The sequence below is a fragment of the Cajanus cajan genome, chromosome 3 (assembly GCF_000230855.2).
Source record: "Cajanus cajan strain Asha chromosome 3, NIPB_CcT2T_4, whole genome shotgun sequence".
Classification (NCBI taxonomy): domain Eukaryota; kingdom Viridiplantae; phylum Streptophyta; class Magnoliopsida; order Fabales; family Fabaceae; genus Cajanus; species Cajanus cajan.
The window spans coordinates 9,772,554-9,844,642 of NC_138519.1; the positions used below are offsets into that span (position 1 = coordinate 9,772,554).

At 32.2% G+C, this 72,089-nt stretch overlaps 4 protein-coding genes and 1 long non-coding RNA gene across 7 annotated transcripts; 2 read left to right on the plus strand and 3 right to left on the minus strand.

The window, feature by feature from the left end:
- Positions 1-11,204: 11,204 nt before the first annotated feature.
- On the plus strand, positions 11,205-19,729 carry LOC109815823 (uncharacterized protein At5g01610). 2 transcript variants are annotated; one of them, XM_020380627.2, is made up of 3 exons: positions 11,205-11,439; positions 12,026-12,080; positions 19,145-19,729. In XM_020380627.2, exons 1-3 carry the CDS (start codon positions 11,353-11,355, stop codon positions 19,513-19,515), a joined length of 513 nt encoding a protein of 170 aa, XP_020236216.1. In that variant the 5' UTR covers positions 11,205-11,352; the 3' UTR covers positions 19,516-19,729. The 2 variants fall into 2 exon arrangements, with proteins under 2 accessions (XP_020236216.1, XP_082926481.1); XM_083070355.1 differs by lacking the exons at positions 11,205-11,439; positions 12,026-12,080 and adding an exon at positions 14,592-17,729 and having other exon boundaries at positions 19,145-19,283.
- Positions 19,730-27,699: 7,970 nt separating this feature from the next.
- On the plus strand, positions 27,700-30,513 carry LOC109815826 (ferritin-2, chloroplastic). Its single transcript, XM_020380633.3, has 8 exons — positions 27,700-28,105; positions 28,687-28,770; positions 28,871-28,931; positions 29,356-29,443; positions 29,610-29,671; positions 29,833-29,898; positions 30,063-30,126; positions 30,270-30,513. The coding sequence occupies exons 1-8, from the start codon at positions 27,798-27,800 to the stop codon at positions 30,314-30,316; spliced, it is 780 nt and encodes a 259-aa protein (XP_020236222.2). The 5' UTR covers positions 27,700-27,797; the 3' UTR covers positions 30,317-30,513.
- Positions 30,514-30,906: 393 nt separating this feature from the next.
- LOC145955520 (uncharacterized) lies at positions 30,907-31,974 on the minus strand. The gene is made up of 2 exons (XR_014432159.1): positions 31,663-31,974; positions 30,907-31,334 (listed from the first exon to the last, which is right to left on the minus strand). It is a non-coding gene; the product is annotated as an uncharacterized LOC145955520 (long non-coding RNA).
- A 2,921-nt stretch (positions 31,975-34,895) lies between these two features.
- On the minus strand, positions 34,896-37,641 carry LOC109815828 (small ribosomal subunit protein eS4). The gene is made up of 5 exons (XM_020380635.3): positions 37,484-37,641; positions 36,604-36,681; positions 36,320-36,500; positions 36,021-36,118; positions 34,896-35,663 (listed from the first exon to the last, which is right to left on the minus strand). The coding sequence occupies exons 1-5, from the start codon at positions 37,484-37,486 to the stop codon at positions 35,229-35,231; spliced, it is 795 nt and encodes a 264-aa protein (XP_020236224.1). The 5' UTR covers positions 37,487-37,641; the 3' UTR covers positions 34,896-35,228.
- An 8,215-nt stretch (positions 37,642-45,856) lies between these two features.
- LOC109815837 (histone-lysine N-methyltransferase ATXR3-like protein) lies at positions 45,857-54,263 on the minus strand. 2 transcript variants are annotated; one of them, XM_020380647.3, is made up of 6 exons: positions 53,452-54,263; positions 49,966-50,163; positions 48,190-48,472; positions 47,905-48,067; positions 46,448-46,697; positions 45,857-46,000 (listed from the first exon to the last, which is right to left on the minus strand). In XM_020380647.3, the coding sequence occupies exons 1-5, from the start codon at positions 54,170-54,172 to the stop codon at positions 46,482-46,484; spliced, it is 1,581 nt and encodes a 526-aa protein (XP_020236236.1). In that variant the 5' UTR covers positions 54,173-54,263; the 3' UTR covers positions 45,857-46,000; positions 46,448-46,481. The 2 variants fall into 2 exon arrangements, with proteins under 2 accessions (XP_020236236.1, XP_029130710.1); XM_029274877.2 differs by lacking the exon at positions 45,857-46,000 and having other exon boundaries at positions 46,325-46,697.
- Between the last annotated feature and the right edge of the window lie 17,826 nt (positions 54,264-72,089).

Sequence of the window (72,089 nt, forward strand, 5' to 3'; positions counted from 1 at the left end):
TAGGAGACTCACAAACAAAAAGAGTAGCCTAGGCAAAAGGGAGGATCAAAAGAAAATGTCCGCTAGGGAACACATCTCAAGTAACCTAGGCAAAAGTTAGGACAAAGCAGCATCACGAGCTGAAAACCGAAAGGCAACTCGGGAAGATCATTTAATCAATATGCAATCCCAAGTCATTGCTTAACTTTGAAGGAAATAATAAGTCAACGTGGAAAATGATTTCCTCACTTTGAATGTGCTTGATCATCAGCCTAAACCACTGGCCTACCTCGACCAGCCATTCTTCTAAAATCTTTTTTGAAAAAAATCCTTTCTAACAAAACTTCTACAAAAAATATATGTAACCTCTTCCTCTATTTCCTCTTGACCTATATGGCATTAAGATAAATTTGAAAGATACACGAAAAATGCACAGTGAATACTCACAGAGGAAAGGTCGAGATGTCCTCAAACAGAGGTTAGAGACGCTTGACCACACATCGACTAGATAGTCAAGGAGCCACTGAAGCTTGGGCTCAAAAGAACATATCCCGACAGTAATCAAGATTGGCATGGATAGAAAGAAATCGTCAACATTAACCTTAACGCGTGCAAGTTAATTTCCCGAAAAAAAATTGAATTGCATATTTAGGAACAAACACATGAGCATAAACTGCATCGCATGCATATGAGTTAGGGGCATATGGAAGGGCGTTACACAAAAAATATAAATAAAAGAATCATTCTTGTCTTGCATTTTCATTGCATCCATGCATCCATGCATTCTACTTGCTATGAGTCAAATGGAGTCATCAGGACGAAGCCCAAGCTAAATAGCCAACCATGAGCCAAGCAGTGGCAAATAGCGACCCCAAGTGATTCTATGTGCCCACTAAGCAAAGGCATATAAACAGTGGAATAGAATAGAATCGACTGAATAAGCAAAACCATAAGCATGAAGAGGCCATCGCGCCCTACTCCTCAACCTAATGAAGGATGATTTAAGAGAATACCAAGACCAGGAATGACTTCTAAACCAAAGCCAAGAGTGGCTTCCAAAATAATACTCATCAATAAATATTCAACAAATAACATCATGGGACGAGATCCTTCCACCAATGATGAAAACAAAAGATCAAACAAAAAAAAAGGCAAGCTTCGTACATGTTGAAAAAGCCGAAGCATTTAGAAAAATAACAGAAAAAGGCAAGCTTCAAACTTGAAAAAGCCGAAGCTAAACAAATATAAAATTTTAAAAAAAAACCTACCACAAGCAACCACAAGCAGGCGCCTGGAGAGGCATCACAATACTCACATGGCAGGGGCAACACTAGATCTCTGTCACCCATCAACTCCTTTGCCCACCATCACAGGGGCACCACCTACCAGTAATCCTCGTCTTCATCAGACGTCCGCCCATAGAAAAAAGGGCAATCACGACATTAGTAGGCGGCCTGGAGAGGCCGGCACAACAATACTCACAACATCAGCAAACGGCCTGGAGAGGCTACGAAAATACTACGGCCTGGAGAGGCTACGAAAATACTACGGCCTGAAGAGGCTACGAAAATACTACGGCCTGAAGAGGCTACGAAAATACTACGGCCTGAAGAGGCTACGAAAATAGTACGGCCTGAAGAGGCTACGAAAATACTACCATGACAACAAGGGTACCACTGAGTTTCTTGAAGTCAAAATCGGGACTGCCGTCGAGCTCCCATAGGTCCGCTGAAGCCTTAAAAATCAGCATAACTTGATCGAGAGCCGCCGTCGAGCCTCTCAAATCAGTAAACGACAACGAGGGCACCGATAGTTTCCTCAAAATATAACAAAGGTCTGGAGAGACTGTACTCGCATCCCAATTCGGTATACGACAAAGCCGTGAGGGAAAGGTCTGGAGAGACTGTACTCACATCCCAATCCGGTATACGACAAAGCCGTGAGGGAAAGGTCTGGAGAGACTGTACTCGCATCCCAATCCGGTATACGACAAAACCGTGAGGGAAAGGCCTGGAGAGGCTACAAAAATACTGCGGCCTGGAGAGGCTACGAAAATATTGCGGCCTGGAGAGGCTACGAAAATACTACGGCCTGGAGAGGCTACGAAAATACTACCACGACAACAAGGGGACCGCCGAGTTCCTTGAAGTCAAAATCGGGACCGCCGTCGAGCTCCCACCATAGGTCCGTTGAAGCCTTAAAACTCAGCACAACATGATCGAGAGTCGCCGTCGAGCCTCTCAAATCAGTGAATGACAATGAGGGTACCGCCGAGTTCTTCAAAGTCAAAATCGGGATTGCCGTCGAGCTCCCACCTGTGGGCCGGCTGAAGCCCTAAATATCAGTCCAGCCTGGAGAGGCTGAGCTCATAATATACTCCCTCTTCGACAAGCAACAAATAAAGGAACATTATCACAAGAGAGACAATGGAGCTTCTACTCAAAGACTGAAGACCAGGTGTACAGTTTGTCAGCCTTATTACCCAATAGAGTAAACAACTGCTCTAAAGGGTGAGGATGCGAACAAATGCACCTATCTAAGGGAAACAGCGCAGAAGCACCAATACCAAAGAGACGAAGAGAAGATCCGAACGAAATGTCTACGTCTTTACTTGCCTTTAGAAAAGCAATACAGCTATTCCAAAGGACAAGTAAAGAGGGGCAGTTGTAGACACCCAATTTCGTCCGGGGGTATACAAATAACAAGATAGGACATCAGAGGGCCCAAAGGCCCAAACCAATTTTTAGTGGCCCGGAACGGGCCGTTCCAAAATTGGAACGGGCCGTTCCCAAGTCCGGAACGGGTCGTTCTCAATCAGAACGGGCCGTTCTGGGCTTCCAAAAAAGCCTAAAAATTTAGGTTGGAACGGGCCGTTCTAGACCAGAACGAGCCGTTCCAAACTAATCAAGGAGGCTAAAATGTGTACCTCAAAACGGCCGTTCTGAAATCAGAACGGGCCGTTCTGGTTCCCCAGAACGGGCCGTTCTGATTTCAGAACAGGCCGTTCCAGGGTACATGTATACTGCACAACGTTCGGATCTGGAACGGGCCGTTCCGAATCCAGAACGGGCCGTTCCGGCCCACAGCTGATGCCTATAAATAGAGAATCTCGGCCAACAGTAAAGGGGACTCCAAAATTTCGTCCAGAGCTCGAAATTTCTCTCTTCTTCTCTCTTTTTCTCTCTCTTTCTCTCTCTTGTATTTCTTGAGAGTTTGTGAGGTATTGTAGTGTGAAAAGGTCGCCACAAAGCACCTAGAATCACCATTAACAAAGCTTGATACGAGGTATTTCAGTCAATCTTCTTCTCTCTCCTTTATTTTTATCTTTGTTTCTTATTTCTGAAAAACATCATTATAATAAAAATAATCATGTAGATATTTTAGAGTCAATTGTTTAATTTAAATTTCAAGCATGTAAATAGTCATCAATAAAAGGGGATTTAATATTTATATTATTATTATTTATAATGTTAACTTCGTCATAGGGTACCGATTAAGGGCGTTGTAGGGGTGCTTAACCTACACGTAACCGACCCCCGAACCCAATTCTGGTTATCAAGGCCATTATTGGACTTTTAAAAACCTTTTCTTTTTCCAATGTTTTGAGTAAAATATTGGTGGCGACTCCATGAACCTATTTTCAAAACCATTAATTAAGGATTAGTCTGGTGTCCGGGCATTCCTTAATTGATGAGATCTTTAAAAGGATGTCTAAACCATAGGTCGCAAGATCGGAAATTTTCGGGTTGCGACAGCAGGGCATTAAAATCCAGAAAACTTACTCCTCGATTTATTGGTCCTTTTCAAATTCTAAAAAGAGTCGGTAATGTTGCCTACCAAATTGCTTTGCCTCCTAATCTGTCAAATCTTCATGATGTTTTTCATATTTCTCAACTTCAAAAATACGTCCATGATCCTTCACATGTGATTGAATCGGATCATATTGAGGTTAAAGAGAATCTAACGGTGGAAGCAACCCCTGTGAGAGTCGAGGATCGAATGGTAAAGCAACTTAGGGGTAAAGAAATTCCTTTGGTGAAAGTTATTTGGGGAAGAGCTACACCAGAAAGTGCTACTTGGGAACTAGAGGAGAAGATGAGAGCGTCATATCCATTTTTATTTACTTCAGGTAATTTCGAGGACGAAATTTTTAAAAGGAGGGGAGAATTGTAACACCCTATTATTTTAATATTATTATTGAGTCTTTTCGTAAATTTATTAAGTTTTAGGGGTATTTTTGTAAATATTAATGGCATTTTTGCAGTTTTATTAAAGTTTGAGGGGTAAATGGGTAACTTGGAACGGGGTGTTCCAAAGTTGGAACGGGCCGTTCCAAGCGATAAAAGGATACTGAAATTTTAAGTTGGGAACGGGCCCAGAACGGGCCGTTCTGCTGAGAGTGAGAACGGGCCGTTCTGGTTTTAGAACGGGTCGTTCTGCTTTTTGGAAACGGGCCGTTCCAATTTTAGAACGGGCCGTTCCAGTTGAAAATTTTGTACAGATTCGAAGGTTCCAGAACGGGCCGTTCCGAAATCAGTACGGGCCGTTCCGGGTAACCCAGATTGCCTATAAATAGGAGGCATGGGGGGGTGAAAAATTATAACTGTGAAGGGTGAAAAATTTTAGAGAGAGAGAGAGAGAGAAAGAGGAGTGAGAGAAAGAGGAATCTTGAGGAGGAGATTATGTCCTAGTTCCGGTTATTGTTTAAGGAGAGAAGTGGAGGTTCTGCCCTAGTTCCGGTTATTGTTTAAGGAGAGAAGTGGAGGTTCTGCCCTAGTTCCAGTTACTGTTTAAGGAAAGAGAGGAGGAAGTTCTGCCCAAGTTCCTATCTATCCAGGTACGGGGGAAAAGGGGATTATTTATATGTATAGTACATGAGGAAATTGGGTAGAGGAAGAATTCCTTAGGATTATGATTGATTTTACAATTATTTGATTTGGAGAATTATTGGTTCTATTAAAATTATCTGTGTTGAGGTTTATAAATATGCCTAAGTGTAGGAATGATGATTTGTGAAGAAGAATGAATTGTAAGGAAAATGCGGTGAGCTAGATTTTGGAATAATGAGGGGTTTTACTGTTTATATTAATTATTCTATTGATTATTATATTAATGAAAGTTATTGCTATATTACTTGTTAAGAATTAATGATATTGATGTGAATTGCTTGAGGGGTATGTAAACCCTATTTTATTGAGCTTATCTGTTATGTATGTGATATGGAATTGCGTACGTGATATGAATTTGAGTTATAAGATGAGATGATGTATGAATGTGATTTTGACTGTGATTGTGGTGCCTCACATCGATGACTAGGGATGGCACGGCCCTTGGGTATGTGGTGCTACAGGGAGGGCGTGACCCTAGCATGGTGTGGGATGAGTAAGACAATTAACACACACCACTTATGTCGTTTATGGCAGCCCTGACATAGGGTTAATTGCAAGAGATTGTATTGATTGTAATGTGATTGTGTTTCCTCACACCAAATGACTAGGGATGGCATGGCCCCTGAGTAAGTGATGCTACAGGGAGGGCATGACCCTGGTCTGGTGTGGGTTGAGTGAGGCAATTAACCTGTATCACTTGTGTCAGATATGGCGAGGTCTTGGCATAGTGTTAATTGTGAAATTGGCATGAATTATAGATGTTGAGATAATTGTTATATTGATGTGAATGAGGAAAGGTAAAAATGATAATGTTAATTATAAAATCTAAATGGATTGTGATGGATTGATAAATTATGATACATGCTCGTAAATATTTTATTAAATAAAGAAATATGATGAGATTTTAACATGGTGTGTTTGGATGTACTTTGCATATAGATATCTTCTTTTCTCACCGTATAAATTGTGGATATTTTAGGTGGAGAGGATTCGGCTGCAAGTGGCATATAGGATGCCAACAGTTTTATTTTGGGAAATGCTCTGATATTGTGACATCGGGGCAAAGGATGTTTAGGACGAAATATTCGTGTGAATTTGGTACTGTAATATTATTTTGAAAACAATTTGTAAAAATTCTTGTGTGTTATGTTTTATATTTCTATTAATGTGGTTGTTCGAAGTTTCTCATGTGAACCCTTTTACTGTAATTGAAAGATTTATTACAATATATGTGTTGGGGTAGTAAGGGTGTCACAATTATAAACACCTCAACTTGCTCATACTATTAATCATTTTTTCACACCTGCCAAATAGGATTTTGTTCTCTTGTTAGTGTGACAGCACAAGTAAACAAATGGGAAATTAATTATTTTTTTTGTTTATAATTATTTTAATAAACAAAAATAGCAATCATAAATCATTGTTTGTCATATTATTGGGACAATAATAATCTTGTGTATAGGCCTTATTGTTTTTGGGAAAGCTTAGATTTTATGGACATTTTTTTATCAGGGGTATAGGATCTTTTAGTAAGTTATTACTATGATTTGTTTATAATTGTTTTTGCTGTGACCTAAGAATGTTGTGTAATCAAGACACACGATCTCACTACCAACTAATTATCAAATGTTGTGTTATTACATGCAACCCATATTTGTTCCATTCTGTTGAATACAGCATATTATATACTCTGGTTGTGTTCATCTATTGTGACTGGAAAATGTTATTGCAAAGGCGTATCAGAATTCGAATTACACACTCTAACAGCCCAACAATGTCTCAAGTTTTATCATTCCATAAAACAAACGTTACTACAAGTAATCATCATTCAATTTAGTCCAACCCTTTAACAAAACAAACAACACACAGCAACAACTTTTCAATCTTTTGTCAACCTCGGTTGTTGTATAAACAAGTTTTTCCAAAGTAACACTTCTCATCTCAAATGAAGCTTCAGATCTGACATAGATTCCAAGATTTAATTTCATTACTCCCTTTGCCCACAACCATTGTACGTGGCATATGCTTCCATTGCTGATATGTTTCATTCCCAAATGGAGCAAACTGTAATTTTGCCAAAAATAAAAAAATGGGTTCAGTGACATTTTTACAAACCTTAGGAGTAGAGACTGTTAATTACTCATACTTATTTTATGATAAGGGCTATTCTCATTAATAATGTAAAACTCAGATAAAACTAAAAGAGTCCGTAAATAATAGATAAACAATATAAAACTAAATTAGATAATTACCAAATAATTTTCTTAAAAGAAATTAATATAGATACACTATCATCATCAAAAATATTTTTATATTACCAGATAATTCAAAATTACTTTAGACCTCTAAAATAATCATTATAAGAATTTAATTGGGACCAATGAAAAGGTTTTATGCATGTCATCTAACTATAAATTATCGTTATATTAAAATTTTTAACTTTAATGATAATTATTTTAATAGTTAAATCAATACAAATTTTTAATTAGTTGATAAAATTTTGAGGAAAGTAGTAATTTTGGTCTGAATATGTAAAAAATATTGTTTTAGGAAAATTAATCTTTATATATTAAACATAAACATAAATGATTATCTTGTATAATAGTATTTTTAAGAATTGTTTCGAAGAGACAATTTTAAGAATTTTTTTGCTTTCTTATCTAATTTGATTTTTATTTATTAAAATTATTTATAAATTATATTTTAATATTTTTAAAATAAATTATAAAAAAAATAGAATGGGGTTATAATATAAATTAGTTATCATAAATATAAAATATAAAATATAATTCATATATTTAAAAAGATATTTTATGTAAATTTTAAATGTAATTTATATATTCAAATTTAATATTTATTTTTATACATAACTTATATAATTTTTTATATATAATAAATATTTAATTTGTACATTATATAAATTAAAATATTAATATTAAATAGACTTTTTGTAACGAACCACCGTGGCCATCACACTACGAAACAACACTACACACTACTAGAATATATATACTAAAATAATATATTAACGTATTTATAATACAAGTTGCTAATCAAGCAACCAACATCAACCAGTTATATATACAACAAAATATGTTATTCTAAGGTAGCCTACAAAAAAAAATATTCATCTCCAGGCACCTCCTGTGGCCTCTAGCAGCTATCTCTCATATATCGTATGATCATCGCAGTCCAAACCACATGGAAACATGCAAGGCTAAGCTAGAGATAATAAACAATTCATAATAATTAAATATGAAACACAACAACTATATAATCATCTTCACATCCGACACGAAGACAAACAACACATATACTATACATCTTAACATCATTTCAACTTATATTCAACATAACAACAACCAACACATGTATTATATACATCTTTCAACAACACATGTTCAAAAGTAACTTACAACATAACAACACTATCATCACCCTCAGTAAGGTCAACATACAACACAATCACAACTTAACAACACAACAACATATATACAACTCGTATCAACAACAAATCAACTCATCAACAACTTATGCGTCGTCACGCATTTCAACTCGAAGATCTCCTACAACATGGGTGAGTAGTCTAGGTGGCATAAACCCTACCGAATCCAGCGTTTGACCTATCTTAACCAGGTTAGGTATAGGACATCGTTAGGAACTCTAAAGAGAATTAGGTATAGACAACAATAGGCGATTGCTCAGGTGTGCCACTTAGACTCGGAGGTCCAGTACTACTGTCACGACAGAAAGGTTTTGGGTATGAGCCTACCACACTGTCCTCCAAGTACCACGCACCCTCCAGTACTTAGTCAAAGACTACATCTCTAACTAGATACCTTACTCAAATTGGCTGCTTGTAATCGGTATAGCTCGGCCTAGTCCCTATACCGTGGTCGCTTTGTACACGTGTGCCTCGACCTTGCCTACACACGGGATCAACTAAGTCCTAGAGGAGGACAACACAACGTCCACTCCAAGGGACAACTTCCCAAGGAGGGTTTTTCAACAAATTGGGCTCTTAGAGCACCACAACTATTTCAATCCACACAATGGGATGAGCAACTTCGAAAACATCTCCCCTAGTCCTAGTGATCAACAACTCATCATCACAGCTTAATAAGCTTACAACTTAACAGCACAGCTCAGCTCATAATTGGTCATTCAACCATGACATGGATTGACTACTTCCATGTCATCCACACAGTACTAAGGGATTCAACTTTAAAACAACTTTCAACTTATCACCTTAGTACTATGTATTTCAACATAGGACATATATCTTCACCATATGTCCCCAACTTTTCAACTTTACAACAATAGGCAACTTTACAACTTTCCGACAATAGAAAACTTTACAACTATAGCATCATAACAACTTTACAGCAATAGGCATCTTAACAACTTTACAACAATAGACATCCTATCAACTTTACAACAATAGGCATCTTAACAACTTTATAGCAATAGGCATCTTAACAACTTTATAGCAACATACAACTCTCCTCTAACAACTTAACAACACAATCTATTAATAACACCTATATAAATCTCTACACACTTCACATCATGCTTCTCACAACTCAACAATATTATCACCATGCATTTCACAACTTTCAACTATAACATCTCATCATATTTCTCAACATATAAATGTCTACACATGACATATAGCAACTTTAACAACATATCACATATTCAACACATTGCTATTTGACACAACTACTCATTTAATTTACAACACTATACTCAACATGCATCTCTTCTTTTCACTTTCTACTCATCATACATCTCAATGTAATTATACAACTCCATACAACTCAAAAATAACCTCAAATCAATCAATAATTCTCAACATTCTTACTCCATATGAGTTCCTAAACTCACATATAATCAAACAACATACAATCTAGCTTCCCTTACCTGGATATTGGCTCTAAAAGCCAAGAATCTGAGAAGAAGAAAAAGAAGAAGAAATATCCTCCAAAGCTTGACTCTTGAACTTCAATCCTCCAAAAGTAAGCTTTCTAGTCTAGAGTCTTTCTCTCTAGAACTTCTCTCTAAAATCTCACTTTCTCCTCATCTGTACACAAGTCCTATTTATAGAAGTTTGAAGTGGCCAGAACGGCCCGTTTCGAATCCGGAACGGCCCGTTCTGAGCTCCTTCATCATGTGTAAAATTCACATGCAGAACGGTCCGTTCTGAAACTAGAACGACCCATTTTGGCATGTCTAGAACGGCCCGTTCTTAAACCAGAACGGCCCGTTCTGGAGTTGAATTTAACTAATCATAATGACCATTTTGGAACGGCCCGTTCAAGTCTAAGATTCATAGGCCTATTTAGTAGTTTGGAACAGCCCGTTCCAGTTTGGGACGACTTATTCTAGACTACTAAATTACCCACACACTTGGCCATGGGCCTTCTGAACTTGCTACGTTATACTTTTGAAAGTGTAGAATGTTGATAATCATATTAGTCCAAAATCTGAAACAAATGTGACACTAAGACAATAATATTGATATATAGTGAATAAAATGACAACGATAAGTTATGTTTAGGAATTTATTTCTGAAATTTTATTTGACGTCTTCTTAGTGTCAAGAACTAATATAACATTTTATCTCAATGTCAATAATATTGATATATAGTGAATAAAATGACAACGATAAGTTAAGTTTAGGAATTTATTTCTGAAATTTTATTTGACGTCTTCTTAGTGTCAAGAACTAATATAACATTTTAAAGATCAAGATGACTTTATTCTATAATTTTTTATGATAAAATTAAACTCTAAATGCAAAAGTCAATAATTTTACATTTATATCACAATTTAGAATTGAATTAGTGTACTCTTTTTTTTTTGTCAAAATTAGCCTCTTTTTTTTTTTACAAATTAAGCTCTTCTTTAAACCATAAGTTAGATTAAAAGATACTTGTTCCGTGTGATTTTATTTACATTTAAGGTAACTTGCACATCTTAAAAAAAAAAGTAAATAACTATATTAATTCTTAAGGTAAAAATAAACCTATATGTGTAAAATACTCTTATTTCATAAATAATGAATTACATTGTATGGTTACAATTATTACATCTAATAAATTGTATTTTTTTTCATTGGTGGAAAATATTACTTAAATTAGAAATCTTGTTTAAAGAATCTGCGGGTGTCACTTTAATAAATTGTAATTATTTTTAAAATATTATTAGAAAATAATTAATATGATTTTTAATATTATAAAGAGACATCTAATTGGAGACTGAAAAATATTATAAAAGCGATAAATACAAATAGAGTAATAATAAAATGGAAAGAAAAATATGACATGAATAATAAATAAATATTGAATGTGACGAAAACTTGAAGCGAAGAAGCAGGCACGGTTGTTCTCCATCACATTCATTCACATCAAGTCTGTGTTTCTCTTTGTCTGAAGGAGAGAAGAAGATCCTTTTGGATCGAACAGATTGCGTTGTGAACGAAATGGATCAGATTATCAACAAGGTCGGATCTTATTGGTTCAATCAGAAAGCCTCCAGCCAGCTCAATTCTGTCGGCGATGACATCAATGTATGTACCCAACACCTCCTTTTCCTTTTTTCTTTCTAAATTTCACATTTTTCATCATGCCCAGAAGGGTGTTTTTCAATTTGAAGTATAATAACAATTATGGTTGATTTTTTTATGCGAATATGAAACATGGGGATGTGGTCTGTGAATTGTGATTCTCCCGGGATCTGAAAAATTAATGTGAATACTATTAGTTTTTTAGATAGGTGCATGTGCATGACATCCTATGGAAATGGAAACCTACCTGTTATGTTACATTTGATCAAATTTTGACTTAGGATATAAATGTTCCTGCTTTGGGTATAGAAGATGTCTTTGATATTATGATTATGGATAGTAGGAACAAGGTGCAAGTGCAACTGTTAAGAGTTTAAGCTTGATTTTTCCCTTTGCTGGTAAATTGAAAGCAATTAGATATTTGTTACAAGTCTCATCTCGCTGATAGAGATAAGATAATGAACCCTTTGTATGTGTCCAATTGTGAATGTTAATGTTTCTGCCAGACTGCAGCAAATGTAAATGATGAAGAATTATGATTGCCTGAGTGAGTAATTTCAATACTGACAACTTTTCTTTTGATCATCAGTCAATGTCAAACAGTATTGAAGGGGGAACCAAATGGTTGGTCAACAAAATAAAAGGTTTGTATTTTTCTATGTCAGAGACCAAGAAATAAAATTGAAAGATACTGTATTATTGAAAACGAAATGTATTACAGAGATAGAATCTGCAATACCCACAGAGCACAGCTCCTGACCCACTACTAACGGAATACCCAAAAACTGTCCCCTTCTCTTTCCTCCTCCCTCTAAAATGAGAATCCACCCAAAACGTAACTAACTCCACGTTCCCTCCTTGCATAAATTCCCCTTTTACCCCTTCTACTAATATTTTTTATTTCTCCTATTATATGTCTTCCATACCCATGGCCCATGGCTGAGTTGGACTGGGCTAGCTATTTTATGGGGCCTGACATTGCCCTCTCCTTCAACAATAGCCTTGTCCTCAAGGCGTACATCAGGAAATTGATTGGTAATAGTAAATGCTTCTTCCCAAGTTGCCTCCTCAACAGGTTTCCCACACCACTTGACCAACCAGTATGGAACAAGAACCCCATTCTTCTGTCTTTGTTGAACTGCCAAAATCTGCTCAGGTGTAATGTTCTCAAACACTTCCGCTTCCAAACCTGCAGGTAAGTCTACGGCCTCTTGGTAGTTGCCAACAGCTTTCTTGAGTTGAGAAATATGAAAAATGGGATGAATTTTGGAATGTGAAGGAAGCTTTAACTGATATGCTACCGCCCCTATCTTCTTCTCAATTTGGTAAGGCCCATAGAACCGAGCAGCCAATTTAGGATTAATTCTTTGTGCCAAACTTTGTTGTTTGTGTGGTCTTAGCTTGAGAAAAACCCAATCTCCCACTTCATAGGAGTGATGACTCCTTTTCCTATCTGCATACTTCTTGATATGTCCTTGAGCTCGCTGTAGATGATACCGTAACTGTCTAAGTGCCTCATCCCTATCAATAAGCTCCTTCTCAACTGATTCTACTTTGGTTTCACCCGTAACATACTGCACCAATGTAGGAGGTTTCCTGCCATATACTGCTTGAAAAGGACTGACCCCTGTTGTGACATGAAAAGTGGTGTTATACCACCATTCTGCCCAGTGCAACCAATTGACCCAAGTCTTAGGCTGTTCAGAGCAAAAACACCTGAGATAAGTTTCCAAACACTTGTTAATAATCTCTGTTTGGCCATCAGTTTCTGGATGATAAGAAGAACTCATCCTAAGCTTGGTGCCTTGGGATTTGAATAATTGAGTCCAAAAATGACTTAGAAAAAGGGGATCCCTGTCACTGACTATAGACTTGGGAATCCCATGCAATTTTACCACTTCCTTCACAAACAAATCAGCCACTGTTTTAGCTGTAAATGGATGTCGAAGGGAAAGAAAATGAGCATATTTAGAGAGTCGATCCACCACAACTAGTATGGTATCAAAGTCCCTTGGAGTTGCAAATATTATCCGAATTTCGATCAGCTGTGAAGAAGGTGGAGCTTCCGAGTTTCGATGGCAGTGACCCCGGTGCATGGATATCAAGAGCAGAGACGTATTTTGAAATTCAGGAAACTCGACCTGAGTTGAAGGTGCGTTTGGCTAAGATTTGTATGGAGGGATCCACTGTGCATTGGTTCAATCTTTGGTTTGACAGTGAATCTGAACCATCTTGGGAGGGTCTTAAAGTAGCATTACTGCGGAGGTTCGGAGGAGCGTTCGTTGAGAATCCTTTTGAGAGTCTTGCAGAGTTACAACAAGAGGGAACAGTGACCTCTTATATTGAGGAATTTGAGTACTTAACTTCTCAAGTCCCTAAGATGCCAGAGCAACAATTTATGGCCTATTTCATGCATGGTCTTCGAGCAGAAATTAGGAGGAAGGTCAGAATACATAAACCTGACAACAGGGTGAGAATGATGGAGCTTGCAAGGGCGATTGAGGCTGATTTGCTCGAGGAAACTCACTTAAAACCCTTATATAAGAGGGGTTTGGGGGTAGTTGATGGGAGTCAAAATCGTACTCTGTTTTCTCGTGGTGGAACAGAGTATTCTGCAATGTTAAAATCTGGAGGAAACTTAGGTGGTCAGCAAAGGAGGGAATTTCGTCATGATGAATCAAAGAATAAAGGCTCTAGTGTAAGCAACACAAGTACCGGAGAGAGGCGATTTGGTGGTGGTAGGGATCGTGGGGTGCGTCACTTATCTTATGGAGAATTAATGGAAAGGAAACAAAAAGGGTTATGTTTTAAATGTGGTCAAAACTTTCACCCAATGCATCAATGTCCTGAGCGTCAACTGAAATTAATTATTGTGGATGAGGAGCAGTTAGAAGGTGGGGAACATGAAGTATTGGCCTTAGAAATGGAGGAGCAGCCACCAGAGGAGCTCACTTGTTCGCTCCTTAGTAGCTGTAATGTAGAAAAGAGGACTGATTTTCAACCTAAAACCATGAAGATCAAGGGGATGGTTAAAGGCGTTCCTGTGATCATTTTAATTGATAGTGGAGCTTCACATAATTTTGTTTCTTCAAGGGTGGTGGATTCTTTGGGGTTGGATTATGGGCAGACTACAATTGCAAAAGTAACACTGGGGGATGGTAACAAAAAAAAAAGTGCAAGGACGTTGTAATGGAGTATTGGTGGAATTGGATGAGTTGCAGATAATCATTGACTCTTATGTTTTTGATGTAGGGGATGTGGATTTGATTTTAGGTGTGGAGTGGTTGGCTACTTTAGGGAAAGTAACTACTGATTGGAAGAAACAAATTATGGAATTTAATTATGAGGGGAAGAAGATACAATTGAAGGGAGAAGTCAATCTTGGGAGAGTATTTGAGTCTTTGTTTTGCTTTCTAAATCAGGAGGTACAAGAGATAAATGGGGTGATGTGGCCTAGTAATATTCAAAAGGCAAAAGGATGTGAAGGTGAAGGATTGACGGATGAGCAGGAGGGAAGGCTGCAACGTATTTTGCAAAATTTTTCAGAAGTGTTTTTAGAGCCTAAAGGCTTACCTCCTAAGAGGACCAAAGAGCATGTGATTGTTTTGAAGCAAGGGGCTGAACCTGTGAATGTGAGACCATATCGATATCCGCATTATCAAAAAGAAGAAATAGAAAGGCAAGTGGATGAATTATTGAAGTTTGGAGTCATTAGGCCTAGCACAAGTGCCTATTCAAGCCCGGTGATATTGGTAAGAAAAAAAGACCATACTTGGAGAATGTGTGTTGACTATAGGGCTCTTAATAAAGAGACTATACCTGACAAGTATCCTATACCAGTCATAGAGGAATTGCTTGATGAATTGAATGGAGCTTCTTATTTCTCTAAGCTGGATCTAAAGTCAGGGTATCATCAAATCCGGGTAAGAGAAGAAGATATTCCTAAAACTGCTTTTAGAACTCATAATGGCCATTATGAATATCTTGTGATGTCTTTTGGGTTAATGAATGCACCAGCAACCTTTCAATCCTTGATGAATGATGTGTTCAGGCATTGTTTAAGGAAGTTTGTTTTGGTGTTTTTTGATGATATATTAGTGTATAGCAGAGATTGGGGGTCTCATATCCAACATTTGGAGCATGTGCTGTCTTGTTTAAAAGAACATGGCTTGGTAGCGAATAAAAAGAAATGTCATTTTGGCAGGAAGACAGTAGAATATTTAGGCCATGTAATTTCGGAGGATGGAGTTGCAATGGACCCGGAAAAGGTGAGAAGTGTTTTGGAGTGGCCCGTTCCAAAAGGGGTAAAAGGTGTTAGGGGTTTCTTGGGATTGACCGGGTATTACAGAAAGTTCATTAAAGATTATGGCAAAATTGCTAAACCTCTAACAGATTTAACAAGGAAGGAAGGATTTCATTGGGGGGAACAAGCTCAAACGGCTTTTGAGAGGCTAAAGAAGGCTATGACAGAGGCACCAGTTTTGAGGCTACCAGATTTCACAAAAGAATTTGTGATAGAATGTGATGCTGCAGGAAGAGGGTTGGGTGCTGTTTTGATGCAAGAGGGTCGACCCGTGGCCTATTTTAGTAAATCTCTTTCTGAAGGAAATTTGGCAAAATCGGCTTACCACAAAGAGCTCATGGCACTAGCTTTGTCAATTCAACATTGGAGACCGTATCTTTTAGGGAGACATTTTAAGGTTTTTTCTGATCAAAGGAGTTTGAAACAATTGTTGGGGCAGAGAATTTCTACCCCTGATCAACAATGTTGGCTCACTAAATTGTTGGGCTATGATTTTGAGGTGATTTATAAGCCTGGTCCTCAAAATAAAGCTGCAGATGCTTTGTCTAGGAGTAAGGAAGAAGTGGAATTACAAGTTCTGGTTTCTAAACCAGAATGGTTGGACTCAAGTATGGTGCAAGAAGAAATTCATCATGATTCTTACTTGCAAGGGGTGGTTTCAGATTTGCACAATGACCCCACATCTAGGCCTGGATTTTCTATAAAACATGATATTCTTTTCTATTATGGCAGGTTGGTCATTTCAGCAAATTCTTCTTGGATTCCAATTCTCTTACATGAGTTTCATAGCACACCTACGGGTGGTCATTCTGGCTACTATAGGACATATAGAAGATTGGCTGAAAATGTTTATTGGTGTGGCATGAAGAAGAGAGTTCAAGATTTTGTTAAAGAGTGTGACATTTGCCAACGACAGAAATACCAAGCTCAATGTCCATCTGGGTTACTGCAACCATTAGATATCCCAGAACAAATTTGGGAAGATGTAAGCATTGATTTTATTACTGCTCTCCCTAAGTCCAAGGGACTTGATACCATACTAGTTGTGGTGGATCGACTCTCTAAATATGCTCATTTTCTTTTGATTATGCGACCCACTTTCACTCGAACCCGACGACCCAACATTCGAAACATTCCCACCTGAGCCTCGTGACAAACGAACTTCCATTTGCCTCATCTCCTCCATCATCTTATTCATTAGACTCTGCAACTCCGATTGGGCTTTCACCTGGTTCTCCGCCAAATTCTGCACCGTGACCTCCAACAAGCTTACACGACCGTCCATCGCTGCTGAGGTTCCTCCACGTCCTTTGGGCATAAACTCTTTCGTTGATGACTCAGGCAACGGATCCGGCAGGTCGGACCAATTGTCAGAGACCAAGAAATAAAATTGAAAGATACTGTATTATTGAAAACGAAATGTATTACAGAGATAGAATCTGCAATACCCACAGAGCACAGCTCCTGACCCACTACTAACGGAATACCCAAAAACTGTCCCCTTCTCTTTCCTCCTCCCTCTAAAATGAGAATCCACCCAAAACGTAACTAACTCCACGTTCCCTCCTTGCATAAATTCCCCTTTTACCCCTTCTACTAATATTTTTTATTTCTCCTATTATATGTCTTCCATACCCATGGCCCATGGCTGAGTTGGACTGGGCTAGCTATTTTATGGGGCCTGACATTCTATTTCTATCAGTTTTTCAAACATTCCTACAAGTCCTGTACTGAAACCCGAGCAACATTTAGGATTTCATTTTCTTTATCCTTGTAATGCCAAGTAAAGGCATTGATAGAATCTAGATCAAAACCCACCCAGTTATGGTGAATCGACTCTGTTATAATGTGGATATTGACATCAATGTGGTATCAGTAACTGTGTGGTGGATTTGCAATGGAAGACAGAACTGAAACAGGTGATAGGAAACACAGGGTATCCAAGAGACTCTGCACTCCCCCTCATTTTTCACTCTCTTTCCTTAATCTTGTATGTTTTCTCCTCTCCTTTGTACATCCTTACTTGACGTCTGTTTGAATATAAATTAGAAGTGTTTTTGAAAACTTTATTAAAAAAGAAACTCTTTATTTTCAGTAGAGAAACTCTCTAAACTGCTTCTTAACTTGTATCCAAATAGACTCATGATCACCTTTTCCCTCCCGTTGCGTGCCTTACAATCTGTTACATTAATCATTCCCTTCCTGTCATCTTGTTTCCTCTTGATTAGCACTTTTGCAATCTGTTGCATTAACCTTTCTTTTCCTGAGAGGCTCAGATTCTCTGCATTCTTTCCTAATATATATCTTAGTAATAGGTGGTTCCCTGACAGACATACAACAAGAGTATTGTCCCACTAGGTGAGGTTGTTTATGTAGATCATACGATCTAAAGATCGAATCTTTAGAGATGTTATTTACCATGAGATCCTTCTTAATAACTCTCTCCAATGTCCATCTTGGTCTCCCTCTCCCCCTTTTCACAAGACCAAAAAGCATGCGATCTAATCTCCTCACTAGTGCTTCTAGTGGCCTTCTTTGTATGTGTCCAAACCACTTTAACCGGTTGTGTGTCATCTTGTCTTCAATTGATGCCACACCAATATCTTCTCGTGTGCTATCATTTCTATCTCGTCATTTCATATCTCCTCGTGTGCTATCATTTCATATCTTATCCTTTCATCTTTCAATTGCACACATAAGGACTTTAGCTGTATTTACTCTAACTAAATTATTTATTTGCTTTTCTAGTTTGTTACAATTAAAATTAATTAAAAACATATATTTTGGTTATACCATCTGTTATCTTTACTTCTATAATTTCGGTTAACGGAAATGATCTAAAGCTGTTTGACATTAATGATATGATATAAAACAACCAATGCTTCTGCTTTATTTTTCCACTTCCTGAAATGTCCGTTATCCAAAAAAGTTTTACTTAAGCACATGATTTAAAATCACATTGTCCTATTTGACATATCACTGTTAGTATTTATCAACAGATATCTTCTTTATTTAAGGGCATTTAAAAATATCATAATATTTATTGTAGCTGTAGAATTTCAAGTTGGAATTTAAACCTGATAAAAGAAATGTAATTTGTATTTGAATTCAGTAATTCAGGTTGCATATAATCTTTTTATCTAATCATTATTTCATAATTTGAAAATTTGTATGCTTGTTGAGTCTTGGTGCATTACTAATTATTTATTGGATTTAGCATTCTACTTTCATGGATTTTGAAAACATGCTAACCCTTTATCAAGATGAGTCATACATCCTTTTCCTCGTATATTTTATTTTTATCATACTTGGGGTCAGCAAATCAACTGTGAAGCCATCCCTTAATTTCCCTGTTTTTACTTCAATTGGCATTACTTTTGAGCTCTCACAAAAATGACTTTACAGGAAAGATGCAAAAGCCATTACCAGAGTTGCTAAAGGAGTATGATCTACCAATAGGAATCTTTCCGCGTGATGCAACAAACTACGAATTCACTGAAGAGACAGGGAAGCTCGTTGTTTACATTCCTCAAGTATGTGAAGTAGGCTACAAGGATTCATCAGTCCTGCGTTTCTTCACCACGGTGACCGGCTTTCTGGAGAAAGGAAAGCTAGCAGAGATAGAAGGAATCAAGACAAAAGTGTTGATCTGGGTGAAAGTGACGACCATTACAACGGAGGGAGCCAAGCTCCATGTGACAGCTGGCATGAGGAAACAAAGGAGTAGGGAAGCATATGAGGTTACTAGAGATGGTATATGTGTAGATAAGTTCTAAAACAAAACCCTTCTTCCATCATGTTTGTTAGTAGTTTTACAATCTGTAAAACCCCTGTCTGTTCATGTGGATCATTTTGAGTTTTTAATCTCCTTTTGCATGATTGGTAATTGTAAGTAGTGATCAAATATTGCCCCTGGATTCACTTGTTGAGATTTGATGAAGTGAAACAACCCTTTGGTACTTGTCTATGATGAAGTAGTTGCATTTTTCACGTTAGTTTTTGTCACTATTATGCAAGAAAGACAAAAAGGCAATTATAATAGGATTTACTATGCAATTACAATGAAGAGAATGATTCAGAAGATTGATCAATACTATTAGGTTCATTAGGAGTGTGGATCGATTCTAAATATGAAAAATAGATGTTAAGGGGTGAGTAGTGGAGAGGTTCTATAAATGGGTTATAAACAATGTTAACTACAGATAAATATTATACAAATATTTGATTTTGTATATTTTATTTTTATTAGGACAAATTACATTGACACCCCATGTGATTTCTTGAAATTTCACACCATATCCTATGTTTTTAATGCCTACAATGTAATGTGTGTCGTGTGTAATAGAGATATACCATGTATATGTAACGTGTTTCAAATAATTAAGGGGACTACCGTAAATATTAAATAGACAAGAAGGGTACAGTGTCAAGCCACAAGGAATATATCAGTGTAATTTGCATTTTTTTTTTTAATTAGGGAGTGTTTAGAAGAACTTATTCAAGTCTTTGAAAGTAACTTGAGATTAAAGTCTTTAAGAGTTGCGTGGCATCCACAAGCCCAAAACTTCACATTTGTCTGCAAGCAAGAAATCTCACATATCAATATCCAAATTTGACTATTGCCTGCTATAAAAAACATGGATGATTTAATTTCACAACATCACGTGGTCCTGGGCACATGGTATCCACGCAGCAGTTTCAAACTTACTAAAGCCATGAGGCTCGTCCCAGCATTAGCCAATTGCATTGAAATGACAATGAGCTGATTTGATATTTCACAAGAAAGAAGAAATACATACGAAAGAAATAGATACCAAATTTTAACGTCACTAATCATGTAGATAGATTGACCCGTTTGCACGTGATTGGTTTAATTAAGCAAGCAGTAACCAAACAGTTTACAAGGGAATGCTACAGAGGTATTTTTTTTTGCTCATAAAATGCAATCTAGCACGAAGATTTTTTATTTCTTAATTTTACCTTGTACAAATGTGATAGGTGTTGATGGGCTACAACATTAAAAATAAAAATTAAAAACTAGTAGAGGACTAAAACAAATAATTTCTAGATGAAATAACTAAAATATAAAGGTTGTGCAAGTGAAGGAATTAAAATGTTAAGATTATGCAAGTATGATCAAAATGTAAATAAAACGCAAGTATAGAGATTAAAACATAAAATGTAACACACGTCAATGACTCAATATAATGTTAATGTCACATTAATATTATGTCATTTATGAGTAACAACATTATTTTTTTTTATTTTTTTTTACCGCAGAGACTAAAATGGAGTTAAAAAATCTTTGTATCAAAATTAAAATGATGATCATTAATGTATGAACTAAAATGTAAAGTTTGTGTAACCAAATTAAACCTATAAAAATTTTATATGAAAAAATAAAGAAATATGAAAGTAAAACAAAATAAACTTATCACATAGTCATAAGTAAAACTTAGTTATGTGTAAGTTAAAATTTAAAATAAGATAGCTTTTACAAATTAATTTAAGTATAAGTTTGTTTTTTTTTCAATATAATGATGACACCTGAATTTGAACTTATTTATATATATATTATTCTAATCTTCTATCACTAAATCGACTGACATGCTTCACATGTGTTAATTTTAATTTATAAGAAAATTTTATGTAATTATGATATTTTAGTTTTTCACTTTCTTTATTATTTTTGTTATATGTAAAGCAGCAAACTTTATGCATTTAATACCATAATCTATCCTAATCAAAGGAAATATGATGCGATAAAAAGAAAAATAAGAATGCTAAATAGGTGTTTATAATAAATATAAAAGTGTCTATGTTGAGGTTCTAAGTCTTGGGCCTATTGTTTGTTTGGATCAAGAATAAAGTAGAGGGAAAAAAAAGGAAAGAGTAATGTAGGAAGAAGGAAAAAAAAAGTACAAAAAAATTATTGTTTAAATAAATAAAATTAGGAAGAAAACGAGCGAAAATAATTTCCCTTTGTTTGAATCAGAAAACAAAAGTGACTCTTTATTATTAATTAAAATTTATTAAAATAATATATAAAATCATTGAGTCGCACTTTTAATTTAATAAATTATATTGGTGATTTTATAATGTTTAATAAAATTAAATTAATAAAAGTATATTATGATGTATTAAAAAATTTATGTTGTCAACACTTCTCTGAAATATATAATATTTTATATAATTAAAAAAATAATATTTCTTCTATTGATTTTTTAGCCTAGAATTATTTATTTAAGAATATTAATAAAGTTATTTAATTTAAAAATTAAAATAAATATTATTACATTCTTTATTCATGCTACTTCGACAGAAATAAATTCCATGCTCCCTATATCTCTTTTTAAAATAAAAAGAGTAAAATATTTTTTATGCACGCTTTTTAAATTTTTACATAAGCTTAATTAATATTTTTATTTTTTTTGACAAAAAATATTTTTAATTAATGATCGGAGTTATTTAAAAAATGTAATACATATTTCTTTCATTACCATAATAACATTTAGCAAATCACCAGAGTTAGTTGGTGATAAGAGTTTGAATAATATATATATAATTTTAGGTTAAAATTTTGTGACTGTAATTATAATTTTATTAATTAAAAATCATAATAACATTTAACTAAATTTAAAAAATTCAACACAATGGAATAGGATAACGTTACTCCATGTACCAAAAAAATCTACGTAAAAAGGAAAAAGATAACATTACTCCTGAACTAAAATAAAAAAAAATATATATATATATTAACGTACCTAAGATTATTTATTAATTATAGTAAATTTTGTTGATTATTCTATTCCAGAATTATCGTTACACGAGTATATCCTTTCTCTTACAAGCTTATCCTAAAGTTGAATACTGATTATTTTTTTTAAAGGGTCATGATATACTATATACTACGTTTTCAACTATATGTAAGATTTCGCTAATTTCAATTTTTTTCTTCAATTTGTTCTATAACCGGGCATTATTGACCATGTTCTTACGAAATAATTAGTTTATGCATTTTCTATCATATCATAATAATATTATCACATACTCAAGGAAGTTGTCAATATAATTTGTTTTGATACGTAGTTATCCCCAAAAATTAGTAGTTTTTTTTTTTATATATATATATTATGAGTTTTCCAAAACTTTCTAGCAAAGACAATCCGCAAATATGTAAAGTTTGCATCAATAACGTAATTAAAAAAGACATAGTATACAATTATTTATGAAATCAATTGTTTCCCTCGTTAGCTTAATTTATCCACTCTTATGTAGTAAAATAAATTTATTTATGTGTTTCTCTAGTACCTACCTAAAGACTCAATAATAATACATGGCAGTTCAACCTATTTTTATCGTCGCACTATATTAATTTTAATATTTATTATACACAGTTAATTTATAAAACAAAAATATTCGAATATGATTAAAATATATTTATTAAATCAATAAACTTTTTATAACTTATAATTATTTGAATCCTTTTTTAAATATAGCATTAAATCGTATAAAGATAATCTGAAAATATATTTAACTAAATTTGTTATAAATGACGTGGTGAAAAAGGTGAAAACGACAAAGTGGGGCTGACACGTGTTTTTGTCTTTAGCGTTTGAATTGTGACAGACAGCTATACATTTTTCTTCAAATTTCGCATCTGCCCGATTGTCTAAACTCTGCTCCTTCCACTTTCACATTCATTTCTCCATGCTTCATCAGAAAAAAAAAATAATAATAATAAATAGGTAAAGTAATTCTCGAAATCTCCATTGGATCATAATAGATTTCAAGACTAAAACTGCTTTTCAAGATATATTAATCATTGAATCATTAAGATTCTTATACATGTTAAAACTTTCAAAACAACTAACAAAAAGATTAATAGTATATATAATACAAAATAATACTTATTTTATAAATATATTTTGTAAGATTGGACTAATTAAACCTACTTTCTAATGGTATTAAAATTGATTAAATATTTGAAAAAATTATTATTATAATATTTTTATGATTTTATTCAATTTTAATTTTAATAAAAATATCTATAGTAAATAATACATATTATTTATAAAAATTATAAATGACAAATTCACGTCTATACATATGATTATGAGTAAAATCTTTATTTTTTTATTTGATCAAATATTGTTGGAAATCTTACAATGATAAAAAAAAATATTATAATATATATAAGTGAGAATATTTTTATTCTATAAAATTAATGTATGCTTATGTGCCATTAATCTGTAACTTATGTATGCGTCCACAATCTTTAAATTTAATTCAGTTCAATCTCACACATATTACTTTAGATGGATTGTGCTAATTTGTTTTATAAATGTGACTAAATTAAATCCATCAAGAATCAGGGTATTTTGCTCCTGTAATTTTTTTTTATTAGATGTAATACATAGTAAAATGATCAAACTATTTTTTTTTTTACCTTTTTATTTTTTTCAATAAAAAAATTTATTTAAATATGATCAAACTAATTAAATAAAGTACTTGTATAATGACCCGTCATGATCACTACACTAACTAAAATTACTACTAGTGGCTGAAACTAGATAATTAGAACATACATGACTAAAGGAAAAAATGTGTCATACATATATATAGAAAGTAAATATAAAAGTAAAACATGTGTATTAATATAAACAAGTTATATACATGTATATATAGTACTCCCAAAATAATTCAATGTCTTAGTGCTCATCGAGCATAAATATACAAACTACCTTAGGTAGCATGGACACCAACAAAAGGTCACACCACCTGCCAACAACTACCCCTCAAGCTTAACTCTGATTTGCTCTCATATAAAGTATGATTATCATAGAGAGTTCAAAAAACATGCAAGTATAGAAAATAATTTTATATCATACAACATCATACCAAAAACATATGAAAGCTAAACACTCCAAGCTAACACATATCTCATCCAAACCATGTTAAACAAGACATCCAACAATGCATATGAATACACCACAACATGCATCACATGCATACACTTCAAATAATACGTCGTCACGCATTTACATACAAAGATCTCCTAGTAATATGAATAGTCTAAGTGACTTCATCATACCAAATCAACCCAATTGTTTTCACGTCCAATGTGCTGACTCAATCATAGTAAAATGGGATATCAATCCCTCCTTTGATTTCTCAAATTTTGTCACTTACACTAGGAAAGTTTGGTTCCACCATTAGGAGTGATACAATTGGGTATAGACATACCAAGACCTTGGCTTACATTGCCAAGTCACATGTGGAGTTAGCCCACTAGTTATCTTCAAAGAATCATACAACCTTTTTAGGTACTTAGTTAAGGGTTGTAGCCCTCGATGTCCTACTTTACTCAATCATTAACTAAGGACTTAAAGGAGACATCAACACACCTCAAAATCCACTCCAAGAAATACACTTATTCAAGGAGGGTTTTCCAATAGTGGCCTATTAAGCACCACTCCAAGATTTCCTTTGTAGGATCTTCAATTTTCAAAACCAATTTTCTCTCCTTAAGTCCTAAATTAGCCAGCATACCTTAATGTCATATTACATTCTCAGCATCCACACCTTATGCAAACACCATTTATATACATCACATCCAATCAATACATATAAAGATCAACAACATCATACATATATACAACATACATATATTCATCATTATCCAACACCATGCAAACATTTATATATGTTACATCCAATTAACATGCATAGAACTACAACTTGCATGCTTCATACAACATGCAATAGAAATGCATACATCTAATCATGTTCATCACACAACATTCCAAAACACACCCATAATCTAGGCATCCCGTGCCCAGCGCAACATACCTTGCGCTTGATGCCATTGATATAGGGAGTTTTTTGCCTCGTTCACATCTGACACCATCCAAACTACGCTCGATGTGACTGAGATAAAGATCCCTTAGGATTTCACACCTAGCGTGGCAAAATCACGCTCAACCTCATATTAGGCAAAGAGCCTCTACTTGACTCATTCTTAGTGTCACTTTAGTGGTGTCTGACATCATCCAAACAAGGAGTCTTTATCTTGATCATGTTTGGTGCCACCAAGTTAGAGACTTTTCCATGCTCTCATGTTCGGTGTCATTCAAACCACGTCCAACGCTATCCTGATCCAAGACGAGTCTCTCTTTTCACGCTTGACACCACTAATCTTGTGTTCGATGTGAACGAGACAAAGACCTCTGATTGAAACTATGCTTGACGCAACAAAGGCACGCTCAATGTGACACCAAAAATTTACACTTGCAGATCACAAAAATTGCCTCCAAGACTTGAAATAAAAAACAAATCCAACACATGCATTGCATCCTACCATTCACATACATCATATAAAACTCAAAATCATCAAGAAACAACACTTGCAAGTCAAATTGCATCATTCATCAACAAAGACCCCTCCTATATCTTGTGGACCTAAATAAAGAAGAAGACTCAAAATCTTAACTTGGATTTTCCTCGCCAGCCACATCCAAAAGGATATCTGACTCTCAATATTACAACTTACATAAAATAAAATAAAATGTAAAATAATTTTTTGCCTACACCAAATTAGAAAAAAAAGGAAAGAAAATGTGTTTCGATAAGAAAGACAAATTCTGCATACATTAAATTTGTAGTATCTTGAACATTGCACGAGAGGGAAAAAAAAGGCAATCTTCATAATAACATTTTGATATGATAATAGGAAAAAGTAACTTTTCATATTCTTCGTATAGAAATTTTTTTTTCATATATGAAAATTATGATTAATGATTTATGAAAATCATGATTCTTAAAGAATCATGAATCATGAAAATTTGTTTGAATGATTATAAATGTTTTTAAGAATATTTTTTAAAAATATTATATTTTAAATAAAAAATAAAACATGAAAAATTAATTTTTTTTTGAAAAGATAAAAACTTTCCGTGTATCAAATATTTTGTTAAGTTCATTTTAAGAAGATGGGAATAAAATTTAAAACAATGTTAAAGAAATAAAAGGAAATCAACGATATTAGTTTTCTAGAAACATAAATGACAATGAGTAGATATTGTAATTCTTGGAGAATTGTAAGCTTAATTAAGTTTTGTAATGGTCAAGTCAGAGATAAGGTTGGAAAGTTGAGGTAAAGTGTCTTTGAATAAAAAGATACGTATATCAGTATTTTTCTTCCTTCTTTAACAACAAAATACACAAAAATAAAGTTATCCTAAAATAGGGTTAGCAACGCAAGGCAATCCATATTGCTTTGTCAATGGCATGCAAAAACATTTTAACTCATTTTGTTTATCAGTATTTATTGAACATACAAAAACTAATAAAAATTGAAGGTATTCAAAAAATAATTATTGAAAAAATGTTTTAAATTTATTTTTATATATATTAAAAAAAACATTGGGAGTCTTATAAAAGGATTAGAGAAAGTATCACTTATTATATTTATCATTTTTATCTTTTCTCTTTTTATATCTCCGCCTTCTATTTTTAGTTTTTCACAATCACTCCAAGCCTCAATGTAAATGAAATTCTAAGTTTATGTAAAACATTTTCCCAAAACATGAAATTCTATTCAACTAGAAAAGTAAAAAAAATAAATGCGAATAATACAGAATACAGATTACGATACAGATAAAACAATGACATAGGACAAGAAAATTTTGAGATGTGTTAATTCATTGAAACGCTGTGCGCGCGAGTATTTCAGTGCTACAATACTCGAGCGCGTGGCTTAAGTTTTAAGAGATATCCGATTGTGACGTGGACCTGATATTCCCACAGATTCCACTTTCACACTGGATAGGCCACGAGCTCGCCACACGCCCGTACCCAGAACAAATCTCAGCCCTCCACGTGTCCCATCATCCAACGGTCCAAAATAAATTTATATCCCCAAAACACCCCTCGCCACCACTACTTATATCACCCTTGCCCTTCTCCTTTCATTCACAACCACACCCTTCTTAGACGCCATTGTTACTTTCTCCATTTCTCTTCTTTCTGCTTAACCCATTTGGGGGATTTTGCTCAAATGGCTCTTTCGTGTTCCAAAGTTTCTTCCTTTTCTCTCTCACCCGTTGTGGGTGATGCTCCAAAAAAGCTCACTTTTTCTTCTTTGAGTTTCGCCACCAAGGGTGGTGGGAGCAAGAACTTGAGGGTGTGTGCTGCTTCGAATGCACCAGCACCAGCACCAGCACCAGCACCTCTCTCTGGTGTGATATTTGAACCCTTTCAAGAGCTGAAGAAAGATTACCTTGCTGTTCCCATAGTTCAAAATGTTTCCTTGGCTCGTCAGAACTATGCAGATGAGTCTGAAGCTGCAATCAATGAACAGATCAAGTATTGTTCTTTTCATTCTTTAATATTTCATCGGCTTTGTTCTCTTTCATTTTTTTTTCTTTGTGATTTCTTGGGTGGGATTTCTTAAGAGCTAAAGATCCTTTTTTTTAATAAAAAAAACTATAGAATGAAAATAACATTTTTTTTTTATGTGGGTCTTGCTTTTATTAGCAAATTCTGTTTAGTAATTTTAGCGTTATTTTCGGATCAATTTTTTTCTTTCTATAATTTGTGTAATAAACATCTATATTAAAAATTGATACGTGATATTCATCTGTGCGGAACTTAAACAAGATCTCGTGTATGAGTTCAATAGAACCAAAGAAAAAAACGTGGTTGACAAAGTTGATGGATATTTAACGTCACTAACATAGTTATATTGAAATTCCGAGGTATAATACTTATTTTAATTGTACAAAAGATCTTGAATAACTTAAGGGATTGCATGTTTAATTATTTTAGCTGTAGTGCTTCATGTAATACTTTATTTTTATGTATTTATTTATGGACAAGTGTTTACTTTTATTTTAATTAGAAGTCGTTTTGCTAATAGATTTATTGTATTTGAACTCTGGATTCAGTGTGGAATACAACGTTTCGTATGTGTACCACTCCCTGTTTGCGTATTTCGACAGAGACAACATAGCTCTCAAGGGGCTTGCCAAGTAACTAATCACTTCAAACTCGTGTGCTTCTTCTTTCTCTCTTGTTATTTCCTCTATTTATCTAATGGGTTTTTGATTTCGCGTGTTGTTTTGTGAACAGATTCTTCAAGGAATCAAGTGAAGAAGAAAGAGAGCACGCTGAAAAGTTTATGAAGTATCAGGTTGGTGTTACCTTGGGTCTTTGAAGTTGTTTGTTTTAAAGAAAAAATAATAGTTTAGTTTTGAGTTATTCTAAAAAAATTTAATCTGTGAATTTATTAAAAATTACTTAGATGTCAATTTTAAATTTAATATTATAAAAAAATAATTTTATCATTAATAGTTTTCATAAAATTTCATTATTTAGATAACAGTATAAAAAAAATTAGTGTGTGCTAATATTAAATGCTAAAACCAAACTAGATCCATAATTTTATAACTAATGTTTCGGGGAGGTTCTTCAGTTAATATCTGAGAAAATCTTTCATGGTATAGCTAGACATTGTGAATGTTCTAATATCAATAGAACTGTCTTTATGGAAGACAAATAAAATAAAAATTAAGAGAACTGAGACTTATTGATATGCGTGGCTCTTATCTGTGTAGAACATTCGTGGAGGACGAGTGGTGCTGCACCCTATTACAAGTCCTCCCTCAGAATTTGAGCATTCGGAGAAAGGAGATGCCTTGTATGGTGAGTTTGCTGTTTTCTATGCTCAAGCTTCTATTCTATGTTTAGTTACATAACACTGAATGTTTTTTTCTCTGCATAAAGTTGTGCTATACATTTTCATTTATCATATTGACATGTTTAAATTGATATCTATGCTGACTTGGTTTTCTTTTTTCCTTTGATTCAGCCATGGAATTAGCTTTGTCTTTGGAGAAGTTGACAAATGAGAAACTTCTGCATGTTCATAGTGTAATGCCTCTAGCTTTGGAGTGAATTTGTTTTCTAACAAAATCACAGATTTTTACAGCTATAGTTAACGATGCTAAATGGCCAATTAATTTGAGTTTTGTGCTTGGATAGTGTGTCTTGTTAAGAAAATCTCTTTCTTTTTTTTTTTCTTTCTGAAATAGGTGGCAAGCCGTAACAATGATCCTCAGCTGGCAGATTTCATAGAGAGCGAGTTTTTGTATGAGCAGGTAAGATACATTACTCCTTGACCATTGAATATATGATATGATAGCATTTTTCAATCAAAATTTCAGTACCGTTAAAGCCCATTTTCAATAACATCATGATTACATTTGCATCATTACATAGAATGTAATCTCGCGTTTGTAATATCTTGTTTCCCTTTTTACAGGTTAAATCAATTAAAAAGATTGCAGAGTATGTGGCTCAACTGAGATTAGTTGGAAAGGGTCATGGTATGCATATATAATCTCTTCAATGGCCCCATAAAATTTTTCTTTTCATTTCACTTGCTATTGGTCAACATGGCAAATTAGTATGTGACTGTTTTACATTACATTACAATGATAGAATAACTGTTCTGTTGTTGCTGTTGCAGGTGTTTGGCACTTTGATCAAAGGCTTCTTGATGAAGATCATGTGTAATCTTGAAGGGCCTGCTTTCTACGTTTGTTCCCATGTTAAGTTGGTGTGTTGTTCTGTGTTTGTAGGGCAGTGAATAAGTGTCTCTCCTAGGTGATAATACTGTAGGAACTTGTGTGTTGGTAGTCTTATGTACAATCTCTTATGTTTGTATTTGTAGCATGCAATTATTTTGTTAGAAATAAAAATGAAGTTGGCTACTTGGGTGCAGTGCTAGTAAACTATTTGATGGTTTGAAAATTTATATAAAAAGGAATAATTAAACTGTAAATCACCTTAGTGAAAGGAAAATGAATGATTAATGAATGTGGATATGAATTTGGACTGGGAAACTCGTGAAGTTGTATAAAACGTGAAAAAAATTGGTTTAGTTACCAAATTAGACGAAAAAACGTTAAAAGCTGCAAAGCTCAAGTTTCCTCAAAAGCATCACGTATGCCGCCTGCATTCCCAATCAAAATGCTGGTGTGTAGTTTCATGTGCTTAGTTCATCTTGGGGATTCCCCTTCAGAGAATCCAATAACAAATGCACATGCAAAGAAAGTTCATTTCTTTTTAACCAAATGAAAAATAGGAAATTCAGACCCAAATCATACGTTAAACTTAAAAGGCATTCACTCTCTCGTGGTAACAAAAGTAATGACAATAGAGTAGGACTTTAGGTACAAAAAATGGGAATTGACAATAAGTGGAATCTAGAGTCTATAGTAATAGACATGATTATTTGAGGTTATGATATGTCAATTTTATTTATTTCTCTATGCCTCTGAGCACACTCTAAAGCAGGACAAGTATTTCTAGCAACTTTAGGACCACTTCACTGACTTGATGTCTTTAGGAACAATTCAAGTTGGTCGAAAGCATAGTGTCCAATATAAAGACCTATTGGTTCTTTTGACGGTGCAGGTCCATTGAGGAGATGATGATTGAATTTCAATCATTTTCCACATAACTTTTATGTCTTCATATTCACCAAAAGACTCCATATCTTTGTAAAGATTAACAAGCCCATTTCTGTGCCCTGCAGTTAACACCACAATGAAACAAAGTGTAAGGGACAACACCAGAAACAAACTAAGTACCTTAAGGCTTAAATTATTTACGCGTATATATAAAATGAGAAAATAGGTGATATATTGAAAATATAAAATAATCTTACACAGTCACTCAATCATAAACTATTATTTATGGTAAGTCATTTCTTTTAAAATAAATATATAAAATGTCTTACTGACGAAATATCTGATTGGTTGAAATTAAAACTAGTTTACACTCTCTTAGCATACATTAAGTTGAATAAAGATTACACAGTTTAGCTAACAAAATCTGAAGCACGGTCTATACTTTACCATCAGGTTTGATCCTCAAGTGAGAACTGAGTTTGCTAAGGAAAGTCTTTGTTGAATAGATAGACAAGAACTTGATGCAGCAATTCTTCCACTTCCCCATTTTCCAAAGTAGATGGCACTTCTTCAATGCCCTTCCTTGGAACCTCCATGTTTTATAATGCACCGTGCCCTTTAATAAATGGAAAACAAAACCATAGGTGAATCCTGCCACAGCAGAAAACAACAAAGACAAGGCTATGGCTTTCCTTATTTTTAGCCTTTTAAGTTCTGAAACATTGACTCCTCTCTACGATCAATAAAATATGAGTTCTCCTTCCTAATCCTATCCCCAAAATCTCGTTTGACCCTTTGGTAAAGTAAAAATGATAATATTCTGTCGAATTTAATTATTAATACACCTATAGTTTTCTTTGTTATTTTCACCTATAATTTAATTTTCAAGTACAATAAGAGTTAATTTTTGTAAGGTTAAAATATTTTTTTAATTATAATTTCATTTTACTTTATTTTTTAATTTTTATGATTTAAAATAGGTTTTTTTAGTTCTTATATTTATCTTTTTCAATCTTTTTTAGTCCCTATAGTTTAAGATATATCTTTTTAGTTCATATATTTACATTTTTTAACCTTTTAGTCTCTATTGTTAACTATTTTTTAACTTTTTTTTTTCCGTATTTATGTAACAGTAGTATTAATTCAACTTTATGTATCTGATGTCAAATTTATTTTACTGAAATTACTGTAAATAGGTCTCTTAATGTTTTGTATCTCTTTTGTACCCTCACTTGTGAGATTCATTATTAAGTTTTTTTTTATCGTCACCAAATTAAAGACATCTACCATGTTAACACAAAATAATATTACAAAAAAAAAAAAAAACTTAACAATAGGGACTAAAAGATTAAAAAACTGCAAGTAAAGAAACTAAAAGGATTTATCATAAATCATAATGATTAAAAAGGTTTGAAAAAGATAAGTATATGGACTAAAAATTACTATTTTAAACTATAAAAACTAAAATGTAAAGTAAGTGAAATTATTGGAATTGAAAGAGTATTTTAACATTTTTGTAATGATTTTTCAGTTATACATAAATATCAACAACTTGTTAATTTGAGTGGTACTGGATTTAATCCCTTAAGCAAGCCTGTGTTGAAGTCTTGTGGATGATAAAATAAACATGATTAATAGAAAACGTACTATTTATAAAAACTATAAAATAATTTTTAATTGGTTGATAGAATAAAAATTTGATTAACTGTGTATGAAAATCGAACCTTTTTTATTTGATAGAAATAGTGATGCCATAACATAACTACAACCTGGAATAGATTTAAAAACTAGTAATATTTGTGCTATGTGTGTGTCTGGAATAACCATTTGTTATTATTAGGTAGTGATTAGTTTTTCACGTGTCCATTGCATATGACTTGTATTAAGGATAGAGTAAATAAATTATGAGTTGGGGCGAATGTTTTGAATTTTGCTTGCACTACCTTATCTTTGTTACCAAATATTCTCAATTTGATGGTATCTATCAAGAGTGGGTCCCTGGTCAAACGGTTAGTTGGTTTATGTGTCTGCTAGTAATAGTGCTTTCTATGTAGTCTTCTGCTGTGAAAATAAAGATTGATTATGCATGTAAAGAAAGTTAATAACATTCACTATGTACAATAATATTGAAAGCAAAAGGTGATTAATTGCTTGGCACAAATGAATTGGATCGGAAGAGTTGTTGCTTTCACTTTCTATGCTAACATAATCGTTTAGGTCAATGCGATTTTAAAAACATGTTATTTTGGTCCAACAAATTTAAAATCAAGGATTGCATGTGCTCGGGAACTAATTTAGGTGCAACTGCTCAGTGCTCACTTTTGGGAAGAAGGGCCTATTTGTTTTTACAGAGTTTAGGTTAAAATTTCTTTATTCTTGCTGTTAGGTTCTTGAATTAAATAATGTTACATGAATAATTCTTAAATTTGAGCTTTGTTACCTTATTGTAATATTTTTGGAAATATATTTTAAAACATAATCCCATAATATATGATCTTGAAATTACTTCCAAGTAATATTAGAAAATGATTCTAATTGATGAAAATCAACACATCTTGAAAAATCAGTGTCTTCAAAAAATTCATTATAACTATTAATAAAGAAAATATCTTTTTAAATAATCACTTTCGTTTCTATTTTTCTTAGGACTTTCTTACTCATTCAATTACAATAATAACTTCTTTTTTATGGATAGAAGATAAACTAGAATATATATATATATATATATATATTATATAAAATATAATTATTAGAAATATAAAGTATCTGGACCTTATAGTTTAATATAAAGGGGATGTGTATCATTTGCCATCAATAAAATCAGTGAACTAGTCTAAATAAACTACCGCTTGCACTGGATCAAGATAGATAATTATCAACTTGAATTATATCGTACTCATTTAGTCCAAATTGGCACTCCTAATAACGAATTGAACTAGATGAGCTAGGTTTGATATAATGTTGGAGTTATAAGTGAATAAAATAAGTCCCATCTAAAGTACAAACAAATAATATAAGTATCGTATAAAAGCACACAATGAATTTTGGTTAACTGTTGTGTCAAAGCACGAGTATGATTTGCTTATATTATCTTGATAATAATATAATATGAATAATAATAAAGATAAGAACTCTCCCTTATTCATCAAGGGTAGTAATGTGGTATTAACAATTTCTTTCTAAATATGTTACCGTCTAGAGCACACGTGCCTAAACATTTGAATTTCTGTTTAATCATAGTGAATTGAAGACCATCATTGAAAAAAAACATAATACGTATTGAAGTGATTCATAATAAGCAACTCTTCCTATTATGTTAAGGAGCTTATCTCTATCTTTCCCAATGGTGACTGTCACGTGGAATGTACCATGGCTAGTAGCTACAACCAGAACTTCTCAAACCACTAGAATCGGCATGATAACGGAAAATTTGAGATAGTATGTATGAGATTAGATTTTGGCTTCAATACAACTGCAACTAATAAAAGAAATGGGCACTTCTAATTCTATTTGCCCTTCAAGAATTCCAGCAATGTGAGGAATATTCACTGGCTCGTAAAAAATGTAGGAAATGGAATAATAGACATGGAAATTAAATATTTTTGATGTGGGGGCACCTTCATCTTTTATAAATAAATAAATAAATAAATAAAGCTAAAAGCTAAAAAAAAACACTAAGGAAAAAGTCTAATAAAATGTATTAAAATAAATGATGTACCTGATAAATAAATAAATAACTAAATTAAGGTATAATATACTGAATATTTTCAGGTGAAAAATGCAACTATAAGTAAATAATAGGGAAGTATCTTTTACCCCCTAAAAATTCAGTAACATGTCAACATAATATTGATAAGGTAATAAAAACTGAAAAACACATCACAATTGTAATATTAAGTTTGTCACAAAACTACGCTCAGACATTTCACCAAAAATCCTATGCTCAGACAGCCGAAGAGCAAAACCAGCTAAAACTTGGCAGCAAAATTGTTAGCAAAATTGTTTAATAAAATTTAGGCAGTTGTTTCATGTTGAGCAGCCTGCCTCTTTCTAGCCTCCTCGATGATAGACAACTTGATACCCCGGCCTTTGGGAAGAGACACCCAAGGCTTTGTCCCTTTGCCAATAATGAAGACATTACCCATGCGAGTTGTAAACTCATGACCAGTAGCATCCTGGATATGGATGGTCTCAAAACTTCCCTTGTGCTTTTCCCGGCTCTTGATGACACCGACACGACCTCTGTTCCTTCCACCGGTAACCATGACAACATTTCCTACATCAAATTTGATGAAATCAGTGATCTTGTTGCTCTCCAGGTCCAGCTTGATGGTGTCATTAGCCTTGATTAGAGGATCGGGATAGCGGATGGTGCGTCCATCGTATGTGTTCAAATAGGGAATGCCCTTTTGCCCAAATTGAACAGATCGCACCTTGCAGAGCTTGAACTGCAATAAGACAGGCAAAAAACGTAAAATCACTAGAAGGAAAATTGACAGAAAAACATTGACACAAGATCCAAAAATACAAAGTTATAGTACTCAAACGTGTCAACTAGCACCTCAAGATACTTTATATACACAATTATGCTATGCTAGCATCCTACATTTGTGTTTAGGAAGTCTGACAATATAAGAGATATCCTAAACAAATTTTCAATTTAAACTAGGCATCGTCAACATGCATTAGTAAATAGTGATGCGAGATACAGTAGAGGAAGCACACATTTACCATATACAAAACCAGTACACGGGGAAAATTCTTTAAAAGAATAGACATTTGAGATTATGCAGGATTAGACATACCTTTGACTCTTCGTCCCTTACAGAGTGGAGTCGGAAACGACCCTTTGTGTCATACAGAAGACGGAAACTTTCATTTGTTTTGGGAATGGAAACAACATCTGGTCAAAGCAGATGTTAGAACAAATTAATCACCAAGGAAAATGCAAAATCAAGTATTTTTATAAAATTGTCTGATACTCAACTTCAAATTCTCTACAATATTATACAAAAGTGGCAATATTGTCCAAATATTGAGATAAACAATAATTTAGACATCACAAATAACACTATATGGCAACCAAGTTTAAAAATGTACATACCCATGAAACCAGCAGGATATGTCTTGTCAGTCCTAACCTTGCCATCAACAAAAACATGGCGCTGCATCAAGATGGCAATAACTTCTCTATATGTTAGAGCATACTTTAGTCTGTTTCGCAGGATTAGGATCAAAGGCAGGCACTCCCTTGACTTGTGTGGTCCAGATGATGGCTTGGGTGCCTGCACAGCCAGGCCAGAAGGGTATATGAATTCAAATGGAAATTACAAATATAACCGAGTTAAATAACATTACTAACACAAGAGCTATGAGTGAATTACATACAAAGGCACCACCAAGTTTGTCTAGCATCCAATGTTTTGGTGCATTGAGCCTCTTCAAGTGTTTCTTCAATCCTCTAGCCTGAAATACATGAGAAAATCTGCAAATTAAAATGAGGTCGCAGTTTAAGATATTAAATATTCCTAACAATTACACCAAGCCAGTCACAGTAAACCAGTATTTTAAAAACAAGACTGAACAGACCAGTCTGACAATTCAACCATTAATCGAACTGTTGTTCAGCCTAATAAGGCCTTACAAACTGTCAAATAGAATCTGTTATCAAAACCATTGAACAGGCAGAAAACTGGTCAACCATACAAACCAGTCAATGTGATCACATGCCAGCTCTATGTTCAAAGATGAATCGAACACAGCTCCCTAGGTTTACTCACACGTGCCAGTTTGACCACAATTGACCATTAAACCAAAAATTAGTACTCAAGGTATTAAATTGTAGTTGCAATCGCCATTTGGTTTTAAATTGCAGCCGCCATTGCAATTGTCACAATCACAATTGCAATTGACATGGTTAAAAACAGTTCTTTCAAACCTTGCAATTCGATAACTAAACAAGTCTTATAAAAAAGCACCGCCGTAAACAAAATCCGACAAAATAAGAATAAAAAAATCACAAAATTTGTCAAGCTGCACCCACCAAAAAAAAAACACGAAAAAAAAAAACAAAAGAGATGAATGTAGAACATGAACAACACTAGGAGATGGAATTTCAACCCAAAGTCAATCATTCTAAGTGAGGGTCAAATTTCGTTTTGGGCAAACCCTTCCTTCCTTTCTTTCACTCTTTCAGTTCCATCAAACGAACAAAAATGAAATGAAGGAAAATAAGCGAAATGAAAACGACAAGTTGAGGGCAATTAACCATGTTGGAGGCTTCAGCTCTTCAGAGAACAAGTTCCTCTGCGCGCGCCTGAATGAAGAGAGATACCCAAAACCCTAACCCTTGTAGGGTTCTGTTCGTGTGTATATATAGATATCGTACACGGAGCCCCGTGACCCGTTTGACCCGTTTCGTAAGGGTACCTTTTCTATGATATCTAGTGTTGGAGTAAATATAGTGTGAATGTCATACATGTCGGGATTATTTTTTGGTTAAATGCATCAATATTTTTTATTACATTTTAAAATTTGTAATTGAGCTTTTAATTTTTTTTTATTTTTTAATTGAATCTATGAAGTTAATTTGATGGGTTTAAATCATTACAAAAGTGACAAATTGTTAAAATTTCATTAAAGAACTTAAAGACTAAATTACAATTTTTTATTTAGTTTAAAATTTTAATTAAAAGCTTTTGAAAATTTCAAGATTAAATGATGCATTAAATTAACAAAAAAATATAAGTATTTTTATATAAAAAAATTGAAATATTTATAAATTAAATTGTAAAAATCATATCTTATTAACATCTCTAAAATATTTGTTTAATTTATGTATAAAATAATTTTAATTTATAAAAAAATTAAAATTAATTTATAATTTTCTTTTACGTAAGAGAATTATCGTAAACATCTTATTATCCCTTTTTTTTCTTTATAAGCCAAATAACAAGTATTATATATAACATGGAAACACTAGAGGTACTAAATTACATTAAAAGTCTCAAAACAAGACTAAATAATAGCCTACTCTAAATTGTTTAACTTATACCTTCATAGTTATAATTAGGGAGATACTTCAGCATTAACAAAAATAAAGTAACATAGTCATAAAACTAATTAGTGTTCAATTCTATTAAATATTTTATTGTCCTTTCACTCACTTATATTAAAAGAAGGGTAACATCTCACTCTTATTACTAAGCTTGTGTTTGGAAAAAGAAGAGTTTATTTTAACATAACCTACATTCAAATTAAAGCAAGTGTCATATTGCTTTTTACATTTTATGCATTACAAAGTGTAAACTCTTGTTTCAAAGCTCTCAAAATGATAAATCAAATATATCGTTACACCTTTAACTCTCTGGTGGTTTAATCCTTCCCACAACCATGGAAAAATATGGTCTACATATATAAAATCTCAATCCATAATGGTCCTAAGGCCTCTTGGATAAAAGGGGATCAATAGCCTATGGTTTGTGAACAAATACTTTGGGTTTAAGTGTGACCACTGACTTATGTGGTGCGTTAGCAGCATTGGCTCCTATTGTATTATAGCAAAATTATCTTTGAAAGTTGAAGTAGTGAGTTTTTGACACTTAGCTTATACAACCTCTAGTTGTATCTATCTTGGAAGCCCTAGAAGCAACCTTTCTTGAATATCAACCAAATTATGTACATAACATATTTTACCAAAACTAGTTAAAATGAATAAAAGTTTAATAAGAATGAATAAAAAGTTAAATAAACAACAAAAATTAACAAATGAAAATGTATAGTATACACAATAAAAACTAGTTTTCATTGTACATATTATACACAATAGAATCTAGTTTTTGTTAAGCATCACTTACACAATGAAAAATTAATTTTGTTGCTTATCAAAGTACATATACAAAACAAAAATTAGTTTATGCCTTATCGGTGAGAAGTGTAAAAAAAAAACTAAAATGAAATAGAAGAAGAAAATGTTAGTATGTGAAGAAAAATAAAAGAGAGAGAAGGGGGGTTGTTAATGGTGTGTTTGGAAAAAGAAAAAAGTAAAGAAGCATGAAGAAGTGAAAAAAAGTTGAAGAGGGAGAAGGTGTGAATCAAGATAGGAAGAAAGATGTAATGACCTGTCATGGTCCCTACATTCAGTAAAATCGTACTAATTACACTAGTTAACTAAGAGAAGCTCTTAAACTAGATAACAAAATACATACATATATATAAAAGTAATAATAAAACTACACCACTATGTACAAAATGGAATACTATGTATATACAGTCATCCAAAATAACATTGCTCTCCTAGTGCCAATTAAGGACATCCTACCATTTATCCAAGACAGTAACCCTAACACTAGGATAAAACTCCAGCATCCAACAACAGTCATTGCACCCAGCTCCAACCTAACTCTAACCTACTCTCATACAAAGTATGATCATCGTAGTCTATCCACATGAAAATAGAATGGAAAGCTAGAGTTCAATAAACAACCATACAAGTACAAAATAATAATCTATACTACATATTCATTCAATCATGTCCTAAGGGACATCCATTTCCACTCAATCATCAGCTCAACAATCATGAAGTCAAACAACATACACTTCATCATAATCAACAATTATGTAATAAATGCAACTCATGACAAATATGAAAGTATATCAATCATCTAATGCATCGTCACACATTCACCTAGGAGATCTCCCTAACAACAGAGCAGTATAAGTGACATCTCATCCTATCGAAATCACCCCGACTGCTTTTACGCCTGAAGCACCCTGTTGAGTCAACAACAAATCAGGATATCAAATCCCCCAAGTGTTTACTCAGATAGTGTCACTTACATATTTGGAAGTTCGACTCCACTATCTAGAATAGTACAGCTGGGTATAAGCTTACCACAACCTTGACATGCATTACCAAGTCACTTATGGATTTCGCCCACCACCTATCAGCTAGGAACAACAAAACCTTTCCTAGTACTTGGTTAAGGGAATAACCCTCGATCTCATACCCCACTCCAGTACTAACTAAGGACTTAAAGGAGACTCATCCAAACTAGTGGCCTATCCAAGCACCACTCTCATTTATACCGTTGGCCTATCCAAGCACCACTCTCAAGAGACTCTATATGAGCTCTTCTAGTTCAAAAACATTTTTCCCTCTCCTCAAGTCCTAGGCTAGACACATGCCATAAGGCATCACATGTAAACAATGCATCATACATCATAAATGGTCAATCTACCATCATGATCAAATTCATCCTCATATGAACATACATACCAAATCATGTTTAAACATTCATATATATCATTCCCAACCATACATATGAACCAAGCACTAATTTACATTATATATCAAACATATATGAACCAATCTTAAACATTACAACATGCAAAAGCATCACAACCCAACCACAACAGCAAAATACAATTCACGCCCAGCACAGCTCAGCTCGCGTTCGACCTAAGCTCAACTCGAGAGCTCCAAGGCTCTCTCATGCCTAGTGTCAGGGTACCATGCTTGGCGTCGATCTGGTAGAGATTCCCTTAAAGAATCACGCCTGGCACAACTCACCTTATGTCTAACGTCACAAAGTTAGAGACTTCCTGGGGCAGTCACGTCCAACGCAACCAACCTTGCGTCTGACACCATATCAACAAAATTCCATCCATGCCATTATTTGATATCGTCCCCAACGTGGCCTTCTTCACGCCCGACAACATTCGTCCAAAGGCTTTCCTTTCAAATCACGCACAGCAAGACTAACCTCGTGCCCGCCGTGATCGTGAATGGCCACCCCTGATGAATGCACGCTCGACTAAGGGTGGGTATACAGACTGGTTCAGCCCATTTGAGGCCCGGTCCGTAAAACCCGTGTTTTATACAGACTAGACTTATCCAGTCCGTAAAGTAAATGGACTTTTTTTTAAGTCCGTATCTGGCTCGCCAAAATTCACGGATAACGGACCGGTCCGCGAATTTAAATAATGGTTCAAAAAATAAATTTTTAAAAACTAAAAAGACATAAAGTTAGAAGAAACATAGTTTTAATGTCAAAATGGTTTTTATTTATAAACTAAATTTCATCACACTAAAATTTATCAACAGTTAAAATAATTTAAAATATTAAATATTAAAATAAAAATAATTACAAATACTTATATAATAGTACCAAACTTTCAATAATAAAAGCATCAAAATGTCATAAAAATAATTTAAATGACAAATACGTACTAACTAAACATAGTTTTAATGTCATAATAATTTAAAAGATTAAATACATAACTTAATATTAAAGTCTTAATATCTAAAAATATTAAATAGTGAAGTCCGCGGACTAGCCCGCGAGTCCGTGGATTAAATATGCCGAGTCCGCAGACTTTATGAGCCGGACTCAAAAATCAAACATAATCATACAGATTTGGAAAAAATGGGTCCGTTATCCGCGAAATTCGCGAGCTTACGGACCGGTCCGCGAACCTGGATCCATATACCCACCCCTACGCCCGACGCCATGAAGGCGCACCCGACGTAAACTCATACAATGGCACTCCAACTTCGAAAATTCAAGCACAAACTTGCAATCTTAGTGAATCAATCACATGAAATCCATCCAAAATAACCAACAAACTCTAGAGAATCCAAATAATAACCTCAAAATCAACATGCACCCACCTGATGCATCAGAATCACTAAAACTCCATTTTAGCCCAAAAACCCGGAAATGGAAAAATCCCTCAAATCAACCATTAAATCCGTAATTCATGCATCAATTGAGTTTCTAAAACTCACATGCAACCAATCTACAACATCCTAACTTCCCTCACCAAAATATTGACTCAAAACAACCAAGAAAAGAGGAAGAAGGAGAAGAATTCCCGAAACTCGACCTGCGAACTTCAATCAGCCAAAATCAAGCTTCCTAACCTGAATTAAAAAAAAAAAGACAGAAGAGATTAGTGATCTAGAGAAAAAGAGGAATCAAACAAATAATTTTGGGAGAAAAAGGAGCTTAAGGACCTATAGTCCTTCTCTATAAGTTTTTCCTAAGAATGAGCTTATGAGATTCTATTCTCAAATAAAACCTTATATACTTTTTTCTCTAGCTTCCTCTAAACCCTAAACGATTAACTTACCGTGTTACAAAAGAAAAAAAAATTGAAAGGAAAATGAAGAGTGGAAAAAAAAGAGGTAAAATAAGAAATTAAAAAAAAATTGATGGCAAAAGAAAAAGGATGGGTGTTTGCCTTTGGAGTTTCAATAGATTAGTTTTACAATATTATTCATTGCACCATATGAATATATAAAGATAAATACTAAATAGAAAATCAAATGGTATTTTTTATTATTTCTTACACTAATAAATAAAAAGTATGATTAGGTAAATCATTCTTTCTTATTTTTAATATATTATTGTTATATGTATCATCTATCATATAAAAGAATGTAGAAAACAAGATTACATTAACAATAAATAATTAATACATTTATGATTATTTTAATCTCTAATTATAACATGTATAAAATAACAAATAATAAAGTTAGAAATATCTAGATAAACATTAAACATTGTCAATTTGATTTTTGTGATGGATGAAAGAAAATGAAAGAGAAAAATTATTTATATCTCAGTGAGTATATTTTACTCTGTGAAATATCAATAGAATAATTACACTACAAAATGATTAGAAACAATTCTCTCTTCTTATTATATCAATATAGATTCATTTATCATCATAATAAATTTATACTAGTCTCATTGCATTAACACATTATCAATCATTATTATATAATAATAATAATTTAATATTAATCTAAAAATATTAATATAATGATAACAAAATTGAAATTGACAACTATATACTTTAATATTTTAACATATAATTAATCTGAATTTTAGAAAGAATATAATAACGTTAACTATAATTCAAATAATCAAAAAATTATTTGATGAGCTAATAACGTGTAATGTTTTTTTTTATCTAGTTAGCATGCCATATGCTTCTCATTAGTTTAAAAATTTGATATTGACATGAGTTCAAATTGATATGATAATTAGATTTAGACACATAAAAATCAAATTATATATATATATATATATATATATATATATATATATATATTTTTGGGGTGAATCACACCCAAACAAATTTGATCTGATATTTTAAATTTATTTATTTTTGTATTGTGTAATTTTATAATCGACTTTTTAGGATAATTATTATATATTATATATTAAATATAAATAATTAACTTGTATGAAATTTTTTTAAGAGTTATTTTTTGACAAGTGTATTTTTAGGTCTTTTTATTAATTTATTTTTTATTTATCATATTTATTTATGAATTAAATTTTAATATTTTAAAAATAAACTATCAATAATTAAAAATAATATTATGTTACAATATAAATTATTTATCTTATATCGAAAATATAGTTTATATGTTTAAAAATATCTATTTATACAAATTATAAACATAATTTTTGGCTTAACGTACTTTTTTAATTTTTATAATTTCACTTACTTTATCTTTTAGTCTCAATATTTATCTTTTTTTTAATCCTTATAATTCAATATAGATCTGTTTGGTTTATATATTTGTAGTATTTTAATCCTTATAGTCCTTGATGTTAATTTTTTTTTATAACATTATATCATTTGTGTTTTTTTCTTTTTTGTTGACATGACAAAGATATTCAACTTTGTGTTTTTAATGTCAAATTTATTTTGTTGATGACTTTTTGTGTTTTTTTTTACTCTCATATGTGACGCTCATTATTGAGATATTTTTTCTTTACTCTTACAAAATTAAACAACTCTATCACATTAACACAAAAGAGACAACATTAAAAAAAATGAATTTAACTAAGATTAATGGTTGTAACTAAAAATAATTAAAAAACGTAAGTGATTAAAAATTGAGACGCTTATAACAAAAGACACTCATCATAGATACTTATAAAAATTAACAACAGTAACTAAAAATGATTAAAAAGATAAATATAAAGACTAAAATGATATATCTTAAATTATAAGAACTCAAAATATTAATAAAAATAAATATAAGAACTAAAAAATTTATTTTAAACTACAAGAACTAAATGATAAAATAAACAAAATTATAGGGATTAAAACATAATTTCAACCTAATTTTAATATTAAAATATAGTGTTTATTTGTTTATAAAATTTATAATAAATTTTATTTTTATATAATAAATATTTAATCTACGAAATATATAACTAAAATACTAGTTATTCATTAGTTTTCTTTTATTATATTATGATTTCTTAATTTTTGCTACATTTTTTTCTAATTTGTTTTATTGACTTGACGACCAACTTAAATATAGGCCTATTTTTTTTTTATAAAATAAATTAATTAAAATTTTATTAAATGAGTTCATGTAATAACTTGGTACGAGTACTTAAAATTCAATAATACTTTTTTTTTTTAATGTTTGAATATATATGTTGTAAACACGTAATTTTAAAATGTTTAGATACATTATTGCATAAACACTTATAAGATTATTTCATTTTAAAAGTTTTAAAAAATCAATCATGATGATATGTAAATTAAAATTTTAGAAATTAACTAAGTAATTATATACAAATATTATGGTCTCCTTATTTATCTTTAAAATCTTTTAATAAAGTAAGTAATTTTCTATTAACATATTTGTTTAAACTCCATTTCAGGAACCAAAAAATAACAACTTTCTGCTTCTATTAAGACAACTCATATATGTTTATTAAAAAATCATTATTTTTACACTCACCTTTTACTTATTTTTAGTTTTTAAGAAATACTAAGATCATAGTTAAAAAATGAGACACAAAACAAATTATCCATGCACCTGTCAATAATTTTAAAAATTAAATTTTATTGATCAAAAACATTATTAAAATAAAATTTGAAGTGTTAAAATTAAAATATATACATGTTAAAATTAGGATACAAGCTTAAAAAATACCATTCATTAGTTAAAACAAATATATTGTAAACAAATAAAGCTTAAATATTTTTTTAATCTATATAATTTTCAAAATCTTATTTTAATCTATCAAATCATCAATAATATATTAAAAAATTATAGATTAAGATAATTATGCAATATTATCTGAATTTAATACAATATTTTCACTAATAGAAATATCAATAAATACATTTTATATGACGATATTTAACAGACTTTCTATCAAAATTTGAATATAAAAACTAAAATATAATATTTTAAAATTACAAAAACTAAAAAGATCAACTTTAAATTTGAGGACTCAAACAAAATTACCCTAAATTTAAAAGAACTAAAAATATATTTAAATCAAAAAATAATTTTGTTTACTAGTAATGCATAAAATACATTACTAACAAAATATAAAAATATAAATTTATTCAATTAAAATATATTTTCGTAGTGAAAAAGAAGGAAATATTGGAAATATAAATTAATTACTAGAAACAAATAATTATAATTTATGTTGTGTAAAAATTAATATTTATATCGAGCTTGAGCTTAAATTTATTTATTTAGCTAAGTGAAAAAGTTTGATCGAACATTTAACAATTTGAGCTTAGATAATTATATCCTAATTGTATTTTAATTCGAGGTCAAACACCTAAAAAAGCAATGATAAGATGCTGGAGAATATTTTCATTCATTGCTCACCGATGTATACATGCCAATATTTAACAATATAACTGCTCTAAGAAAAACAAAAAATACTACAGCCAATGGCAGATAGCATTCTTATTTCATGATATCTGTCTCAGCGTCCTTACCCTGAAATAAAAAAAATAAAAATAAAAAATCCTGTTGTTTAGTGTTAAATGAATCAATCAGATTTTGCCCAAGAAAAATATTTGAGAACCCTATTAGAGACGTTACTGCCATAACCAAGCATGCAACATCATTTAACCACACTCGTGAAGCTAAGATGTTAAAAGCCCATCTAGATAGAAAACTCAAAAATTTTTTAGAAAAATTCTTGCATACAACAAAAGGTAACGCATATAATTATGTCAGTAACCAAATTAGCGTGTTTATATGTCAACCAAACCTCAAATAACTGATGGAAAATTAACCTTTGCTGCCCCCCAAGTTCCATTTTCATCATTTCAGTGGTAAATCAATTTTTTTTTTTTTTATAACAATGTTACATTGGTTAGTTCAAAGTAATTAAATTTAAAATTTTGCAACTGCTCACATTATCAGATACAATAGTCTTACCATATGATCTGCAGAAATCATGTAAGAAATGATGCTAAGGGTCATATGGTTTTTCAGGCCATACATACTCGGGCAACCCAGCTTTCTTACGAGCTTCTCTTTTCTCTTTGTCTTTCTGCTCCAGCCTTTTATCAGTTCTCTCTATAAAATCCTGCTTGACCTTCTCCATAATTTTATCAAAGCCAGCAATTGAATTCTCCATATGTTCGTACAACTCATTGTTAAGATCATCAAATATCTTATACAATCTCTGAAAACATGCAAAGAAAATGAAAATTCATTTTACAAAATAAGCAAGTTATGCCAAGGGTTAGCAATTAGCATTGTAGTTGCACAGGTACTATAAGGATATGTTTGAAAGTTGAGTTTTGGAGGGAAAAAGGGGGTGGGGGAGATATTTTATTTGTAAATTAAGAGTTATATAATGTGTATAAAATAAACAAAATATTTCAAACATTAAGTTTAATATATCATTTTATTTCTTTATTTTAAAAACTCATCAAATTGGACAATATTTATAAGAAATGAAAAAATTGTTCTAACTTTCCTTCCCCTCCAAAACCTAAACTCCTAAACATACCCTTATGTACCAGCACTCCAGAAGCATGTTTCGGGTATTTGCCAAAATCACAGGCTCGTGACAATTGACATACACATAATCTGAAAATCTTTAGTTTACATAAGGCAACATTAACATTTGGGATGTTCATTAGATTGAATTTTTGAAAAATTCATACTCAACCAAATTGATCTATTTTATAAAAGTGGATCGGTTAACTGATCTAATTTTTATAAAGTAGATCAATTAACCAAACCATTTTTTATAAAGTAGATTGTTTCGATTATTTAAAAATATGGATCATTTTTTTTTTAATTGGATCAATTCAATTCGCTGCAGTTATCCATTTTATACCCATATATAGATAAGTTTTTTAAGAAAATAGAACAGAACCAAACTGATTAACTTTATTAAAATAGATTGGATAACCGAATTGGTTTTGCAAAGTGAATCGATTTGAATTTTTCTCAAAACAGATAAGATTTTTTAATGCGGATTGGTTTGAATTTTTTGCACATTCCTAATTAACGAAACTGGACTGTATCATGTATTAGGTCTTGTTGAGGAAGGAAGGGTTTCTAGAGAATGGGAATTGGGATGTCGGAGAGTGGTAGTTAACAGTTGACTTCCTGTTGTTTGGATATTTGACTACGGATAAGGAGAGACTGGTGCTGAGGCAGTATGCGGGGAGAATGATGGCAGGGAAAGGGAAAGTTGTACAAGTACAAATTTACTCTCTAACAAGGGGAAAAAAAGAAATAAAGCAGAAAAGTTGTTGTAAGGAAGGTAAAAACTCTAACCACATCAAAGAGAAAGTAAAGAAAGGGAAAAAAAGAAAAAAGAGAACTCTCAATATAGGTAATAAATGAATCCAAAATGCTCTGATGAAAAGGCATACCATAACATCATTATTCCAGTGCTGAAGGTACGGGGGACCAGTGGTGTATGAACCAAGTGGTTCACGGTACCATTCACCGTTAAATGTTAATCGATCCATTGCTTGTTCTACACTCAGAACTTCCCATGGCCTCAACCCTGGAATAACTTCAGCCAACTTCTTTCTGCCTCACACAGCAATAAAAGCAGGGGGGAGAAAGGGCAAGAGTTAGAAACCATAACAAATTGCTGAATATAGCAATCACAATTCACTGCTATTTATGTTACAGTCCCAGCATGAGCATACCTAAGATGTTTCGGGATGTATTTGTTGGGCATGTGATCCTGTTCCAACATGTTCGTCAGTTCAGAGCCACTAGCCCAGAGAAATAGGGCATGACTTGGAATTCTAGCTCCGGGCCAAAGGCCATCATTAGCTTCCAATACTGCTAAATCACGTCTCTTGCTTTCCATAGCCTCTTCTTGAAGTTGCTTGTAAGTCTTCTTTTCAAATCCCTTGAGAGGAACCCAAGGTGGTATACCCTTTTGCAGTTTGTGAAGCAACGCTGTTGCTGAAGCAGCAAGTCTAACTAAAAAATTGCCCAACCAGGAATCAGTTTTTAGTAAATACCACGGCAAAAGGGGCCTGCCATTTTGGTTTCGTATTTGCTCTCTTTAATACTGAAAAGATTTATCATTTATTGATCTTTGTTCAACAACGTATGGAAACTTGTGCAAATGAATTGACTTCGATACATTGCTCTATTTGAACCATGTAGAAAGAATCTCCCAGCCAAAATTGAAACCCCAAGTAACAAGACATACTAAACAGTTATCAAGATTTCATAAAAAACTAGTACACGTTATATTCCAATTTTTAGGATGTTGTAACAAAAGTACAGAACAGGTTCAAAAACAGTTCCAGATAACCTCATATTCTTGGTTTTATAGATCAATAATGAGAGAGGACAAGACCATAAATTTGGAAAATCAGGAAGAATAATTCCTCCATCTCATAAATTTTACTCAGGGTCTGACATTCAGAGCAAAAAGCCACCAGTGATATGCTATGAAGCACGGATACTTCAATTTATTTCACGTATCCGTATCCGATACGTATCCAACACGATACTCTTGGATACTTCACCGATACGTGTCAATGAAGTATCCTAGCCTTTAAAAATATTATAAAAATTTTATTCAATTTTGATACTTTCAGATACTTCACCGATATTTATTAGTGATACGTATCGATAAAGTGTTCAAATTTTTGAAAAAATTATGAAATATCCATTACAGCTAAATAAGATATATAAACATGTTTAATATAGAAACATAGAACTATTGGTCCTTGCTGAACTATAAATGAAAATTGTCTTCTATATAGATAATTTTAAAAAATGAATGAAATTGGTAATATTAATTCTATTTGCAAATAATAAAAAGTAATTTATGATGAAATTACAAGTACACATTTATTATATTGTATGAACATTGATATATATGATGACACGTATCTTACAAGTATCGTATCCTATATATTTTTAAATAATCGTATCGCCGTATCGGATACGTGTCGTATCCGATACGCGTATCGTATCGGTGCATCATAGGTGATATGTAGGGCAGAGCAAAATACCATACAGGTCCAAAGTTTTGATTGTACGAGGTACTAGTCCATTAATCTTATATATTTCCACTTCACAGTCACAGGCTCATACAAAAGCAAAGGCTCAAATTCTTTATTTTGCAGGAAATTATATATATTATACTTTCTACTTTCCAACTCTTCCTATTATTCACCAATCATCATAAGGAACAGTGCCAAAATGATTAAAAGCATATATAAATGTTTTCGACTGAGAGATAAGTAAAACATGACCAAAGATTGTTTCCGCCAAGGATCGAACTTAGATAATGTCCAAACATTTTGATTTTAGATTCAGTATATTAACCACTTGTGCCTAACTTCTTGGTTGTATATGTATGTTTTAAGCTTATAATTTATTATAGACTCTGCTCAAATCTAAACAATAAAATATCTTATATATCAAGGAAATAGAAAGGATGGAATTCAACTGACCTTCCCAAGTAGCGATTGCACGCTCCATTCCATAAATCATGTGGATGGGTGCCCATTCATCCATATCCTCTCCCCAAATGAAAGTGTTCTTATCAATAATCCCAGCACCCCATGCAGTTTTAAGTGTAATCAACTCCAACGGTCCTCGTGTGCGACCCAGCCGATCCTTATAGTACCATCCACCACTCCTCATGATAACTAGATCAGTTAGAACACGGAAGCAACATCAAACGACCAAAACTAAAGCAATGAGAAGACACATTGATTAATGGAATATTTACATCCAGAGCTTGATATTTTATTACAAAACCTTCAACATGCATAGATAATATTGATTGGATATCTCACATTCAACTCCCATTGTTATAGTAATTAATATATAACCACAAAATGTTCCCAACCATCCTTTCAGACTAATCAATATTTCTTTTGTTTTTAGCAAATTAAAACTTAAAGTGGTGTTGGAGATCCCAATCCCATATCAACTAGGAAAAAGATCATAATAGTGTATATAAATGGAGAGCAATTTTGACCTTACGAGAAGATTTCGTAAGGTTGAGTTAAACTCAAAATCACTTTTTTAAGATGATATCATAGTCTATTCTAACAATTTTTGTTGGGCCTATTGTATCAATTGTTATCGGACCGCTACATCCACAATTGTCTAGTCCTGAAATTGATGTTTAGTCCTTGGCGTGTGAGAAAAGTATTGGAGATCTCACATCAACTAGGAATAAGTTTATAATAATGTATATAAGTGAAGAGCAATCCTCATCTTACAAGCCAGTTTTATAAGGCTGACTTAGACTCCAAACCACTTCCTTAAGATGGTGGATAGGTCATCCAACAACCAAGTAGGGAGCACCACAATAGGTGAATGCCTACCAATTCGAGATCATATGGAAGGATAAATAGTTTTTTATCAACGCTATTCATTCCTACCAATTAACCCCCATCAGTAACATAGATTGAACATTTCAGCACAAACATTCAAGCACATATTTCACCAAGAGTGGAACCCAAGACCTTATAGAACTTGAACAACTTTTTTTGTCAATGCTATTCAATCCCATCAACCTACTAATTAAGCTAACCCTCATTTGGACACTATTTTGATTAGCTTATTTTGTGTTCAAAACAAGTTAAAATCAAATCTTATTGAAGCTTTTAAAAAAATAAACATACACGTAAACATGGTTGAATGCAATAGAAGCCTACGTCAATCCTTGATGAACTTTACATACAGCATCAGTTGGGATCATAGTGTAACCATGCTAGAAAAGGATTTTCCTAACTACACAACAATATTTTCACATTCTTACTCCCCCTTAAAATGTTTTTTAAGCTTTCTTTTCAACAACTGGGGTGCTTTTCTAACTCTTCTCACCATCGACACACTTGGTTTTAAACACTCACTCAACATTCTCAACTCCGTCAATTACTGATCTTAACTCCATCTCTAACTCTAACATCACACTCTTAAAGTCTTTTCAACTATGGAACTCAATAATATAATTTTCAAATGAGTTACATACTAAATTCAAATTCACAGCAAATTGATGAAGAAATTATTAGTGGTTAGTATTTTTCCATTTAGCTCTAAGAATTAAGGATTCAACTCTAAAATAAGCAACTTACTTTAGAGGATAAAATGCGTAATCTCAGTTGTTGGTGAAAAAAATATCAATGGTTGATTTTATATGCACATGCATAATAAATCATGAATGTACTGTAACATCATTTTATTTTCTAATCAATGATTGAGATAACTTTACCCTTAAGAAGTGCTAAATCCAATAATTAAATATTTTCTTAGTTTAAAACACTGTGTTATATTTGCAACATTTGACACGTACTTCCATTTGCAACATGTTACTTTGTGTCTTTTCTAAATTCAGCACTTCAACATAATCTTTTTTATGTGCAAAATGCTGCTTCATGCTGTATAATATCCTTGAGATTTTGATCCAGGTAACCAGCTTCACCTAATGGGATATAGCTATTGTTCATATAATTTAGACTTAAGACCAAACTCAACCTCAGCAAAACTAACTTGAAAGATGAAGATTGTCCAAAACTTATAAAGATTATATTGGTTATATCTTTAGTCAATGTTAGGTCTCAACACACCTCCTCAAGCCTAGGCCTAGACATATGGAGCATGGACAACTGCAGATGACCCAATAACAACACCCTCTAATACCTAGGAATTAACGGTGTAGATGGACCTGCATCTGCGGATTGCTCCGTAAGTCCGCGGACAACGAGCCTTTTTTTTTTTTAAACTCATATGACTATGTTTAATTTTTGAGTCAAATTCGTGAAGTCTACAAACTTGGTGGACATAATCCGTGGGCCCACAGGCTAACCCATGAACTCCACTAATTAGTTTTTCACATATTATGACTTTAATATTTGGTTTGTATTTGAATTTTTAAATTATTATGATATTAAAACTATGTTTAGCTGATGTATATTTACCATTTGGATTATTTTAAGATAATTTTATGCTTTTATTATTGAAAGTTTGAGACTATTATACAAGTATTTTGGGAATATTTTTAGTCTTAACACTTGCATATTTAGTATTTAAGACCATTCTAAATATCGGTAAATTTTAGTATGATGGATTTTAGCTTAAAAATAAAAGGATTTTTTTTTCTAATTTTATGCATTTTTATTTTTAAGGTTTAAGGTTTAGGGTTTAGACCCATGCATTGGTCCATTTATCCTCAAGTTTTGACAGGCCCGGATACATAATTTCTTTTATTTTGCAGATTGGACTTGTCTGGCTTGTATAAAATGTGAGTTTCATGGGCCAGACTTGAATGGTTCATATACCCACCCCTCCTAGAAATAGATAAACAGTGCATGTTTTGATAAACTTTTTTAGTAGTATTTATAAGAGAAAAAAATAAGAAGGAAGACTTAAATAAACTTCTTCGTAATAAGTTAAAATTAAGTTTTCAGAGAAGCTAATATGAGAGAGCTTATGGAGAAACTTATCTCATTTTTCTTAGAATTTAGACTTGGTGCCTAATTCAGTAGACTTATAAGAACTAAAATGGCCATACATCTAATCAATTTAAAATCTCTACAACAATAAGTGTGTTTCGAAACACGCTTAAACCACCTCCAAATGAAGGTTATCCGAATTCTAATGCACAAACATAGAAGCAACTCTACAGATGGATTGACGGTTAGTTGAACTGAACTAGTTTCCAAACACACCCTAAATGTTTAAAATGTCACTCAATGTAAAAATAAATAATAACACTAATAATTTGTGCAAAGAGAATAACAACCTGGCAGTGATATCAACTATAATTTTCATATATTCCAAGAGTCATTTGCTTAAGATTCTATTCATCCGTGGATGAAGACTGACTAAACATGTATATATCTAGCTACAGCTACTCTTACAAGTTACAGGCATTGTTAGAAGTTGTAAATGCAAAGGCAAAGGCATTGGAAGTTGGAACTCACAGTCATAGTAGCGCCTCTCGAGGTTCTTATAGCCAATAGACTGGGCGGCATCAATGGGCTTCCCGGGAGGGTAGGGCCTCTGCCTGAAATTCCAGAGCCCAAAAAAGAACTGCCGGGCGAAATCCCAGAACTTGTCATCAGCCTCCTGCTGGGTCTTCTGGGCCTTGCGGGGCATGGGCCTTCCGTCGAGCCCAATGACGTTGGGCACCGCCTTCCAGAGGTCCCAATCCTCCTTGTGGTAGGGCCTCTCGTTGTCCTTGACCTCCAACTCGTTCATGGTGTCGAGAATCTCCTCGGCGCGCGCCATGAACTGCACCACGGGGCTGCTCCGGAGCTTCTCCACCAGCTCCGCGTTCTCCCTTATTTCCTCCTCCGTCGCGCCCTCGCGCTTCTCGAAGACGCTGCCGTCGTCGGCGGCGCGGGCCTTCAGGATTTCTTCGACCTCCGGGGTGTGCCGGTGGTCGGGGGGGTTCTGGCACTCCCAGAGGACCTGGTGGGCCAGCTGCTCGTAGGGGCCGGGCTCAGCGGGCTCCGGGTTGGGCTTGGGCTTGGGCTTGGGCTTGCCGCGGAAGGGATTGGGGAGGGTGATGGCGGCGAAGTTGGGATGGGCGTGGGGTTCGGGGAAATTGAGGATGTTGTTGGGGAGGGAAGGGAGAGAGAGAGGGTTGGGGGGTTTGGAGAACCAGTTTCCCCCGAAGGGGTTCAAGTTGATGGAAGACATTGTTGGAAGAAAGAAAATGGAGAATGGGAGATAGTAGAGTGAGAACTGAGAAACCCAAGTGAGAAGTGTTTCTGTTGAGAAGAGATAATGGAACGGGCCCAACTGGATCTGACTAGATGAACCTTCAAAGTTTTCCTTTCAAGCCCAATTTAGGTTATGTTTGCAATCGATCAGACTTATTATTTTATTTTAAAGAGTTTAGGGTTTAGTAATTAAACAAATTTTTAAAATGATATTATAAATCATAATAATATTTAAAATAATGAAAAGTAACTAACGATCACTCTATTAATTTTTGTTTATAAAAAATAAAATTAATAATAAAATATGAAATCATACACACACATATAATATACTTTCATGGAGTGTAACATATATTTTCAAATTAAGTTTAATGGTCGAGTATAATAATAATACTAACAATTAAATGTGAGTGACATACCTAACTTCATGAGGTGCTGTTAAGTTTGATTCTTGGCATGATAATTAAAATTACTCGCAATGTGATGAATATAATACTTGTGAAATGTTTGGTTGAAAATTACACATATACATTGTCTATTAATTATGTGTTCATGCAAATGGGTCAAAAATCATGACCATGCAAACAAATTCTCTCCTTTGACAATGACAAAGGTTAGAGGAAGAACATGGTTATTACCATCTTGTATTGTTACAATAAGTATTATGTCCTAATACTTTCAATATGAATTAGTGTTATCAACTTGTATCAAAGACTTAAAATATTTGAAAGTATCACAACATAACTTGAACGTCCAAAATAGATGATTAAGACGATTGCCAACAAAAAAAAACCATCATGACACAAGTCGTAATAGGAGCTTGAGGCAATTTGTTTCATGTAATTAAGCCATCTTGGATGAAAAACATATCGATTATTCTCAAACACCATATATTTTAGCAATTACCTTTTGTTTTGTCATCTAAGCCTTTTTGCAACAGTCCGACATATCACTACACTTAATATAACACGATTACTATGCAATAGAAAATACAAACTAATAAACTACATTAAGGTCCTCATGACCATTACCCACAAGCCAATCATTCAAGTTAATCATGTCTTACTCTCATATCAAATATGATCATTACAATCCAACCACAAGGAAAAGAAAGAGTAAGGTTGTGAAAGAATCAACATAACAAGTAGTGAAATTATACTATACAACATAAACAATTTAAACAACATCAAGTTAGCTCATAACATGATATTACCTTACTATCATCATTCACAACATGCAAGAGAAACATACAACTTACACCATATATTCCAACAATCAATTAAGGATTTTACCCTCAAAATCATACCTTACTTAATTAGTCACTTCATACATGCATGACTTAACTTAACCCCTATATAGTTCTACATTGGTCACTTATAATCAGTATGACTCGATTTGACACTTATATTGTCCCACATAAAACATAGAAGAGACAAATTAAAAATAACTTCCCATTCAAGAGTCATTTTACTTACTAAAACGTTTTCAACTTTGGGCTCTTGGAACACCACAACTTATATACACTCAATGAGTTATTTTAATTTTTAGAATAATTTTTACTCTCCTATAGTTTGTATGTATCTTAACTTAAACATGTATCTCATCACCACATGTTATACAACTTAACAACATAATCAACCAACAACTTAGTAAACTCTTATTCATAAGCAACTTACAACTAAAACAACTTTAAATATCAATATACATCATCTTATACGAATAATGAACTATAATTACATAAAATTCATTATGTAAGTGAATCATCATATATCAACACGTAGACAACTTAAAACATCAAATTTCATTTCTATAAATCACTCTCGACGCCATTCTCCTGACACTCAGTGTCATTAAGGTAGAGAGTCTCTAACTCACCCACGCTCGACACCAAACCACTTGCACCTAACAAGAATGAGGCAGAGAGCTCTTGTGCCAATCGTGCTTGGCGTAGTTAAACTTATGTTCGATCTCATTGAGGTAGAGAGCCTCTAGCTAACTCACGCCCAACGTTACAAAACATGCGCTCAACCTCATCCAGGTAAAGAGCCATTGACTTGATTACGTTTGGTATCATTCATCTTGGGTCCGATGTTACTAAGTCAAAGAGTTCCTAGAGTAATCACGCCTAGCGCCTTTCATTTCTATGCCTAGTGTGACCAAGTCAAAGAGTTCCTCACTAAACCATGCCTAGCACTATCAATCCCACACCTAGTGTCATTAGGGCAGAGATACCCTAACTTGAGCCATGCCTGATGCCATGGATGCACACCCGACGTGATGATGATTTTTTCACGTTGTAGAATCACCAATTTGGCTCAAAACTTGCAATTAACTCAAAAAATGCAGCATGCAACACAACATTCAATATATAGGCAACATATGAATCAATTTAAGTGAAAACTACAACATGCAACCACCAAAACTCAAAATCATTGAATATTCCAAAGTTACCTTCAAGAATGACATTTTGAACAACATCATTATCTCATGATTTCAACCAATCTCAATTACCAATGATGATTCCAGGCAACAAACAATTATAATTCAATAACTTTACAAACTCTCCTTACCTCGAATCGTCCAAAAACGAGAAAAAGAGAGGAAGAAGGAAAAAGAACTCAAACTCCCCGCTCAACCTTAAATTTTTTACTTCCAAGCTTCGAATCTAACAATTTATTGTCATTGCTCAATTGAGGGAAGGATCTCACGAGGTTCCAAAAGAATTAGAAGAAGCAAGATTTTCTTTGACTCCAAAGCTTATCTCTCTAGCTTCTCTCTAACTTTTCTTTAGATATGAACTTATGATGTTTATGTCTTAATAAAAACCTTAAATACCCTTCCCTAAACTTAGTCAACTTGATTCTAACTAAAACTACCTTAACAAAAATTTAATTCTCAAGGATTCCTTAACCCTTAGAATCTAAAACAACTATAACAAAATAATAAATACAATAATTTAACAATTATTACATAGTGTTACACTTTCAATATGAAATTTTTAACTCAATTTGCAATGTTATAGAAGTCATATGTAATTCAACAAAAAAAAAAAAGAAACAATTGTTTCAAATATGATAACTGTGTGGAGAATGAAAAATTTATAAGAAACAAAATATAATATTGTCATTAAGGACCCAAAAAAAATATTTAAAAAAAAAATAACCAAAACAAATTGTTGTAGGCCCTAATTGGCATTGTTATTAGGTAAAAAAGATAACGTGACAAGAGTGTTGTTGTGTTGACTAGAGACACCCCTATTAATGTTGATCTCATGTAAAGCATACTACAGTCAACTTGTAATAGTGATGAGTAAGGTCTCTCCTTAAGGGGTTTGTTCATAGATTGATTCTCAATTAGTTTATAAAATTAATAAATAAATACATATACTATATTCAAGCATGTTCATTGTTTGATTCATTAAAATAAAAGTTCAAATTGATAAAACTTAAAAGAATTAACAAGCAAATGTTCAAGTAGCTAGTAAAGAAATTCATATTCAAGAAGTTTAGTATTGAATTTCACTTCTTATACCTTTTAGTGACCTTGAAACCACATATATGTTAATCACTCTTTCACTATTTTGATCAAGATTAAATTCACTTCATACCAATTTCTTGATAAATAGATTATAATATTTCTGTGTTGAATACCAATTCCTTGCATATCCAAAAGGGAAAATTATATTAAGAAAAGTCATTTTTAAACTAGGGATTGGTAGACGGTTTATTTCAAATCTTGATTTCAAAAATATTTTCCAATTGAATTCTAAATCTAAATCAATTTATGAATGATGAAAATGTAAATGTTGAAAGAACGAAAATGAAACTACAAAATAATGAATATATATATATATATATATATATATATAAAGATTAAAAATCACATAAAATACAATAAAGAGGTGTGTTAGATTGAAATTTTATGAGACTTTTAACCCGAAAAAGTTTTGTAGATTTTAAAAGACTTCAAAAAATATAATGACTTTTAAGATTTTTTTAAAGATTTTTTAAGAATATTGCCTTTTAAGATATTTTTTAAAAAGACTTTTATAATCAAGATTTTGTAGTATGAATTTTAATGAATTTATATCATAAGATTTCAAAGGACAATATGAAATTTTTAAAATAATAATAGAATTAATAAAAATAATATAAATGATAACGTTTGAATAAAGGAAAATAAAATTAGTACAATTTTTTCAATATTTTAATGAACACGTGATTCTAGTTTCATGTTCTCCTAAGTAACATTTGTATACATATAGTTCTTCATGAATTGATATTTTCTCATGCATGCTACTGAATTTGAATAATATGTTCTAATTTTTTATATTTAATAACGGGCGGCAACACTGACAAGCATGACGGGTTGACTCATTAGCTTGAAAGGTCAATCTAGATTTGGTTATTTATTTTTAATAACGGGCGGCAACATATAGTTCTTCATGAATTGATATTTTCTCATGCTTGCTACTGAATTTGAATAATATGTTCTATTTTTTTATATTTAATAACGGGCGGCAATATTGACAAGCATGACGGGTTGACTCATTAGCTTGAAAGGTCAATCTAGATTTGGTTATTTATTTTTAAACTCAAAAAAGATAGGGTCAATCAAACTAGTGAAAATTAGGTCAGAAAGGTACTGAGTCTATTTGGCTCAATGATTTTTTACTTTTAAGTTACACGTAAAAGTATTTAAAATAAATAATTATTTTCAAGTTATATACACACATATTAGTTTACTTATATTTAAGTTGATATTGCATATGACTTAAATAGTTAAACTCTCACTCTCATAATCACATATTCAAGGTTTTATTTTTATCTTTTTTGAAGGTATATATTTCACATACTAATTTTATAAATAACCTAAAAAATTTATCTTAAGTTGTGTTTGCATGAGAAATTTAAAAGTTGAGATGCTTAAAATTTTAATTACTTTGATAAGATAATTTGATTAAAATTTTTTAAAATTTAAATAATTTATATATAAAATTATCTTTTAATATATGTTTAAAATTTTGATATTTCAATATTAAATTTTACTAAAAACAAATAGTTAAATTTAATAATTTAAAATTTAATGATTGATAATATTTAATAATTCAAAAATCATCTTTAATATTTAAAAATAAAAAAATAAATACTGATAAATTCTACATCAATTTTTTATAAATAAAAAAAGATAGGAGAAAAAAATAGATAGAAGGAGAAGAAGAAGAAGAAGAGATAACTGACAGTGAAGAATAAAAAAAGAGAAAATAAGATAGAGAAAAAAATGAGACAGAGAAGAAAGAAAGGAAAGAGAAAGAGAGAGAGGGAGAAAAGAATATGTTATATGAAAGAAAGAGAGAAATGAGAAAGAAAGGGAAGCATTTTCTTATACTAGCCTTTTTAATATGGCTTAAGTATTTTTTATACTATTTTTTTATTCATAAAAAATTACAAAAACTTGACAAAAATCTAACTTAGGTCCTTTTGCTCAAAGCAAGAAATGAGTTGAGATGAGTCGAGCTCAATTCATCTCGATTTGACTTTTTTTTTTATATTTGACTCAGCTTATAACTTGACATGAGTTCAATATGAACCTTTTTTTCAACTCAAACTTAGTTTGGTTCAAGCTTACTAGTAGTTTTATGAAACTTGTTAGTTCAAATCATGCAAACCAAAAGTCAACTTTTTGAATCTTATACATTTCAAAATTTCAATTTAATAGGTTTTAGTTAAAATGGTTGTTTATTTTTTTAAAAGACAACATAAGTTATATTTATTATCTTTGCAAGATTATAATGTATGACTCCAAAGAAACTTAATTATAACCAAAGTCTTTATAAATAAAAACTACTTCACCTCTTACATAAAATAATAGAAAATCTAATTTATATCCATGAAATTCTAAAGCATTCCATTATTTTATTATTAATTTTATGACTAAATTTTGAAGGTTCTTTCAAATTTTAATAAGGTGAAATTAAATAGAATGTTAATTATATATTTATATGTTTAGCTGATTCATAAACAAACGAGTCAAATTATATACAACTCAAGTTTAACTACTTTATTTATCGAACTTAATCTTTAGCTTAAGTTTAATTAATTTAATTCATGATCCAAATTCAATTCATGATTTAAATTTAATAAGTTAATTATTAAATTGAATTTTGAACTATTTTTAAATTTGTATAATAAATTAATAATATAAAATATCTTAAATTGGAGTGGGCTGTAACGTGTCACTCTAACTCAGCCCAACATCCCCAATTTATTAAAGCCCAAAACAAATAGCAATTTAACTCATTTTGTTTATTATTTAATTATTATGCAATTATATAAATAAAAGAAAATGGAGATAGTGTCAAACTGATATTTTCCGCTATGCTGACTACGTGATAAGTAGATATCATCTTATTAGAGACGATGATCATTTTTCTTTTCTAAATAGTGATAAAATTTTTACAATCAAATTAATCTCATTGGTATTATTTTTATTTTAAATATGTAATATTATGAAATTCTTAATATAATATTATAAATTTCCTTATCATTGTCTTATTCTTAAAATTTTTAACTACCATATTTAAAATAAATAGATAAATATATATGTGTATTTTTGATATATTATAATTTCTTTTATTTCCAATAAATTAAAATGAAAATATTTAATATTCAATTTTATTATAACTTTGTTTCTTTTAAAATTAATATTATGATATATATATATATAATATATTTAAAATTTCAAATGGTTAATATAAGTAATTATATTATATATATATATATAAACATTATGAAAGGGTAAACAAAAATAAAAAAAATTAAAAAATATTATTTTATTATAAAAAAAAAAAGAACAAAAATCTGCAGCAAAAATCTGTTGCCGTACACCTTATCACATTATCCTCTTATCCCTTAATTAATGAATCCTATCCCTAAGAAACTAGGAAGAAATGGAGCATAGGAAACTAACCAAATGAAACCAAATTCTTATTAAAAGTTAATCATGTAATCATTGTCATTCACTCTATAAATAGCTTCACATGCACAAGCTCACGGAGTGGGAAAATAAAAGAGAAGGAAGAGAAGAGAGAAAGAGAGAAAGAGAGAGAAGTGAGTAGGAAGAGAACAGTGAAATTTTGACGTAATTAACTCTTGTTAAGTCTACATTCTAAGGTAAGGGGGAGGAGATCTTTATCCTTTTAAAATTTTATATACTATTATGTTTGTTTATTTATGTTATATCTATGTATATTTATTTAGTGAGGTGTCCCTAATATCATTTACTTGCTTAATCTATGATACTATTTACTCTAAATAATTAATAAGGTGTTGCTAGTTTATGTTATTTAATTATTTTATGATATTTATCACTATCATTTACTAGATCAATATTCTTTATTACATTCCATTTACGTAAACTATATTATATTAAATTTTTTAAAAATTAAACATACTCAAATTTATTTAGCTTAATTATTTTTATATTAATATTAACTATAATATAATTTTGTTAAAATATCCTAAGCTCATTATATTGTTATTTCTTCATGCAGTATAAAGATAAATATTATTCTATGGCCATAGAGAATAAAGTTTGAATTAATTTGTAGTTGGAGGCTTGACCTTGGGGATTTAAATGAGTAAGGATTTAAGGTGAAATATCCTTTTGTTGGTTGATATTATGATTATGCTCATTTATCCCGACTAATCACTAATAAAATAATTCAATTTTTATTATAACATGAAAATCTAATATATATATATATATATATATATATATATATATGTTTAATATTGATTATAAATAATTCTGTACATTCTATTGAATTATTTGAATTTATTAGATATTTGTTCTCGCTCCTCATTTTTCTTTGTTTTTTAAAATTAAATATATTACAAAATAGATGGATCTACCTACGATTCTAGGTCCTTTTATAGTTGTTATTACTGCTATCTTCCCTGGAGGGAATTGAGATGTGGATGTTGTTTTCAACTCTGTTACATTTCAAGGCATATGATTATCTTCATCTTTTTTTTTCGACTAAGAAAAATCCACTATTATTGATGGACCTATTATAGTAATTTCTTTATCCGCCAACCATACTAGTCGAATTATAAATTTATTTCCACCATCAATGTAACTATTGTAATAGAAGTGGAAGAAATGAATAATGTGTAAAATAGTACATTATTGTAATTATTTTTAGAATACTATATGTAATGTAAATATGAACTAACTATATGTAAATAAGTTTACAAAATCTTCTCTGTCTTTATGAAAAATATTATTAATGATATAATTGTGATAATAACATATAAGGAATATATATTTAATATTATATAAATTGGGCGTTACATTTTAATGGTATGAGAGCAACGTTTCATGTGTAACTTTGGGAAAGGTGTTAACCATGTTTCTAGTATGATAAACTAACCTATAAAAATTTTAGATGGCAAGAAGAAGAAATACATAACTGACTAAGGTTGTGCAAGCTATTAAGGATATGGCTGCAACCTTGTTAAGAAATCAATGACCGGAAGAAATAGAGGAGTCATAGGGATTGGTTGAATTAAAGAAGTAGAAAAGATATTCCAAGCCATGAACTATCCTGATAACCAAAAAGTAAACTATGCAGTGTTTATGTTAGTAGGAGAAGCGAAATATTGGTGGGATAGTACTAGAAGGTTATTAGAAGGAGGAGGAATAATCATTACATGAGAAGTGTTTAGAGCTAAATTTTTTGAAAAATATTTTCCTAATGATGTTAGGAGGGCTAAAGAAATAGAATTTATGCAATTAAAACAAGGGAACATGACAGTAGGAGAGTATGCTTCTATGTTTGAGGAATTGGGAAAATATTCTTCTTTCTTTTATCACCCTGATGAGAGGATGAAATGTTTTAAATTTGAGGATGGACTTAGACCAGAATTAAGGAAGGCAGTAGGGATATTAGAAATTTCTGATTTTCCCACATTAATACACAAGTGTCGTTTTCTGGGAGGTTTTGACCATAATAAGGATAACATGCCAAAATCTTTTGGTCCTCAATTTAACTAGAAAAGGAATAATGAAGGCAAACCTTATGATCGACCTCAATGGAAACCCCAATTTTGTCAAATTGCAGGAAATTCCAGTAGACCCATGAATAATCAAGTTAAGTATCTTAAGTGTGGACAGAGCCATTATGCTAAGGACTAAAGGACCTATTTGTTTCATGTGTGGAAAGCCTGATCATGTGTTTTCTGAGTGCGGACAACCAAAGGCAACTGCGAATACTTCTAGATCCAAACGAAGACCTCCTACAACTGGAAGAGTCTATACCATGACTGGAATTGAAGCTGCTCAAAACAATGATCTAATACAAGATAAATGTTTCATTAAAGGCAAAACTTTGAATGTACTGTATGATTCAGGCGCAACTCATTCCTTTATCTCTAATGATTGCGTTCAACATCTTCAATTGTCAGTTTCTTCTTTAGAGACTAATCTAATTGTTTCAACCCCTACAAACAAATCTGTAATTGCTAATATAAAGTTTGTTTAGATTGTCCTCTTTTCATTAATGATAGAAAATTTCTTGTAAATTTGATCTGCCTACCTTTATCACAATTAGATGTGATTTTAGGTATGGACTAGTTATCTTCCAATTAGGGATGACAACGGGGCGGGGCGGGTACGGGTTTCATGATACCCGTCCCCGTCCCCGCGAGACAAACTCATCCCCGTCCCCGTACCCGTACCCGTCAGGTATATGATTTTCATCCCCATCCCCGTCCCCGTCGGGTATCGGGTTTACCCGTACCCATCAAAAAAAATTTTTTTTTTATTTTTTTTTAAATATAATATTTTTAAATTATTTTTTTAATTATATTATAATTATAATTAGGTTATTTCTTTATCTCATATTATAATAAATAATCACACATAAAAAAAATATTAAAATTCTTTAATATAATTATATTAAAAGTGGGTATTAAATTAAAAATGGGAACGGGGACGGGTACGGGTACGGGTACGGGGCGGGTAAGTACATACCCGTACCCGTACCCGTACCCGATTTAATATATCGGGTATTACCCGTACCCGTACCCGATCAAACCGGGTATTTTCTGTCAAAGTCGGGACGGGTTCGGGTATTACCCGCGGGTACGGGTATATTTGTCATCCCTACTTCCAATCATGTCCTTCTCAATTGTGCAGAAAAGTCTGTAATATTTTCAGATTCTAAGGACCTATCGATTTCATTATCTAAACCAATAAGCATGTTTTCATGGGGGTAAAGTTGAAGGATATTTAATCTTATCTTCTATGGAAGATAAAGAGGAAGTCAACTTGAAAAACATAGCTGTTGTTCAAAATTTTCCTGAAGTTTTTCCTAATGATATTCCTGGTTTGCCACCTAATAAAGAAATTGAATTTTTAATTGATTTAATGCCTGGAACTAGACCAATTTCAATGGTACCTTATAGAATGTCACCTTCTGAATTAGTTGAGTTGAATAAACAATTAGAAGAGTTGCTTGAAAAACAATTTATATGCCATAGCGTATCACCTTGGGGGGCTCCTATTTTGTTAGTTAAAAAGAAAGATGGAAGCTTTAGGCTATGTGTAAACTATCGACAATTAAATAAGTTTACCATAAAGAATAAATACCCTCTTCCTAGGATAGATGATTTGATAGATCAATTGAGAGGAGCAACTGTGTTTTCTAAGATAGATTTAAGATCGGGATACTATCAAATCAAAGTGAAAGCAGAAGACATACATAAAACTACATTTAGAATAAGGTATGATCATTATGAATATCAAGTGATGCCTTTTGGAGTCACCAATGCACCTGCAATGTTCATAGATTATATGAATAGGATTTTTCGTCCATATTTAGATCATTTTGTGGTGGTCTTTATAGATGATATCCTCATATATTCTCGAACTCACGAGGAGCATGAAGAACACCTTCAAACTGTTCTTCAAATCCTGAAAGATATACAATTGTATGCTAAACTTTCTAAGTGTGAATTTTGGTTAGAGGAGGTTAAGTTTTTAGGACATGTGATTTCCAAAGACAAAGTGTCTGTGGATCCGTCTAAAGTAGAAGCAGTTCTCCTATGGGAACCTCCAAAGACGATGATAGAAATTCGTAGTTTTTTTCGGTTTGGCAGGATATTATAGGAGATTCATTGAGGGATTTTCTAAAATAGCCATGCCTTTAACTCAACAAACTAAGAAAGGACAACCCTTTAAGTGGACAGATAAATGTGAGAATAATTTTTAAGAACTTAAGAAAAGATTAACCACTGCACCAGTCTTAGCCTTACCTAATCCTAATGAAAAATTTGTCATATTTTGTGATGCCTCAAAAATGGGATTAGGGTGTGTTCTTATGCAAGATAGAAGGGCAGTAGCATATGCTTCTAAACAATTGAGAGCTCATGAAAAGAATTACCCAACTCATGATCTAGAACTAGCTGCCATCGTTTTTTCACTCAAGATATGAGGACATTATGTGTATGGTGGTAAGTTTGATGTTTTTAGTGATCATAAGAGTTTAAAATATTTGTTTAATCAGAGGGAACTAAATATGAGACAAAGAAGGTGGATGGAATTTTGGAAAGATTATGATTTTGAATTACATTATCATCTAGGAAAAGTCAATGTTGTGACTGATGCATTGAGTAGAAAATCTTTACATATTTCTTCATTGATGATTCATGAGATGAATTTGATAGAAAAATTTAGAGATATGGATTTGTCTACTGTAGTAAGTCAGGATAGAATACAATTGCATATAGTTCAGATTACTAGTGACTTACATGGACAAATCAGTGAGAGGCTCAGGTAGTTGATAAATTCATACAGAAGAAAAAAATATTATTGGGACAAAAAAGTGGTGAAAAGTTTAATATAGATAAAAAGGGAATTTTAAGATTTAATGATAGGATATGTGTGCCTAATGATTCAGAAATTAAGAAAATATTTTTAAGTGAGGCACATAAGAGTAAGTTAAGCATACACCTTGGTGCAACAAAAATGTATCAGGATCTCAAGAGGATGTTTTGGTGGCCTAAAATGAAAAAGGATGTAGCACAATATGTAGCTACATGTTTGATTTTTCAGAAGGCCAAAATAGAACACCAAAAGCCAGCAGGGATGTTGCAACCCTTAGATATACTTGAATGGAAATGGGACAACATAGTAATGGATTTTGTAGTTGGTTTACCACGAACAACACATAAGTTTGATTCCATATGGGTGATCGTGGATAGACTAACAAAATCTACTCATTTCTTACCCGTCAACATTAGGTATTCACTAGAAAAATTGACTAAACTGTACATAAGAGAAATTGTACGGTTGCATGGTGTACCATCTAGCATAATATCTTATAGAAATCCTAGGTTCATTTCTAAATTTTGGGGAAGTTTACATCAAGCATTAGGAACTAAGCTCCGCCTTAGCTATGCATTTCATCGTCAAACAGATGGGCAATCAGAAATGACCATTCAATCCCTAGAAGACTTATTGAGAGCTTGTGTGCTAGAGGATTCTGGTAGTTGGGATCAATATTTGCCTCTGATTAAATTCACTTATAACAATAATTTCCATTCTAGCATAGGTATGTGATGAGTCATTATTTTCCCCTATTTTCTTACCTTTCTGTACTTATTTTAATCTCTGATTTGCGCTTAACTGTTGATTATCTCCACTGTTTTCTATTTGGGCTTTAATTGGACCGGTAATTCATATTTTAACTAATTTGAATTTTCTGAATCTAATTATTCCAAAATTTTATTTTCAGGGCAGTTTAATAATTATTCGGGCTTGGAATTATTTTCTGGACTTCAAGTGGAGCTGCCACATCATCTGCCATGTCACTGCTGCACCATTTTCCACCTCAGCATTTATTTTCAGTTTTTTTTAGTCCATTTTATTGTAGTGGGTCAGACTTGTATTTTATTGGGCCCAATTCATATTTTTTTTGCTCGTAGGATCCTAAGGCTAGTGTAGGGCTGACATGGAAGCCACTAAATGAAGGGGCTGAGGTGACTACGTGAACAGTAGCCTCCCCTCTCATTCATTCACGTTTTATCTCCAGGAGTGGCTCTCACGTTTTTCTCTCTTGTTCTGGCTGGAACGTTTTTGCTTCCATGTGGTTTTCTTCTTCCTTTTTACGTTTTGCTTCTTGTTGGTTCTGGCTGGCTGCTCTTCATTTTGTTTTTACGTTTTGCTTCTTGTAATGTGAGACTCCATTTTCATTTGAAATACAAATTACTCATTTCGTTTTCCTTCTCTACCATTCTCGTTTTCCTTCTCTGTCATTTTTCGTTTCTGTATTTTAATGGAAGGCTAAGAACTACTGAGTTGGTTCCTTGAGCAGATTGCAATATCTATTTGAGGTTTTATTTGTTTTCAATGGGTGTTCTGCTTGGTTCTTCTTCATTGAACCTCTGAAACATTTTTCATACCTGTTCATGCTTAATGAATCAGGTGGCTCACAAGTTGCTTAATCTTGTGGGGAGGTTTAATGTTGTATATGTTTGCTTAATTCGTGTAGGGAAATCTTGAGTTAATCTCCGCCTAGTTGGTTAACTCGGATGGAACAAGGATTAAGTTCATGAACAGAGAAATCTTTTCAGAACCAGGGATAAAAGAATTGCAATCTGAACAGGGAACCAATCTGTTTTACTTGCTGTGTTTATTTCGTTTTACTGTGTTATAAACTGAAAATCCGAAAACAAACCCCCCCACTGTGTGTTTAAGCCTTTAACAATAAAGGACGGTCCTTGGGAGACGACCTAGGAGTCACTTCCTAGTATTACATTTAATTGTATTTATTTTGATCGGATACGGCTTCGATCAGTATGACATCCTATGAAGCTCTATATGGAAGAAAGTGCATAACTCCTTTGTGTTGGTTTGAGACTGGGGAAAATTTAATCTTAGGTCTTGAATTGGTGCAACAAACCACGGAGAAAATCAAAATGATTCAGGAAAAATTGAGAACGACTCAAAGCAGACAGAAAAGTTATGCTAATAAAAGAATACGACCTCTTGAATTTCAGGAAGGTGATCATATATTTTTGGAAGTTACATCGAAAACTGGTATTGGTAGGGCAATGAAATCAAAGAAACTCACACCTCGATTTATTGGTCCTTACCAAATCCTCAGAAAAATAGGTTCTGTTGTTTACCAAATTTCTTTACCTCCTTTTCTTTCTAATCTCCATAATGTCTTTAATGTGTCTCAGTTAAGAAAATATATTTATGATCCTTCTCATGTAATAATGTCTGATACGGTACAATTAAAGGATAACCTTACATTTGAAATAATGTCTGTACAGATCGTAGACAGGAGGATCAAGCAGTTGAGAGACAAACAAATTTCACTAGCAAAGGTAATTTGGAATGAGGACACTGGCGACGCTACGTAGGAATTAGAAAAGAAAATTAGGGAAACTTATCCTTATTTATTTTGAGTAATAAAAATTTCAAGGACGAAATTTCTATAACTAGAGGAGAATTGTAATATTATGAAATTCTTAATACAATATCATAAATTTCCTTATCATTGCCTTATTCTTAAAATTTTTAATTACTATATTTAAAATAAATAGATAAATATATGTGTATTTTTGATATATTATAATTTCTTTTATTTCCAAAAAATTAAAATGAAAATATTTAGTATTCAATTTTATTATAACTTTGTTTCTTTTAAAATTAATATTATGATATATATATATATATATATATATATATAAACATTATGAAAGGGTAAAAAAATTAAAAAAATTAAAAAATATATTATTTTATTAAAAAAAATGAAAAATCTACAACAAAAATATGTTGTTGTACACCTTATCACCTTATCCTCTTATCCCTTAATTAATGAACCCTATCCCTAAGAAACTAGGAAGAAATGAAGCATATGAAACTAACTAGAGGAAACCAAATTCCCATTAAAAGTTAACCATGTAATCATTGTCATTCACTCTATAAATAGCTTCACATGCACAAGCTCACGGAGTGGGAAAAAAAAAAGAGAAGGAAGAGAAGAGAGAAAGAGAGAAAGAGAGAAAGAGAGAGAAAGAGAGAAAGAGAGAAAGAGAGAAAGAGAGAGAAGTGAGTAGGAAGAGAACAGTGAAATTTTGACGTAGTTAACTCTTGTTAAGTCTACATTCTAAGGTAAAGGGAGGAGATCTTTATCCTTTTAAAATTTTATATACTATTATGTTTGTTTATATGTTATATCTATGTATATTTATTTAGTAAAGTGTCTCTAACCTCATTTACTTGCTTAATCTATGATATTTTTTACTCTAAATAATTAATAAGGTATTGCTAATTTATGTTATTTAATTATTTTATGATGTTTATCACTATCATTTACTAGATCAATATTCTTTAATACATTCCATTTACATAAACTATATTATATTAAATTTTTAAAAAATTAAACATACTCAAACTTATTTAGCTTAATTATTTTTATATTAATATTATCTATAATATAGTTTTGTTAAAATATCCTAAGCTCATTATATTGTTATTTCTTCATGCAGTATAAAGATAATATTATTCTATGGTCATAAAGAATAAAGTTTGAATTAATTTGTAGTTGGAAGTTTGATCTTGAGAATTTAAATGAGTAAGGATTTAAGGTGAAATATATTTTTGTTGGTTGATATTATGATTATGCTCATTTATCCTGACTAATCATTATTAAAATAATTCAAATTTTATTATAACATGAAAATCTAATATATATATATATATATATATATATATATGTGTGTGTGTGTGTGTGTGTATGTATGTATGTGTGTGTTTAATATTGATTATAAATAATTCTGTACATTCTATTAATTATTTGTGTTTATTGGATATTTGTTCTCACTCCTCATTTTTCTTTGTTTTTTAAAATTAAATATATTACAAAATAGATGGATCTACTTACGATTCTATGTCTTTTTATAGTTGTTATTACTACTGTCTTCCGTGGAGGGAATTGAGATGTGGATACTGTTTCCAACTCTGTTACATTTCAAGGCATATGATTATCTTCATTTTTTTTCGACCAAGAAAAATCCACTATTATTGATGGACCTATTATAGTAATTTCTTTATCTGCCAACCATACTAGTCCAATTATAAATTTATTTTCACCATCAGTGTAACTATTGTAGTATAAGTGGAAGAAATAAATAATATGTAAAATAGTACATTATTGTAATTATTTTTAGAATAATATGTAATGTAAATATGAACTAACTATATATAAATAAGTTTACAAAATTTTCTCTATCTTTATGAAAAATATTATTAATAATATAATTATGATAAAGAATATATATTTAATATTATATAAATTAGGCGTTACAAAAATATATTTATGATATTTTAAATATTGTAAGGTTAAGTGATAATCATTTTAAACATCATATTACGAATCTAATATTTAATGTTGTAATTTTGTTTTGTAGACTGAAACTTATTTATAACTGCAAAAAGTGAAAGCAAGAAAGAATGAAAAGGTGATATATCCCATTACAAAAGTCCATGAAACAGATTGATGGAAGCGAATTAATAAGAATATAACTTTTTTTTAAATGATTCTAAATTAATCATTGAGTACATAAACTCAATTTTTGTATCTACATTGAGTCGAGTATAAGAATACGATCAAGTTTTGTATGTAAAATATTTGATTTAAGTATTGTAATTTTGTAAATTAAAGAAAAATAAATAATATAAGAAACTTAATCTGTCAACCCTTACGTCATTCACCCACTTTGACCTTGCCTTTAAATTATCCACCGATTCCCAATCAACAATTTAAAGCACATATAACATTCACATACCAGGTTTAGTTTTTATATAAATATATATTTTTTAACACTTTTATAATTTAATTCATCATATTGCTCCAGGCATTTAATTATGAAAAAAATGAATTTATTAATTTTTATTATAAGTAAATAAAAAAAACATACCAATAGTAATGTCTAATTAATTGAGAATGAAAGTACATGTTTTGAAAAACTATTTTCCATGATTTCAGCTATTTCAAAAGAAAAGAGTTTCATTATTTGATAGGAAAAAAATTGTTTGGGACAGTGGTTTAAATTTATAGTTTTTTTTTTCTGAAAATAAGTTTTCTTTAATTTAAAAATTTGAAACTTATGATTATTTTTCATCAGCTTTATTTTTCTCACAACAAATTTACTTCATAATAATATGAAAATGTACCTGTCTAAAGGATACACCAATAATCCTTTCGTATTCTGAGGGCCGAACGAGTGCTCCGAACCAATATTCCGGTGTGGGGGAGGTACCTGCAAAAGGCACTCCGACGCTCAAGTCAGGACAAAGCGCAGATATCGATGGCAATTAATGAACAGTAACCTTACCTCGTGACAAGAGCTATTTATACTGACATTTATGGGCCCGGATTCCCATGGGCCTTGGGACGTGATTACCGGATTAGGTAATACGCCTCTAATCGGCTTACTGGTGTGCTTAACTCTTAATCCTTGATTATCTCCTTATTAGTGGGAACCCGGGGTTATAGATTATCTGGTGGCCGAATGCCAATCGGCTTCCTGGTTCGGACATTCGGGTGCCGATTGGGTTTCGGTTACCACGTGGCCGAATGGCCGAACCAGATAGCCGATTGGCCGAGCTAGGTGGCCGAATGGCCTTGCTAGTACACTTGCCCCCTAGCCTTGCGGAAGGTATACCTTTGGCAAGGGTACAAAAATAGGGTTCGAAGGGTGATGTGGGAAATCGAAGGGTCGGATGGATATCCATCGTTGGATCGCGAAGATCTGGCGGTTACACCATTTCAAATATTTTGAATTTTCCCGCCCCTCTCCCTTGCTATATATAGTGAT

Bases quoted from the DNA above. Each gene is read 5' to 3' on its own strand.
- LOC109815823 (XM_083070355.1), top strand. From the start codon at position 14,592: ATGGTAACAAAAAAAAAAGTGCAAGGACGTTGTAATGGAGTATTGGTG.
- LOC109815826 (XM_020380633.3), top strand. From the start codon at position 27,798: ATGGCTCTTTCGTGTTCCAAAGTTTCTTCCTTTTCTCTCTCACCCGTT. The intron at 28,932-29,355 runs GTTGGTGTTACC...TTATCTGTGTAG, and splicing joins AAAAGTTTATGAAGTATCAG to AACATTCGTGGAGGACGAGT. The intron at 29,672-29,832 runs GTAATGCCTCTA...TTTCTGAAATAG, and splicing joins AACTTCTGCATGTTCATAGT to GTGGCAAGCCGTAACAATGA.
- LOC109815828 (XM_020380635.3), bottom strand. The intron at 36,501-36,603 runs GTATGTAATTCA...CTGGCTGTGCAG, and splicing joins ACAAACTTGGTGGTGCCTTT to GCACCCAAGCCATCATCTGG. The intron at 36,119-36,319 runs GTATGTACATTT...TGCTTTGACCAG, and splicing joins ATATCCTGCTGGTTTCATGG to ATGTTGTTTCCATTCCCAAA.
- LOC109815837 (XM_020380647.3), bottom strand. From the start codon at position 54,172: ATGTCTTCCATCAACTTGAACCCCTTCGGGGGAAACTGGTTCTCCAAA. The intron at 50,164-53,451 runs GTGAGTTCCAAC...TAACTGATCTAG, and splicing joins CGAGAGGCGCTACTATGACT to TTATCATGAGGAGTGGTGGA. The intron at 48,068-48,189 runs GTATGCTCATGC...TGTGTGAGGCAG, and splicing joins TACATCCCGAAACATCTTAG to AAAGAAGTTGGCTGAAGTTA.